Here is a 70,879-nt window from a genome sequence, read left to right as displayed (position 1 = left end):
ACACCAAAGATTCACTTAATCGTGCCATATTCATTCACCCTCTCGCCCTCTCTCCGTCCATCCCTCTCTTCATCTTCTTCTTCTCTCACTCTGTCCTGCTGTCACATAATTTATGCAGTTTATCTGATTCCTCTTCGTCCCCCCCCCCTTTTTTTTTATCCTTTAAACTTGTGAAAGACTCAAGGCCATATGTTGAGTTAGAGTTTTATTTAATTTGTTTGTTTCAAAGGTCTGTACATATTTTTTTTCTTAATTTATATGGGTGAAGCGGTTTATCGTTTTATTTAGTTTTGTTTTGTTTTTTTAACAAAAAAAAAAGTCTTATTTTAGTTTATTTTATAGAGGCGGAGCACCAATCCGGTTGTTGACACAGACAAGGAGAATAGTTTATCCAGACTGCTACTAGAGGTCATGAACATCAGACCCCTGGATGTGGATCAAGAACCACCTCTCAAACTGTAGCTACATATACAAACACAGGACAGGAACACAAGAAAACTTAGAGAGCACCCTGGCAGTAAAGACGTCTTGACCATTGTGGCGTTTAGCTTGAATTACCCTGAAAGTCGATAAATATATTGAAGTGAGTGAGTGAGAAAGGAACAAGTAGCCTGGATGCAGGTACGGAGTCTCGAGTGTGCCAAAGGAGAAATTGGAGACTTTTAATTATAGTCTAAACTGATACATTTATTTCAATTTTCGTATAGTTTTTCATTATTTTTACTTGTTTTTGATGGAAGATAAAGATGGCAAAATAATCATAAAATAACAGTCACCAGGGGCAACACATAAAAACTGATACATTTAAAAAACAATTGATTAATTACATTTACATCATTTAGCAATTCCATTATAAATAATGAGCTAATGGTTAAAACTAATAGATATATTAATTGGCAAATTCAATGATCAAAGCAAATGAGCAGCAAAATGTGACAAATCCCTTAACTTCCAATTAAATTAAAATCTAAAAATAAGTTTAAAAAATATATTTTATATTTATTTACATTATATCTTCTGTTTTTAATGCATACTTATATTGACAATTGAATTATTCAATTAATAATGGCAATCAATTTGTATCTTTTATTATTATTATTATTATTATTATTATTATTGGCACACTTCAGACTCCACAGAGAATTGGCGTGAAACTGAATGTTGTAGACGAAGGTACAGTGAAATAAGAACAGGTGAATTTCAGGTTTAATGTGACTGAAAACAGACACAAACTCTACGTGACGCATAATCAAAGAGGAAGAGAGGTTCCTACCGAAAGACTACAATAATGGAGTCAAATAGAAGCTTGTTTGTTATGGCAAGTGACGACGAGTGAGGATGATGATGATGACGACGAACTGGTTGGATTTAAAGCCTTTGTTTGCATTTTCACTCCACCAGCTGAGTTTGACGAAACATGACCTGACGTAGTTTTGTGTATAGACGTGACCCCTGACCTTTGACCTTGTGCGGTCAGAGCAGGAAGTGAGAGTGAGATTTGACTGGTTTCTGGAAGTTGACTGAGCAGTTTGGAGGAAGTAGAAGAGAAACATTAGATGGATGAAGGAAAGTCAAAGACAGAAGATACATTTTTGTTTTTGAAATGGCCGGAGGAGCAGTACGTGTATGTCGTAAAAGCAGCGTGACTATAACCTTGAGGACAATGACTTGATTTTCCTCAAAACCACAAGTCATGATGTGATTAACTGCTTGTTCACTTTTTGCATTTATAAAAGCTCCTATAATCCACAGCTGAGAGGAAAGGAGGTCTGTGAGTGCTGATAGCTGCAGAGAACAGGGGAGGAAGAATGGCCGCATTGTGCCGCTGTCCTGTCTGTCTTCAGGCATTCATTTAAAACGCTGTGTTTTTGTGCTCTTATCTCAAGTTGAAAAGCGCAGCCTTGACCTCCTTGTCAGCACGGGTGTCGGCTTTTTTTCCCCCTGGTGGATAAAAGGGAAAAATATTAAAGAGGGAAACAAGGACGATAGCACAGAGAAGAGGATAAAATAAAGGATGGAAAGACATAAAATGAACGAAAGATACGCATTAGCAAATGTAAAAGAAGGTAAAAGGTATTTTTGTTCAGTTAGGGTTCATGAGGCCTTTTGATGGTGTTGCAAGTAAATAGCTGCCTTAAATATATATGCAATGTCTTCTTAAGTATATGTAATGTACCAATTATGGCTTAGAGACCAAAGAGGCTTGTTTTCAGTGTTGTTTAGTAGAAAAAAATCCTTGTTTTTTTTTTTGCTTTTTGAATCAGCAGTTTTTCAGATATTTGAGGAAACAGACAAACAAGTTGAGATAAATCCCAAAGACAATCATTCGGACGAAAAAAACTACAAATCGGACTATTAAAATGTGTCGCAAGTCATTAAAAAAAGATGTAAAAAGCCTCATTGTTTGAGCTGCAGGTACTGAATGAAGTCAAACTGACGGTGCTTTTCTGTAGAAAATTGTTGTGCAACATCGCCATCCAGTGGACAGATACTGCAACTATTCTCTCATTTCTGTGTCAAACTATTTTATAGATTTATTTTAATTTTTGTTACAACCAAAGATATTTTTGTGGTGTTGCCTGGAGCAAAAATATATTAGAGGCCTCTTCCTACTGGAGGGAAAAACATATATAGTTTAGAGATTTATTTAAAGGGGTTTTAACCCTAGTTTATTCTACTATCAAACACTGGGTTAAATCTATGGAAGCCAAAAAAAAGGCCATAAGGATTTGAATCTTAAAAGCAACTGAAAAAACTCAGTTAACTTGTCTTGAGGAGAAATAATGATGTCATATTGATGTTATCAGGGTTGGACAAACTTTTTAACGGAAAGCCTCCATGTGGAGTTTGAAGGAAGTGGATATTTAGGGAGTGTTTAATGGAAGATATCATCGACTTGCATTATGGGAAATGTAGGATCCAGCGTTTTCGGAGCTTGACCAGTATTAGGGACCATTTTTTAAAATTCATTACTTTTTTAATCTGTCACAAGTACCTAAATGTTATGGAAGTGCAATAATAGATAAGACTGGTCATTTTCAGATTTTAAAAATAAAATAAAATAATAATAAAATCAAGTTGCTCAAACTGGTAAAATCCAGAATTGAGGATAAAAAAAATTTAAGTTAAAACTTGAAATTAACTAGTGGATATTCAGTTGCTTATAAAGTTCAAACTATTTTGGCTTTTTTTTGCTTCCTTATGATATAATTTAAAATGATGCGAAAGTCTGCATGGAAACAGTTAATTAATCTTAAAGCCATGTTGTTGTTTGTTTGTGCATCTCATAAACAACTTTAGCTGTTAAAAAACATCATACCAGACTAGTCGTATCAATTAATTTTTTTTTTTGGGCACTTTAACTTTGAATTCAGGGAAGACGGGTTTATAGATTTTTCTTTTTTTCTCCTGTTTAATCTGCAAACTACCGCCATCACACTCTGTACTTTATCTTAACATCTAATACACTATACTCTTATTTTGAAAGATCTTGTTAAGCTCCACTCATAATTGTACGTTTTTCTTGTTTTTTTTATTTTTTAAACAAATGTAAGTACAGTGTGACAGAAGTTAGTTTCATTTTAAGCTCATTTTATTTTTTGTCTCAACGAGCTTCCGTATGATTAGCTGTAGACTGTGAAGCGTTTGGTTGAATCTCGACTCTCGCATGTGTTCCTGTTTGTCTCTTTGTATACATACATACATGCTTACTGTAAACACTACTGGGCTGTTAAACATTAAAGCAAGCGTTATCGTAGATAAAACAGCACATCAGGCGGCATTTGGAAAATAATTTTTGGAGTGAAAACGCTGAGAAGATGGATGAACACAAATACTACTTTTCAAATGCTGTCAGATCTGCCAGTCGTATAAATTAGGCTTGTTGATCAATGTTTCTGTTATGAAAAGCTTTTGGGCCAGTAGTGTTTAATGAATGAAGAGTTGATATATGATACCTGGTATGTATTCTTGTTTTAAGGCTGTTCAATCAGAGTCTTAGAGCGTGCAAATGATTGGCTTTAAGGTTCATTCTTGACCTTTAGAAATAGCAATTTATGTTATATTATAAAATATTCAGATTCAGATCAGCTTTTAGGCTCTTAAGATTGTTTTTCTTCAGTTTTGTGCAACCTGTGTGTCTAGTTTGAACAGCCAGAAACCGTAATGTTAAATGCCAAAGATCTGTGTGTAGCTCTTCCGCCAATTTATTGATATTAAGTTTTCCAATTATGCTGTTTTTGTTGTACGCAGGGACTGACTATAGTGAACATCATCAGGTTTATCTCACATGATGAGCTCCCCGCAAGCATCGGAGCTCAAAAAACAAAGTTCACTCTGTTGCTCTACACTTGATGGAAAAAAAAAAAAAGGTTTTAATTTCAGACCTGAGCTGCAAAATCCCAAATTACTGACGTCTTTTAGAATCAAAGTAAGGATGATGAGAAGCTTTATAATGATAAATCCTCTCATTTCAGTCACTAATCTGTCTCTTCAAGATGAAAGTCAATAGAAGTCATATTTTAGTGAAAGATTTAGCTGAACTTTGGCCTTTGAGCTCAGGTCTGAAAGCTCGGACCTCAGCAGTGCCTTTCTGAAGTTTGACAGCTGCAGACAGAAAAACAAACCTGCAGGACAGACGGAGGGTCTTCATCAGATCTCTGCAGGCGAACACTTAACTGAGGCAGGTTCATTTTTGTCGTTTTCTCTTTGAATCGTTACCAAACGTGGCCTTTCCTCACACAAGGCGGGCCGCATCTATTAAAGGTGAAATTAAAACAAAAAAGGGTTTCATGTGTTTTATCTCAGATTTTGCGACTTTTCTACTCATTTTGATTTAATTAGGTTATTTGAGGTTGAAGTGGGATTATTTTGCAAATTGCTTTATCTATTGTTTTATATATTTGACAAGAACTGAAAGATTAGTCTGTTTTTTAATCGATTGAAAGAAAATTGAATAGGAAACTATAGATAATTTCTTGTTTAAGCCATTTTCAAAGCAAAAATACCAAAAACTTAACTGGTTCCAGCTTCTCATACGTGAGAATTTGCTACTTTTCTTAGTTTTATATCATTATAAACTGAACATCTTTAAAGAATATCAAACAAAACAAGATATTTGAAGACACAACGTTGAACTCTGGGAAATTGTTATGAGCATTTTTCTATTTTCAGACATTTTATAGACCAAATTTAGATAATTAAAATAATAAACATTTAACTGCAGTTCCAAGTATTTTTACTGGATTAACAGTTCAAAAACTTTTACTAGATCTACAGGTACATTTGACAAAAGACAATTAGGGATGTGAAGATTATTCATCAAATAAAAATATGCTTTTTTTAGCCTGTCGTGTTGGATTTCTGCAGTTTTGGCAGGACTGTAGTGTGGAGCAGCTCCTCCTCTTGTCCTCTGTTTGACCCCAACTCAAGTTTTACCTCACAGACAAGTGGGAACCCCCCCCTCCCCCTGTCTTTCACAAGAACACTAAACTCTGTCTCATGTAAAGTTACACAACGGAGCCTGTCAGCACTGCCTTCAGAGTAAAAGCTCAGTGTCTCGCTTATATTTCAGTTCTATTTCATGTTTGTGGAAGAGGTTTTTGAAAAATCTGAATTACAAAATGAAAAAGTCTCCCCCAAAGAGTTTCACTGTGTGTCACTTTGTTTGATTTTGGTAATTTAATTGATTTAATTAAACAATGATTAATCATCAGACATCAATGCACCACTAATTATAATCCAATAATATAATATATGTGATTCTGAAATGAACCATTCTGCACAGCGACTAGTTTTGGTACTTCCAAGTGTATTTTGATGCTAATACGTTTGTATTTTTACTTAAGTAAGGAGTAAATTCAGGAGTTTTACTTGAAACAGAGTATTTGTACATCATAGTATTGATACTTTTACTCAAGAAGACCCCTGGGGAAACCTTGAAGATCTTTTCGTTCATACAAGTACCACTGAAATATTTCAGTCCCACCTTGCACAATGCTGATCTTACTTTTAGTAAAGTAGATTCTCTCAGTAATGTAGTCAAGGTAAAATGGATGTGCTCAAGTAAAGTAATAGCAGTAGTAAATGTATTTACTTATGGTAAATCTCTCACCTGTAGCCACTCCAGAAGTCTGAAAATACAGAGGCACGAATGGACTGGAAATGCTTTTATTTTGAAGGTCCTTGCCGGATGCTCTAGTGCGCTCAGGTGTGTTGACACTGCTGTCTGCCCCGCACTCATCCATTGCTCCCTTCACTCAGACCTGTTGGATCCTGCAGGAAGAAGAGACGCGGACCCAGAACTCAACCATGTAAGTTTTTGACCCTTTAATCATTTCAAAGTCACACCTCTGCGAACGCCGGAAGTATGGCGGTTCTTTCTGCGTCGCCAAACTGTGTTCAGAAATCCGTCAACTCTTGCTGCAAAAGCTGCGGAGTTGTAATAAAAACACATAAAATATATATTTTGTATCGTTAAAGGCCAAACTTCTTTTCGTCATCAATCAAATGCTTTAAGCAGCTCTTATTGAAAAAACAAAACAAAACGTCAACAGCCGGTTCAAGTGTTATGTTTAGATTACGTTATCAGAATCTGTAACTGTGGGCGGCTGATAAAGTTTTAATTTGACCTGCTTCCTGATCATCAACTTCAATACCTAAGGATTTGTAAAATATATTCTGATTGATGAAATATGCAGGTTCCAAGAAAGAATAAAACGTACATATTTTGGAATAGAGTTTGGTGTACGCTTACTTACATACTGCAAGGTGCCAGGTTGCATCTGAAAAAGCTCTGTTTTGGATGATGGATATGCGTGGGACACTGTTCTGCTGTTTCACTGCAGAGCTTTGTCCGCTTGTCTTGGCAACACAGAGGTCTCCCTTTCTTTCATCTGATAAAGTAAATCATTTTTTTATGTGCTGGTTTTGGGCCTCTGGGGGACAATCTGTGTGGATCATTTCTCATGCCCCCCCCCCTTCCTCTCCACCAGCAGCCAGCACATAAACCTCTTCAACCCCGCTGAACTCTGCAAACCTCTAGTCCGCATCCCACTGTTTCCAAAGACATCAGATGTGTCAAGCTGAATTGCACAACTAGCAAAGCTGATTATAGCGCGCTAAAAACTACAAACAAGACACAGACAATGGGGAAAACAATGGACATAGTGGATGTCCATTGTAGATTAATAACCTTTTGATTTAATGATCCGTCTCAGTGAAAGCATACATTTCTGGATTACTATGTGGAGGATATTGTCATAATGTAGATTTTTCTGCTTCTCCTCACCTTCTTTTAATTCTGATAGTAGGGAACAAAGAACCAAACTCCAGAGGAAATCCTTTACATTTAACACGTCCAATAAAAACACCCTTCAGTCTTATTTATTCACCTAAACATTGATCTGTAAGCACTTGCACAACAGTGTGTGACAGACTCTTGGACTGAAGGGAGCAGCTTTGTGTAACCAGCATGCAGCGTTACATATTACTGTGAAACATCTTATACATGTCAAAGTTCACTTCACCATGTGTGACACGACACTGGTGATGTGTTAACTGCAGACTGTGAACTGCAAACAAAAGACAGCAGCTTTAAAAAAAAAACACACCCTTAAAGTTTTTTATCAAAATGAAGGTGAAATGTGCACAAAGAAGGTAAACAACCCAGTTTGATCCTTAACAGACCTTCTTTATTTTGCAATGTTGTGGATTAAGGGCTGTGTTGTATGTGCATAGATTAAATCATGTTAAATGTCTTTTTTGCAGATGTTTGGCCCTTAGAAAACTATGAAATGTTCACTAGAAAAGTTCAAAACATTTAAAACAATCAACATTGCTGCAGTCTGAGGTTAATGCCCCAACAAAATGGCTGAGGGTTTGTTGTTTCTGCTGTCTTTCAGGTTGGATAAGAGGTCGTTATTAGCGGCTCTGCTCGCGGTGGCTGTTGGACTTTACCTGCTGCCTTCTCCCATAGACCCCAAACCACATGTGTGAGTGCACACACACACACACACTCATGATATACAGTAGGTGAAAAGTTAACGTCATCATCATCTAAGTTATTAGAGTTTATCCTGTGAGGAACATGAATGTCTGATATTTCACTATAAAACACAAACAACAGCCTCCATAATATTGTTAATTTACTGTGAAATATCAGCACTTCAGCGCTTCAGTGCTGTGTACTTTTACTGCAGTTGTTGGTAACCGTTAAATCCAGATCTGTTCCTCCAGACTGAAGGGGCCTCCTCCGGCCCTCGAGGGCCCGCTGGCCGTCAACACCCGACTGCAGAAGGGCCGCAGACTATTTACTGGGAAACTACACGGACCAGAATCCTTCACTGCGGACGAGGAGGGTGAGCGTGCTGGATTTTATGTCCGTGTCGGACTTTCACAAGTGATTTAAACTCTCAGAGGTTATCTCGTCAAGAGCTTGATGGGTTTGACCTCTGACCTTTGCCTGTGTCGTATGCATGCGTATTTTGTACCTTGTTGCTTCCTGTACTGTCTCATGCGACATGTTTTTGACATTTATTTATCCAGAGGTTCCTGCTTTAGTATTTGTTTTTCAGTGCTGCTTCTTTTTCACCCCTTTTGACAGGTAAATGAATTTCCATGGAGATTTTAAGTGTCCCATGATGGTCTGGATGTGTGTTTCAGGTAATGTGTACACAGGAACAGTGGACGGGAAGCTGTGGAGGATCGGTCCTGATGACAGCCTCACTCTCATCACACAGATGGGTCAGAATTTACCAGAATGTGGTTCGTGTTTTTATTCTTACACGTCTGTTTCTTCTTCTGTGTTTTTTCAGGGACGACCGTATCCTTCCTCTTTTCCTGTTACTGGTTGTTCTTGTCTTTTGCAGTCAGTGTTTTAGAGCTGTTATGACTTTCCTCAGCCTACAAATGAGCTTTATAAACTTAATTAATCTATAACATCATCAGTGAATTGGTGGTTTTGAGATACTGACTTGCTCATTATTTAAACAGCTGAAATAAATTACAAATGAAAAAATTGTGTTTTTAAAATGCTGCACAAACACTTTATTTTCTTAATTACTTAAAGGGACTCTGGCCTGTTAGCAGCATAAGTCAACAGCTTGTTTTCACTCTTTTATTGTGTGACGACATAAGATCACTTATTCACGAGCACACACTTGAGCATGTCGTGTCTCTGCGTCTGCAGGCAGCAGCACAGACTACGAGCCTGTGTGCGGTCGTCCTCACGGCGTCCGTCTGGATCGTCGCGGTCAGCTGATCGTCGCTGACTCCTACTTTGGGCTGCACAGCGTCGACCCCAAAACTGGAGAAAAGACTCTGCTGCTGGCGAACTCACAGGGTATAATGTGTGTGTGTGTGTGTGTGTGTGTCCCAGTTAATTATAATTTGTGAATTATAATCTGACCCTTCTTTCCTCTGTTCCTCAGGTGCTGATGGCGTTCCCTTTGCCTTCCTGAACGGCCTGGAGATTTCATCCCAAACTGGGATCATTTATTTCACCGACTCTTCCAGTCGCTGGGGACGCAGACACGTCAAACTGGAGGTGAAACGAGGGGAAAGGATTTAGCTGAAAGCCTCGGCCTTAAAGAGATCCTCCAGTCGCCTCTCTTAGATTTGAAATGTAAAAGCATCATGAAGAGTGCGAAGTCTTCTAATGGATAACCAAGCAAAGGAAAGCCGATGCCAGCAGAGTCCATTTAGGGTTTTTTCCAGCGTTGCTTGGTAACTGCAGCCCTCCAAAAAACACACGAGGACACGCTTGTTTTTTTTACTTGGTTTGCCAAAACAAAGACGGCAAAGAGTCCATTCAGTTCAGCTGAGAGCTGCTGACGAGGACAGACGTGTTTACGTGCACTTGAAATAATTAGACTTCATTTTATTCAAGTGTTTTAAACTAAAGGTAGGAAATCAGAAACTAATAACACTAATGAACTAAGTATGCTAAATAAGCAAAAGTAAGTGGACTGTAACAAATAATTTAAAATGAAGCAAACTCAAGTCTAAACTAAGCTGAACTAGTAAGTAAGTAAGCTCATGCACATTAAAGTGTACAGGTGACAATGAATTGAATTTACATAATTATGTCTTAGGAAGTCTTTTCTTTTTTTGTGTTCATGGATTGATTTTATTTACTCCACTGCATTTAAAAATGATCGAAACTGAACTATGATGAGCGAAGATATTCTAGGATAAGATAAATATGATAATCTAAACTGATCCAGACTCAACTAAGCTGAACTAAACAAAAAAGATAAATAAGCTAACCCGAGCCGTCCGATGTTCCAGGTGATCGAGCTGAACAGCCTCGGCCGCCTCCTCTCCTACGATCCAGAGACAGGAAGTGTGACGGTCCTGCTGGACTCTCTCTACATGCCCAATGGCATCGCCCTGTCGCCTGACGAACACTTCCTGTTGCTGGCGGAGACCAGCATCGGACGCGTGCTGCGGTACACACACACACACACACACACACACACACACACACACACACACACGTTAAAACATCAGACACTCAGCTGACTCTCCGTCCACCCTCAGATACTGGCTGAAGGGCCCGAAGGCTGGCACCAAGGAGATCCTCTTGGACAACATGATCGGTTACCCTGACAACATCCGACTCAGCGACCGCGGAACATTCCTGGTTGGCATAACGACGACACGGTTCCGGAAGGTCGTGCCTCCCTTCCTGGACACGATCGCCCCGTACCCGGCCGCCAAGCGCTTCCTGGCCAAGGTGAGCGCGTCTACACCGACAGCTCACAGCTGTAGTTGATTGTTTGATATCTTCCAGTCACATCTGATATATAATCAATATGATCTCTGGAGAAATGGAGGGACTAGTGTTAAAGACACAGATACCTTTCTTACATACTCCACTTTCAGCTCTGCAGTTTTCATCAGGAGTTATAAGCAAATCTACTTTCCCATGATGCATTTCCGCTGTGTGATTCACAATTATTTAGTCTGTCGGTCAGTAGAGAATAACAGGCTTTGTTCCAGGCTGCACTGAGACCAGATAGTGTGAAATCTGACAGGACAGGGGCAGGACCCTTTAGTGACACACACACACACACACACACACACACACACACTTGGAAGAAACAGGTCTGAACTCCCGGTGAACTTTTGGGAGATGTCAGTTGAGGTCACGCTGACAAAGAAACAGTTTAGTTTAACTTGCTTCCAAAAAGAGTCTTAAAACTTTATTTAAAATAAACACGTGACCAGAGTGCTACGTGGTTTTAAGGAGTTTATAATCGCTGGATGACACCAGTGTTTGTGTATTAAATGTGTTGTTTGTGTTGCCAGCTGATTCCTCTGAGCTGGTACAACCTTCTGTTGCCGCGCTACGCTCTGGTCCTGGAGCTCGGACTGGACGGTGAGATCGTGGGAACGCTGCACGACCCTGAAGGCCGCCTGACGTGGGCCGTCAGCGACGTCTTCCAGCACAGAGGGAGGACCTACCTGGGCAGCACCGACCTGCCGTTCCTGCCCGTCCTGGAGGGACGGGAGAGCTGATGACGGACCGCAGCCGGACACAGACAACTAAATGTAGGCTTATTTGTTTTTATTTTGGGACAGGTTTAAGTTTCTGTACATGATGGAGGAGCTACGAGGACGTTTGTGGCGCTTCTGGATTTTACGCGTTTTTTAAAGCTTTTTAGTCGACGTTCACCTCTGGAGTGACGTGTGGATGTTGCGTAGATCAAACCTGGATGTTGGTGGTTGATGGTTTCAGGTCGGACCCTGTCACCCACTAAAGACCTGAGCGGTGAACTGAGCGACTATGATCATCTAAAGACATTTTTAGAAAAGTCTGACTTCCTGTTGGAACAGAAAAGAACTTCCGTCTGCACAAATGGGTGTGATGTGATGAAATGCCGTCCGATGGAATGAAATTTAAGTACTTTATAGCACAAAAATGGTGAGTTAAAACTGTATTAAATACCCAGAATACTGTGAAGTTAAATTATAGACTATTATAGATTAAATATGATAGAAATAGGTAAGTTAAAAGAGCTCCTATAACATCGTCAAACTCACAATGGACAGTTAAAAACACATTTTTCTTCCTGGTGCCTACGTTACCCACAATGCAACTGAACTGTCCTGGTGGGAAGGAGAATAAAACCAGAATAAAACTTGAAACTTCAATAGAGACACTTGATGATGTTTGTATTTACCTTCTTTCTATTAATAGTTTGTTTGTCAGCTTCATGGGAGCTCAAACTGACTCGGAGTGATTTCTCCCGGCCTGGACCGTCGACCTGCTTTCTCTTTGAGGAATTTTAAATTAACTTTGGAAATTTGGGAATGTCTCCCCATTAATACCATGTTGTAAAGTTAGATTTTAAAATAAAGATTTTATATGAAATTAAAGTTTCACTGAGACTCCTGAATATCACATTTGTTGCAAAAAGATCCAGAAGGATTAATCGATAATCAATTAATAGTAAAAATGTAAAAAAAACCAAACACTTGCTGGTCCTTAACTCCTTATTAGCTTGTCTTGCTTTTATATAATTGTAAATATCTTTGTGTTTTGGACTGTTGGTCCGACAAAAGCTAGTTGAAGACGTCATTTTGGACTAAACTATTTATTCTGACATTTAATAGACTAAACAATGTATTGATTAATCTAGAAAATAGTCATTGCAGCTCTAGTTGCAAAATACTTATGATTTTATAGATGTGTTTTTTACAGTTTTTGTGTCTAAACTTTAAACTTTGAATTAGCTTTCAACAGGAGATGCTTTTCTGATTCCTAACGCAGACGACAAGAGTGCGTTCGACAGCAGGTGAGTTTAACTCAACAGGCCTTTTCCCAACAGGTAACTGTAGCCAGAAAGACATAAAGGTCAGGCCATAAAGACTAAACTAAATTTTTAAGGCCTGATATTTGTAAAATTGACAATTTTTAGGGCTTTTCAAAACAGGAAAACTGAATTAAAAACTTTTCATATAGCACTTTTCTAAAAACTAAGCAAGTTAACATGTTTTGTTTCTTGTTCAGACCCATCGAGATCAGATTAAAGTTGAAATGAGACAGAAATCTGGTGGAGAACTGACTGACTGAACAGAATTGATCTTTTGAGAATTTATTTATTTGGACAAAAACACAAACCTAAAATACATCATCATCATTATCTTCATCAAAGACTACTCTGAAAAATAAAACTAAGTGTTCCAAAAACAACAACAGTTCTGACAGGTTTGAAAGTGCATCAGTGAATTGAAGCATAAGAGGGAAAATAATCACATAGTGTACGTCGAGTCCTGCGGCCTCTGCTTTAAAATCGCCTCACGTGAAACTTAAATTCAGTCCGAACAAAGTGACTCCAGAGGAAGAAAGAGCTGTATGAGCGATTTATCCGAGAATAACAACCACAGTAGCAGCAGAACAAATGATTCACAATTAACAGTTTGTCTGCTTGCTTGTCAGTAACAGAAATAACTCACAAAGTTAACACACACAAAAAAAAAACCTCAGTCTTTTACAACAAATGTCATGCAGACGCACCGCGACAGAGACTTTCTGAACGTCATTTAATCCTCAGGAGTTTCCCTCAGACGTCTCTAATCAGATCTTTGGTTGGAAGTTGATAATCTACAGATTGGTTCTTAATTTAAAAACGTTTCGCCACAAAAAAACTGGCTGTAGGCAGCTTCGATCTAAAATATATCAACCTGTGTTATGAAATGTTTCGACAGCGACAGAAAAGGATGATTATTGTTTAGATGTTTTTGTCTAAATTTATGGCGTAAACATGAACGTGAGCCAAAGGAAAAGAAACAGTTCCCTTAAAGTTTGAAGGAGACGGTTGCATTGAAAAATATATCAAATATAGATTCTTCTTCTGTTTCAGTCGTTGGCCTTTAAAAAGTTCTCACATCCCACCCATAAAGCAAACACCACGAAACTGTGCTGAATGAAACCCTGACGATCTTCTATCTAAAACCGACTGCTTCCTCGTCTCCCATCAGGAGCTTCATCTCTGCTCTGAACCAACGCTTCAAAATGTGGCTCAGTGAAATGCTACAAAAAGGAGATTATTAGTGAAATACTTTTTTTTCTTCTGTCCATTAAAGTGACTTAAATAAACTCAGTATGAAATGTACAACACAGGAAATCAATGAGATGACAATTACAAAAAGACAGACTTCTTGCGAAAGAAAAAGGTGCTTTAACACGACGAGTATGAGTCTGTCTGCAGTGATTAATCAGATTTGGAAATTTAACTTCACCCCGATGCCACTAATTATTCTCAGAAATCATATTAGACTAATTAATTTTAGTCACAAAAGTTGCTTTGTAACTAAAACATCTTCCGAATGAGCCATGTTTTCCCCCACTGCTTGCTAACAGGCACTAATTTGTGAGAGATCACTATGATGTGTTGTCTGTTTATGAACTTCCTGTAGGTGGCGCTCTTTTCTTCTTTGTCTGTTCACTACTTTGTTCTTTTTCTATTTACTTCTTCAGGTTGGCTCACGACACCTCCCTCATGGCCGAATTCAGGCGCGAGTTCACCTCCTTCAACCTTTTTAGCATCGTGTTTAGTTCATTATCTCACTACCAGACTTGTGCTGCGTCACTCTGAAACACTGTTTACAGTATTTATTTATTTATTTATTTATTATCAGCATCAGAACAGTGACATCACTTCCTTTTTCGGGGGTGATGTGACCTTTACTGTTCTGCTGCAGCCGGTTTGTCCTCAACAAATTAACAAGTGACCACATTGTTGTTGCTGATCACAATGTGTATTATAAATATATAATTAATAATTATATATTATTAATATATTGTAATTATTTACAGTTTGCAAGCTGTCAATTGCGCCAAACGCGTTCAGTCGAGAGTTAATCAACTGCAAATTGATCGCTAATTTTGATTTATTTAGTAAAAACGCAAAAAAAACGAAAAAACAAAACATAGCTGGTAATTGCTTTTCAGACAATTCACTTGTTTTTCTTCCAGTTTTGTAAATTGGCCAATTTGGGATTTTCTGACTGTTTAAAAAAACGCGTCACATGAAGTAATAATTAATTGCTTGATCGACAGCGGAAATGATCTCTAGTGTTACTGCTGTCTATAATGTGACACGAGGTGCGTTTCCATTCACCTGTTTGTATGCAGTTTTTATGTTTTTAGGCTCGGCTGAAGCGGAAAAGTTGGCGTATCAATAAAAGCTAAATATGACTAAGTGCAAAGGAAATTAATCACGAAGAGACTAAAACATCCACTGAAGAGACAAAAAGTGTCAGCAGATGAATAATAAAACTAATCCATGACACAAAAGAAATGCCATGTTTTCATCACGTTTTCAAGCTAGCTCTTTTAATTACGTCATCTTGTTAGGCCCTCTTCCTCTGCAATGGTGTGAAGGCACCTGACTGGAGAATTAGCGCCACCTACTGTTTATCTCGATGAACCAACTCCCAATATATGCATGAAGTCACATTTTCTGAATTTGGTTCGCTACATCTGGATGAAACCTGGCTGCAGTCAATGTTGCTGAAGGAGCTTTCGTGAACTGGCTTCTGTTTGGCTCATTGATACGATGATATTCTCGACAGAGAGACGAACAGACTGAATTTATAAGAACTGGGTGAAACGTTGGATTTTAAATTAATACGACTGGCCGCGCACACATTTAGTGCTCAGTAACGCTTACAAGGAAACAGGAAGTGAATTAATGGCTTGTGAGTGTGAATCTATCCTGATTAATTTGGCTTCCCCGCACACACACACACACACACACACACACACACACACACACAGACACACACAGACACACACACACACACACAGACACACAGACACACACACACACACTAAACAGCAGCCCAGACTGGAAGCTTTAAATGTGGGTCCTGCACCCAGAGAGGCCTCCTGTTTCTATGACAACCCACCTATTCCCCCAAAATATGACCCCACCTGATCCCTTCTGCATCCATGTACAAAGAGACTGGCTCAGGGGACCTGAACACAAGGCAACAACAGCAGGAAACAGCCCCTCTTCCTCCGACCTTCGTCTGCTCTTCTTATTTCATCCTCTGCCTGAGTCTGCTGAGTCGCCAGCTGTGGCTGGTAAACATCTGTCGAGGGTCGAATTTATACCTGAGAAGACACAAGACAGAGGAGTTGATGCTCGTGTGTTTATTTGAGGGTCTGTAATTTCCACTACAGCAAGAACTACAGTATGTAATTTGACACTAATTATAGGGATAATAGAGAATGTTCAATTAATTAATTTTCTAGTCCTGAATATTTACTTGGGTTAAAATTGAGTTTATCTTCCCTATAATTAGTTCAAATAATCTTTCTTTCTCACTTGCTCTTATTAGGTAATTATTCAGAGCCATAAAATAAAACATTACCAAATTTGGATCATTTTTTGTTTAAATTATCTTTCTGTGATTAGAGATTAGAGCTTTCTGTGAAGTGTTTTATTTTCAATATTAAACGACAAGTAAAACTCAAATGTAAAATATCAGATTTGGATAAGACTGGATGTAAATTAGATTTTAAAAATATCTGAACTGTTTCTTGTTTTTCCACTTATTTAATAGCAATCTGGTGCAGCAATTTAGCTTCTTGTTTGTGCATTTTTCTTTCCATTTGTTCTTAATTATTTATAACCTGAAGATTCTCTTAACTGTGCTCATCACAAGTGGACCTTTGTTTACTGTAAGTTTCGGTTAATCAGAGGTAGAAATTCTCTATACAGAAGTATAACACAGTCGTGACAATCAAAAATAAAGAAATGTAGCTTTAAAACTAATTGGTATTAATGAAAGCATTTTCTAAATGTATTCCAAAAACAAACATGTTCAGATATGTATTTTAGTTTGTTGGTGCCCCTTCTTAATTGTTTGTACAGTTGATCAGTACCTTCTAGCAGCAGGAAACACTATAAATGTGTTGTTTTTTTTTAATGTGGATATTTTTCAGTGAAACAGTCAAGCACGGCGGCGCTGAACAGACCTCGGATCGTACACGCCGGGCGTCCGACACGACTGTCCGGAGCAGGACTGCAGCATCATCAGCCGATGGTTCATCTTCTCCAGGACTTCCTGGTCGATGGTCTTTGCGATGTTGGTCAGCTGGTAGGGGTCTCCTGTCACGTTGTAGACCTCTACAAACACCTACAGGGGGCGCACAGCCACAAATAACGTTAATCAGATCGGAGGAGTCGACTGTTATGAAACTAAACCACAGACGCACAGCACAGTGTCATTCTTGATTCGACCACCAGATGACGCCAAAGTAAGGGATTTTCCTGTACACATAGTGGCTTTAAGTCACATAATTAATTCCAGCACATTGAAACATACATTTCTTTTCCTTTTTAATCATAGCAGGTGCCTTCACTCTTAACGATTTTAGGTCACAACTAATAATAAGATGAACACTTCCCCGCACCTCGTTATCGTCAAACTCGCAGTACTGCAGGTTGACAGAGGGGGCGATGGTGCGCACACACGCGTAGGTGTTGTTGTACGAGTCCTCGCACACACAGTCTGGGAAACACTCCTGGAGAAAGAGGACAGACGGAAGAAGAATCAAGGTCTCTGCAGCAGAAGAAACTCGTCTTTCCACCACAGATCAATAAAGTATAAATAAAGTTTCATCTCGTACCGACACTCCTGGTCCCAGCAGGGGGCAGGCGGGGTCCGACACGTTGCTTCCCTCTCCTTCATACTCCACCAGGATGTCTGTTCTCCAGCTGCTGCTGTTCATCTTCCCCTCCTGATGAAACACACACAGATTATTGATGTCACTCATTTTCAGCACTGCAACTTTACTACGACTTTAGAATTAGAATAAAAGGTTTCAGTTCATCTTAACTGATGAGTGTTTTTATAAATAAAACTAATATTTAATACTTAAGTCCATCTGTGTTTATTCTGAATATTTTAAAATGTATATATATCAATACCTGAGATTGAAATGATTTGAAACTCTGAAAAATGTAAAAACCAAAAAAAAAAAAAAGAAAAGAAAATTCAGACGCCCAAATCAGGCAGATATTCTGTAAAAAATGTTTAAAAAACTATGAAACAATAAGCCTTAACTTTGGGAGAGAACCACCACTCATTGTATAGACTAATATTAAGCTTTGACAGAATTAATTTAATTTAATTACAGGCAGGGTGATTTTGTACTACTGACTCCATATTATATATACTTTACTTATTTATTTGTAACTCCAACTAATTTAATACATTTTTTTTATGTTTTTCTTCTCATTTATATTTATTTATCTTTATAATTTATTGTATTTTTCAAATTTTTATTTTTTATGTCAAACTGAACTGATTTATATGTACATGTAATTGTTTATGAAATCGATTCTGTTTCATTACTGTATTACATATTGGGTTTATTAAACTGTAGCTGTGGCACTGAAAAAGACAAACATGAAGCTGAGCGATCTCACCATGACGGGCAGGAAGGACATGCCGTCCATCTGCGTCTTGTTGACGTTGTAGCCAGCGATGTCCAGGATGGTCGGGCCGAGGTCGACGTTCGCCACCAGCATCTGACAACGAGACGAATTCATTTAGTTCAGTTCAACAGATACAGCAGGGATAACAACAGGTGTGTGTGTGTGTGTGTGTGTGTGTGTACCTGGCTGGTCTGGTTGGGCTTGATATTTGGTCCTCTGACCATGAGAGGAACTCTGATGTCAAACTCGTAGAGCTGCCTCTTATCCAGAGGAAGAGAGAACTGACCTGAAAGAGACGTGAAAACACAAAGAAACACTTCTTCAGTCCTCACAATGTTGAGAAATCCTTCTGAAGATGTCTGTTTACAAGGTTTTGATAAATGAGAGTGAAAACATCTTCTCCTTGACAGCAGCTACACAAAAAGGGTGTATAGATGTGTGTGTGTGTGTGTGTGTGTGTGGTTACATACCTGTGTGGTAGCCGTTGTCAGAGGTAAAGAACACGTACGTATTATCCAGTTCACCTCGGACCTCCAACCTCTTCACTATTCTCTCCACCAGGTCGTCCACGGATAGTAAAGTTTGCCACCTACAGGCCAGGAAGAACGACAAGACGCCTGCAGTGAAACCAAACTGAACTAGAAACATACCTCATAAAAAGGGTACGATGACTATTAGATAAACTATCTTGTTTACTTACAATACTTGAAAGTAAAGAAAAATAAGTAGAACTGAGTCTGGACGGACAAAAGGACCTGGAGAAAGATAAGAGGTAGGGAGAGAAGGAGAGAGGAGAGGAAAGATAACAGGAAGGGAGCTCAAAGAGGAAGACGAGGACAGAGATGACTCACCGTTTCCTGAAAGCATCATCCAGAAACTGAACGGAGGAGTTGGTCATGGGGGTTTTAGCCTGTCTGATCAACCAGTGTTTGTCCTGAAGAGAGACGGAAAGAAAACACCACCAGAGTGATTTTCATGGGGGATATTTTAAAGTCAATCACATGAGAAAAGCCCCAGGAGAAGCTGGACGCTACCTTCCCGTGGACGTTGAAGTTGGGGTCTCGGGGAGCCTTGGTGTTGTTGAAGCTGTCCTGGTACTGAGGAGCTGCGGTCCACGGGGAGTGGGGGGCCGGCGTGGATACCATCATGAAGAACGGCTGGTAGTTGGATTTATACTGGAGGAAGTCCAGAGACATGTTGGCCTGAGAGACACCGAGAGAGACAGAGGAGCTGAACTTACTTGCGTTCAAGATAGATCACCGTTTTCAAATGTGTCATTAGTATCATTTTAGTTTTAAAACTAAGTAAAAGTATTTAATTTATATAAAATCTTTATGGTCTTTTCTCTCAAAACACCTCTGAAGGAAACCAAGAATCATATGCATTAAAATAAGACGTCAGGTGCTGTAACGTTTGTCGGGTGTCTCACCAGGACGTCCGTCAGGTAGTCTTTGCTGTAGTCGGCTCCATGTTTCTGAGCCTTCCCGTTCACTGACAGAGTGTAGTTGTAGTATTTAGAGTTCTTCTCCTGGAAAACACAAATGACTCCCATGGAATATCTTATTTTGTAATACAATCATTAATCATAAAAAAAAGAGAGTTTTTATGACGCAGATCTTAGAATTTGATTATCATTAGTTATTTCTTTGACTTTAGTTGTTGTATGGGCTACAGTAAATTGCGATCATTTCAACCACCTGTGTTTGTCCTTATTAGTGAGAATATGTGCAGAAAGCTCCGGACTGAGGGTGCTTTCAATACCTTATATAGATCATAAAAATAATTTGGTGGAATCAGAGGAGTAAAAACTGCTGCAGCCCCTTTGATTCACACATTTTCTGACAGCAAATTAGCAGATTACAAACATCGTTAACTTCACATTCATCGTGGTCACATGTACTGACACATGATCCAAGAGAAGTTCTCAAATCAGCATTCTCTACACTTCATGGTGGCTGTCGGACATGGTGTGTCCCCTCCCACTGAACCAGGTTTTAAAGAGAAACTAAAGCTGAGGGGGACCTGAAGACCTGACTTACCAGCAGGTAGGATACATAAAGAAGTAAAAGTCTCATCCAGCCATATAAACTGCATGAGTCTCTCTCTGTGTTATGATAAGCTGTCAGGTCTGTGTTTGTTCAGTGAAGATAAAGTGGTCTGCACGGCGGACGTGACCTCTGTGTGACGACTTCTGTAAACCAGTTACAAGAAAATCTAATTTTTGCGTATTCATTAGTCTGGCTCCTTCTGCAGAGAGCTTCCAGTCACATGACGACGTAAACTTACTCACGACTCTTGACGCACCGTTGCTAAGATGCTAGTGAGCTAAAGCCTCCACCGTAAACATCTGTGCACTATGAAGGCTCATACTTTGACATTTTTAATACCAAAAAGAGTTCAATTTTCCTCCCATATGTTGGTTTTATTTTTCTAAAGGGTGACTAAAAGACCTCTGACACAACCTTTAGTCCATCACTGGATACTAAAACTGTCCACTGGAGCCCAGAATGATGATTAGAAGAGGAAAGGTTAATGGTCTCCCACAGATAACCAGTGTAGCATGGATACATTCTACATGAAAGACAATTAAAAGACCAATATTAGCTCAAAATATCCACCTGACTCATATGCAGGAGAAATGTAATATGTGATGTGAGAGTATGTGATGCATTATTACCTTAAGCTTCATGGTATTGTGACTTCTTGTTTGCGTCAGTAAGAGTTTCAGGTTTTTAGTTAATGGCTAAAGGCTTATTTCTGACGATGCCAGACAGGAAGGAGCCTCCGAGTAGTATTTGTGTCTGAAAGGTTAAAAATGCCGAGCTTCAGTCTTACCAGTCCGACCCAGTAGTTCCAGCCTGGAGGAACGTGCTCCACTCCACCAGCCTCTGAGTGTCCGTACTGAAACACACAAACAGATATAATAAGCTTAATATAGTATGATAATGAAAAGTAAAAGCGGATGAAAGTCCACATTGTACGTCAATCCATCTGATCAGTCTGGACCAAAGTGGTGGACCGTGGTGGGACTTACCATCCCCAGAGACACGCCACCAGCATGGCTAAAAACTGTTCAAGATAACTGGTTGAACTGGTTGAACTGCTCACCACTCGTGTCCACACTAAGAGACATGTGTGCTGGTCTGTGATGAGGAGTTGACTTTGATTAACTTCAAGGGGTCAGAAGTCAAAAAGGTTTGGAAACACTGACATACAGGGAGGGAGGAGGGAAAACAGGGTTAAGGGTCATTTTTGTTTTGCTAATTGGGCTATTTGGACGCCTTGGTTCCCCATCTGTTTATCACAAGGCTAGATGCAACTTTGACTGTTGGACTTTGACATCTCTGACATGAAATCGCATGATTTCGCTTGTGACTGTCACTTTAAACAATCAACTGAAATGACTTGACGTTACAGAAATGCTGCACAGAACGTCTCTCTTTTCATGCAGTTTTTTTTTTAACATATTTAGCTTGATGACGATTAGTTGACAACTTGACCTGCCGACTGGTAAAAATTAGCAGTTGTAAACCAGAATGGGGACCACATATGGACTGAACTGGTGCGGATCAGGGTCGCTTATTCTTAGGGTCTTAGGGTCTTATTCTTGGACGACAGACTAAAGCCTCTGTGCACACTGATTAACACATTTAAGGGCGGTTAGTGAACAACAGGAAGTCCTTTGACGTGCAATTAGCCGATGTAAAAATAACTAAACCATTAAAAGGAAATGATTTTTCACTTCCTTCATTCTTAAGATAAATGCAGGTTTCCTTTCGTCTTAAACAATTAAAACTAACATACTTAGAACACTTACAGAAAAGGAGTCCTTGATGCTTAAATACCCAATGTGGAATTTCCAAGCAGAGAAACATGCTGCCGTCTGTATGAACCAATACAAAGGCTGGAAATATCTCCCCTTACCTGGTTAAGATATTTCCCAGCAAAGAAGGTCTGGTAGCCGCCGTATGTCCGGAGCAGGGCGGGGAATGTGTGGGCTTCCTCGCTCTTCTGCCAGGCTTTGCTGCTGCAGTTTCCCTCTAACGTGTTGTTGATGACGTGGTGGTTGTGGGGGTATTTTCCCGTCAGGATGCTGGCTCGACTGGGGCAGCACAGCGGGCTGGCAACAAACTGGAGGGAAGATGAAGGGAAAGGGGTTACAGATGGAAAATGGGTCTGCTTTAAGATGCAAAATGTTTGTGGTAAACAGGTGAAGCAGGCTACATCTAAACTAGACCAATATCTTATTTTTCAGCCACTAACTGATCCCTGATGAGACATACTATGACAATAATGATGTTGATTGTTGTTACTTACTGCGTTTGTGAATGATATCCCTGCATCACCAATAAGTTTCTTCGTCTTGCTGAGTGGACTCTGGAAGGAAAAGATTTGACATGATGAGACAAATTTTGCTGCAAGTCTTGCAATCTGACATTAACTGCATCATTTATTAGCTTCTGTCGCACTCAAATTAGGCAACAAGCTCCATTTTTTTTCTTAGTCATCAACACATCAAGACGCAATGATGAAGCTGCATCTCTGTCTTTCTGCCTTCATGACTAAGCTTGTTCTCTACGCAGAAAGTCCACTGCATCAGTACCTAACATGGCTGGAAATGCTGTGTCATTTAAATGAATGTAATGTTCTGTCATGTAAAAGAATACAAGGAATAATAGTTCGCAAATAACCCAACCTTGAATGTGATGAATAATTTATACAAGATCACATCTTTCTGGAAAGCTCATTATAGCAGATTAAAAATATATTCCAAGCTATATCAAGTGTTGTGATTACAGCTGAAATCACAGTAAAGTACAAAAGAAAATAGGACTCACTTCCAACTCAAATCACATAGCTCACATAATCGGTTTTCCTCCTGAATATTTATAATATATACATGTAAAGAAGGGCACTACCACCTAACAGTGTGTTTACACTTGAATCACACTGCCACTAAATTGCTAGATTTTTCAATGGAATTCGGATACACGTTTCTAGCCAAGGGTTTTTAGTGGGAGGGAGGGTGTTTGCTGGAAACTGTGGGAGCAGATTGGAGCAGGTGATAAGGCTGCTGACTCTGTGAGATGCCTGAACGATGTGTCCAACCAGGAGGAATGTGAGCAGTCAGCTTAATCAACCTGGACTCACTAAATGTCAAGTTAATCAATTAATCACATAGTTTCCAATGACATGACTACAATAGAGCCGTAAATGTAAAAGTCACGACTCTCTAATAAGCCCCTAAAATATACATAAAACATTAAAATTCACTCACCAGACCCCCTATAGCGATGTCCAAGTCGTCGGTGAGGATTAAGACAATGTTTGGTCTCCAGTATGATTTGGCAAACACCCCGCTGCTCAGGTAGCTCCACAAAGTGACGCAGATTAGGAGATAACTCAATAAAGTGAGCGGACACGAGCGATTTGAGCCCATCTTCATGATTTAATGATAAACTACTGACGCTGTCCGTCTCTGCCCTCAGCTCCGAGCCTTACGAGACCGTGAGATGTTGTCAGGGAGTCCTCTCGGGAGAAAAACAAGAACAGACTCGGCCCTGTTTCTCTTTCAGACAACACTTCCCTGTTTCCTGGTCATGTGCCGCTCGGCTACGGAAGCCCGAGTCAGCTGATTTGAAGACGTTACGCCCCCAGCATGACTAATGCTTAGAAATAATAATTGTTATTCTAAGGTCTAAAAAACGACATTACTACCCCCCCCCCCCCGCCCTTTGCTGTTTGTTTTATGTTTTATTACAGCATTGTTGTATTTTATTATTCTATTTCTAATTAAAAAATAAATAAAAAAAGAGCCCTTCTACCACTAAAGGCCAAGTAGAGAGTGGTTATTTACATGGTAAATGGCTGAAAAAGAATAAGAAAATAATACACTGAATAAGATATTATTTTGATTCTAAAAATGGAAAGTTAATATTACTTCAACATGGGTAATGTAGGATTAAAACAGTGAAACCAAATGTGTGTATTTCAAACATAAAAACTGCATTGTCAACATTAGTGGACTTTGTCTGGCTCAGTGCACGAGTGCAGTTTATAATTGCAGAAAATAATAATAATAATTACATTTTTAATTACCAGCATATACCAATGTATATGTATACCAATAGGCTAGTGCAGGAATACACGAACAAGAAATGTATTATTAAATATAAAACAAAATATAAAATATTAAGATACTTCATGGTAAAATTAGCTCTGTGCTCTTGGTTGGACAAAAAACAAAGCATTGTGAAGGTGTCACTTTGGGCTTTGGGTATTGATTGATGGCAATCAATCGATTAATGGAGAAAATAATCAGCCGATTAATCCATAATGACAATAATTATCAGTTGCAGTCCTAAGTATCTCAATACTTCATCCGTGACTGTTGTTTTCCACACTAACTGGTGTTAAATGTTGCTATTGTACATGAATCACCGTACGAAACGACCTCCATGTATTGCTGTATTTTCAGGAAGCGGATTGGTCGATATACTTTAGGCTGCTCCGTGATTGGTCAATCCACCGCCCGTTGCACCTGTCGCGCGACCTGAGGAAAGTTTAGCAGCCTTGAGACACTTAGCAGAGTGGGCTGGCCCATTGTTCAGTCCCGGAGGGGGGGCAGGAAAATCGAATCCGGAACATTCAGGAAGGACGCTAAAAGCTGTCAGACGGGACTCCACCTTTCTGAGGAGAGGAATGGAGTGCTCCAGGAACTCTATCCTCCTCCAGACGCTCAAGGAAAACTTTCCGACTTCAGCTATGTTGTCCGGAAAAATGACAACTCACACATAAAAAAAGAATCAATTACAGGAACAGGGAGTTAATTTTGGCTAGTTTGCCGCTAATGAAAAAAAATGGCGTCGGAGGTGCAATCAAACGGGAATGAACTTTTGGAAGTTGACATATGCGACGGCGGCGTGTGCTCCGAGGACGAGAGCGGCGTTTTTGTCAACTCTGCCACCTCCCTCCAGGATGATTTCTCCGGCTTCCAGCAGTGGACGATCCCCGCCGAGTCACCTAGTGACACATCATCACCTCCTGGACAGCAGCAGGTCCCCAGCGGGCACGGAGCTCCACCTGGCACCGTTACCGCCACCCAAAAGACCCACACGGCCGGGGACAGCGACTCTGAGTTCCTGGGAGATGGAGTAAGAGCTCCGAGGACTTCCATAGTGGACTGTCTGTTGGTGGAGCTTTATGAGACGTACTGCGGAGGCAGCAGGAGGAATGTGGACAGCTGGGACAGCTCCACGGAGGCGTCCGGATCTGATGCTTTTCTGGGCCGCAGTAACTCCGGGTCCAGCTTCCTCCAGGAGCTCCAGGAGAAGCACACCAGGAGGCATCAGATGAACTACCTGGCCCAGAAAGGTGAGGGTTGTGTGCGTGGGTGTTTGTGTTCAGGGGCGTCCACAGGTCCTTCTTCTTCTTTTCTTTACAATCTGTAACATCCTCAAACCTTAGACCCTCGATTCAGATGAGTAGAAAACACCCAAACAAACAGGTCAAGTAAGTATGGCTTTGCTTATTTGTAAAGGCCTGGTTGCTATAATTAAAAACTATAATTGCAGCTCTCAATTTTATAAACTAAGCAGATTTTTAACCGTCTTTGTCAGGGCTGATATTTGGATATGATATTGGTATTCAAGATATCTCTCAGCTCATAGGTATATGGCAGTACTTATTATTTTGGATGTTTACACTATGCTTTATATTGGTCACTTACATGAGGAATAATTTAAAACATTTAATAGAATACTTCCTGATCATCAACTGTGTTTAAAAGTGACAGTGGACAAATCTAATCCATCCAAACAAACATGTTTTTTCATAGGGAATATGTACAAATTAGATAGAGTAGGATAGACTTCAAATCAACAACATTACAGCAATACATGTGCAGACACTGAGACAACTTGTAAATAAATATATATATTTCTGTCCTGTTAGTTCATTCTTGGCACAAAGGATCCTTTGTACATGTTTTTGTCTACCAGAAGTGCTCTGTGGCATCCATTATAGTTATTGAAGGGAGTCCACATCTTAGCTTTCACTAATCTGTTGTAGAAACTGATGAGTCAAAGTATTTGATAATGTTGAGCCAAAATAAATGTGATTGCAGCAGAACTGAGGTTAGAAAGTGACACGTTTTACTCTTGATATGCTGCTGCTCCTGCTGCTGCTGCTGTTACAGCATATGCCAATTACAAACTGCATATCACAGATGTACCACAGGTGGCACCACCTCCACCTGCTTGGTTGACACTCACTGTCATCACCCACAGACTTGGCTGCATGAAATATTTCAATACTCCAGGCAGCACAGATGTCTAGATACCTCAACACATTTACCACAGAGGGTTTTCCTGACTATGTTTATCTTGCCAAAGAGATGCATCTTGGTTAAACAAACTGTGACACTTGGTTGCAGGAATTTAAAAAACATCACAACCACTATTGTTGGCAGCTGAAATCACAAGGAAATGACATTTAATAACCTGAGACTTGAATGCACCATAATCAATGTGATTCTTTCAGTGAGATGAGTCTGTACTCATGTACCTTTTTTACGTCATTTGTTTATCAAGATATGTCTACAAGAGTTCACTGTAATCAGATATCAGGAGAGGCTAAACTGGCTGGAGATCAGACACTGATTAGTTTGACGTGACTGACAGGTAGCCTCAGAGTATGCACACCTTCACATGCACAAACACACTCAGAGACTGTGTGTTTACTACTCAGTGCGTAGCCTCGGAGTCTTGAAAGGCATGTTACTGTGAGTGCCACGCCGCCATTGTTTCCTCTGTTGGAGTGGGATCCTCCAGTAAACACAGTCGGGCCCGTGAGTCTAGTGTTTGCCCTCTACACACGTGAGGCTCGGTCAAGTTAAACAATGCAGAGGGCTGCCACTCAGGAAGAGGAAACAGTAATGATTACGCCTCAAAGAACAGCTAAAATGTGTGTTTAGTCAGGGATTAATGGCCTGCGGTGAAGTTTAGGTGGTAAATGTATAAATGTGAGGACTCACCAAGCTTAAGGGAGACCCTGTCACCTACTGGGTGTTGTCTGTAGGTGACCGTGACCTTTGACCTCCCAAGGAAGGTGCAAATGTAAATGATGTTAATATGGAAATGCAACTATGACTGTTTTCATTATTGATTAGTGTGTCATTTGTTTTGATTAGTTGATTAATTGTTTAATCTTTTGTTTTAATCTGTGATAAATAAGTAAATGTGAAACATTGGACAAATTCACATGCAAAGTGATTCCTCGGGCAGATTTCTAACTATTTAACGGTGATTTGAAGATATGTAATATGTAATAATATTGAAAAAGTCTCTGCTCACCTGAATATGTGACAGGTAGGTCGGAGGAAAGCACAACTTGATTAAAAAGAGAAAACTCCCATACTGTCTTGATTACTGCTGGAATATTTATTAATTTATAACGTTTTGGTCTGTTCAACCTTGATGTTCTCATTTTTATTCAAAGATATATTAATATGAAATGAAGAAAAGCAGCAAATCATCCCTTTTTTGAAGCCGTAATGAGCAAATGTTTGGTATGTAATCATAAAAAATACTGTTTATAATGAGAGATATAATATTTGATTTTAATATTCAGCCCAGACTGCCTCATGTGTAGCGGATGGCAGTTTTACTGTAGATTAGTTTTTATTGTTGTTGTTACATTAGTGCTCTTCTGCTTCAAAGTTTGAATCACTGGTTCTTTTGTGAAGAAAAACAATTTAAAACACTGAGCCCTTTTATTTTACACCCATGAAAAATGAAATAACAAACACAACAATGAGCTCTGTCACACACAGATCTGTTGTCTCCGATCACCTCCAGTTGAAAATCTGATTTTGTTTGCGAGGAGGCTGTGTTCTGGTTTTCATTTCTTCTTTGCCTGCAGCTTGGAAAACAAATGATGTGATATTGGGATCTAACAGTGGAGTGCAGACATCACATGTTATTTCAAACTGTATCGAGTAGCTTCATTAAGAATACATTATATTTTAGACAGACATGAATAAATGCACCTCTGTGCTATGACTCAAACAGAAAAATAAACACTTCACAATATTTTTACTCTTGTAATCGTTGTCCGAGCTAATGTGGGAATTGCAAATAGGATTTTGAACTGCATCGTTTTATAGAGAGAAAAGTTGGCTCTCAAATGTACACATCACCTGGCACATCTGGGATCAGTTGCGTTTATTTGTGTGCTTTTTGAGACAATATTCACTGGAAGAAAATAAAACTGTGAGCCCATAAAGGAGGAATGCGTTTACGTGCCGGTGAATAAGTCTGACATCTGAGTTTTTTAGCTCGTTCATGTGAATTTTCTGAGTGCGAAAACAGCTTCTGTGTCACTAACTTTGTTCAGACTTTCACACATTTACTTTAGATTTTGAGTTTCATTCAAATATACAGAAACTTGACTGTTTTGCCGCCTTTGAAAAACAACAGGAAACCCTGCTTTACCAATGCTATGGCAACCCTGATTAAACTTTGTTGTGTTTGCCTTTTCAGCCCCAGAGGAGCTGCGTTCAATCATCCAGGAGGTCAAATACCGTTCAGGCCTGCAGTCAGCCAAGCTGATTCGCCAGCTGAGGAGACGGGACCGACTTTGCCACAAACTGCAGAAGAACTACGACATCATAACAGCTTGCCTTCAGGCCGTCTCACAAAAACGACGTAAGAACACACACTTCTTCCTTTTAGCTTTAATACTAAAAAAGATGGGCATTGAGTGGATGGTACTACAGGATGCACGATTGTTTGGTCTGATGTTCAGGTGCTCTACAAGCCATCACAGGCTAAAAATCCAGAGTAAACATGTGGAAATAACTTCAAAGCTCAATTAAAAAGTAAAACATTTCAAGAGGGTCGAATGCATTTGCAAGGTACTGTAGATTTACAGGTTTCTACACTATATGTAGGACCCGGTCCTCGTTGTCATATCACATGTTGTATGAAAATAGCTCTCAAATTTACATAATGGGCCGTGACATAGGGCCACAGTGCCTGACAATGGGGGGGGGGGGGGGTCATATGTTCATTTTCATATCTCTCTGCCCTTCAACTCCAAAACCGCCTGTAAAATAATTCCAATTCAACGAACTGTCCTGTTACATAAGAGACGTTTGGAAACGTAGCTTACAAAGGTGATTTTTTTCCCAGGGAAGAGATTATGGATTAAGCCTCATTCTATGAACATGAAATATCCGGACTATACTAACTTTGGGAGAATAACAATAGGGCTAAATCCACGATGACAACATGTTTGAGAATTATTTCACTTTCTTGGGAGCTCATCATCTTTTGACATTAGCTCCTTCACACAGCTTTAGCCTCATAATCAGCCTTTTCTCTCTTAAACACAACTGAAGGAATTTCGGTCTGTGTGCGTATTGCTTTGATTCACTGTTCTGTTCTGTCAACATGCAGCACGATGGCTCACATGGAGGTATAGTATACAATGACACTCTGGGTTTTCTCTGCACTGGAGGCATTAACACGTGGCTACATGGGCAGGTTGTGCCAATATTTCCAGTATAGCCAGTATTTAACACAGCTGCTGGCTCAGTCAGTTACTGTGGAGCCAACATGGCTGCTGTTGAGAGCTGTGTGTTATGATTGGCCAAGCAGCTGCCAGTATCAGCATTTTAACCCTTTCTAGGGTTGCAGAAAAGGGCACGTTCTGATGTAACACTGACATTTGTTAATCAAAGCATTCAATAAATGTCATTGATTTTGTCTGACTTTGTCATTTCCACAAGTTTTCTACATTTCAGTGTCTGATTTTTCAGAATATGTGTCGGATCTTTGTGTGCAGTGAACATTAATACGGATTAGTTGCACTTATTTGATTCATGTTACATGTTTATATATAAAACAATTCAATAAAACCTAAGGCAGTCATTTTTCTTTCAGTAAACTTGTGTTTTTTTTCTTGAAAGGAGTATTAATCCATATTAACCTCCTATCAATTGAAGGAATTGCAGCAATACTACATCTACATCAACAGGTCTCTGACAGGAGCCTAAAGATGGAGTGAGTATTTTCATGGTGGAAAACAAATTAGAGTTATTAGAGCATCCAATTGAAACACCTAGAGACGAGATGATTTCTCATGATGCATCACTGGTTATGGAACATTATCATGGAGGCCTTCTTTTATTGTTATCTTCATCCTGGCCGCAGATATTGATTCAGTATGCCATTAAAACGGGATGTGTTTTTTTTTTTCCACTCAGGAAGCACTTACTGCACCTGTACGACTGAATCATAGTGTCATGCATCATCCATTTAGATTGCAAACGTCATTCCTTTAGTTGCTCTCCAGTTTCTGAGGGAGCTGTTTGGTGAAGTGGGTGACTTCCACTATGTTTCCTGAGGTGTGCATCACCTCGTCTTTGCAAAACATTTTAGCCCTTTGCAATGTGAGTCTGGCCGTGACTCTTCTGTAAATCAGTCATATCGAGTTTAAAGTTTCAGTTATTCAGTTTCTAACAACAGAATAGTTCGAAATTACATTTTTCTAAGAATCCGATTGCCTTATTTTACATTCTCTGGTCATCCTTAGGTGTGTTTTAGTATCTTGGGATAAGAACGTTTAGAGGTAATGGGCCCATTTCATTAAACATTAAGGCTGCAACTAGCGATTATTTCTGTTATCGATTTAATCTGTTGATTGTTTGCTCGACAGATTGTTTGGTTAATAAAACAAGTTTCCAAAGCCCAAGTTTCAATATTCAAATTGCTTGTTCTGTTCAACCAACAGTCCAAAACAAACAGACATTCAGTTAATTTCCTTAAAGAATAATCTAGATGATTAATCCATTATTAAAAAAAATTGCTTCCACTTAATATTCTGACAATCGATTAATCCTTTCAGCTCCACTAAATCTTCCAGATTTATGTTCTGCCTCTTTGTACAGACCTCCTCTGTTATGTCAAAGCATAAAATCTCTGTGATTGGTGCAGATTTTTCAGGTCAACCAGTAAGTGATAGTTATTTTACGTGGATCGATCCACCTCAGAATAGCAGCTGAAGTGTCCCCAGTCAGCCATTTAGCTGTGAATCTACTTTATTAATAAAGAACAGGCTAATTCTTTCTCAGTATGGACGCGTTGTCACGTCCTGCTGTATCTTTAAATGTAGTTGATGCAGAAATCACATCGTTTCCTTGAGTCTTGCTTCATCTATCTCCTCTCCTCTCCGCCATTCAGCTTATTTATGTTATTGTTTATTTGTGGGTTAAAGAAACGAAAATCCAGCCCTTTCCTCTCTCTCTTTCTCATTCCCTGTCCTCTCCTCCATTACCTCATCCGTCTCTATCTCCTCCCCACGTGTCTCTCCATCCTACCGCATCCCTCCGTCCTCGCACCTCCTCCTGGTGACGCCAAACCGGAGGAGGATGAGGAGGTGTGCAGCATCAGCAGCGCTCCCGAGCACAAGCAGCACAAACCGGCTATTTCCTCCCAAACCGATCGGCTATTTTTTGATATTTTGTGTGGATGTTTGAGTCGCTTGAAGAGGCATCCCGGACGTCTTGAACGAGGAACGGAAGGTCTTTCATTTCCTCGGGAAGAAGTCGGAAACACACGCTGTCCCCGGAAGAGATTTGAAACCCGGTAATCGGTGTAATCGATTCGTTTTGAACGTCTGGGAGGAGAGCGTTTAGAGGAGCAGCTGCACCTCCGTCTCTGAGGAAGTCTTAACGGAGGATTATTAAAGCGGGGCACGACGATGAAGTGATTGAGCGGGTTGCACGGTTCGATTCCCGATGAGGCAGGAGCGGCTCCCCGCCGCCGGCAGGAGGCCGAGGGCGGGCGTGAAGCAGCGGCAGCAGGGATCGGGAGGGGTCGGTAACATCATCAGCAACGTCCTGAAGAAACGGAACGGGATATCCAGGAGCGCCCCCCGGCTGCTCTGCACCTTAGAGCCAGGTGACACTCAGCACGCATGTCCCTTACTGGGATGAATGTCAAGATATTATTCTGGTCAATATGTTTCACAGTGGCACATTTTGCTCATCCTGCGGCTGCATCCCGTTTTCCTTTTTGATTTACTGCTCAAACAGGCCTGCTGTAATTTACAGTATGTCCCTATGTATGCTGCAACTGTATGCACCTACAATTATACAACATTTAAGTAATTTAGAGTAATTACGGCTGATATAAGCTGATAGATATAATATATTAGACCTCCAGAAAGTGCATAATAATAACATGCAGCTGTGGAGTCTTTTGCTGTATGACATGAATGTATCACAAAGCAATGATCCAATTTTCCCAAAAGACCCTTAAGGTGTCAGATGAGCTCATTTCCAACATGAGTCAGTATTAAACCTGACAGAATGACTAATGTGAGCTCCAGTGAGTTCAAAATCAAATCATGCAAGCACACGGGGCTGTTTTATTCATCTAATAATGCATCACACTGACCAGATATCTGAGGACATATCAGCTTTCAATCATTACTTCACTTCTTCTTGCTGTGACTTATAGTCAGCCAAAAGCCTCCAGATGATCCCGATCTGCTGGGATGTGTTCGCGTTTGACAAGTAGTTTAAAGAAATAGTCGTTGTCTCAGATAAGACCCATCGGGTCAGTGCTGTTCGTTAGCCTGGTGCTGAAATGAATGAGCGCTGTTTTATTACCGTCCTCACCTCTTCTTCTCTACAGTCAAGTGGCTTTGAAAACTAACCTGTTTTTATTGATCAAACTGATGTGCACAAGCTTTTTGTATAAATAGACACCAAAGCCATAAATCTGGTGTTCATAAATAAAGAGAAGAACAGAATAGAGGACAAGTTGCATGTAGCATACTTCATGATATTTTAATTTGGATTGTTTTGTTGTGCCATCCTTCTTTCCTCCATCTCATCTCTCTCCTCCTCTTTCTCACCTTCCATTTTTCCTTTACTCAAGCACTGTACTGTACTGTACAATTTTGGGGTACTTGTACTTTACTTGAGTATTTCCATTTTGTCCTACCTTATACTTCTTCTCCACTAATATTGCAAATGTACTTTTTACTCTGATAGCTTCAGTTAATACTTATTTTGCAGATTCAGATTAATAATACGAAATATAATCAACAAACAACGATGTATTATTATAAGTTAAGATGAAACTTTATTGATGGGGTGATGTGATGCGCACATTAATGCATCATACTTTTACTTTTGGTGCTTTTAAGTATATTTTGATGTTAATACTTTCGTACTTTTAAGTACGAAGTACTGAAGTTAAAAAAATGAATGCAGGACTTTTACTTGTAACAGAGTATTTCTACTCTGTTTTATTACTACTTTTGAGTACAACATCTGAGTACTTCTTCCACCACTGCCCCCCCCCCCCCCCCTTCCTTGCTTCCTTTCCTGCCTCCTCCCTCCTTCGGTTTCTTCCTACCTGCCCTCTCTCCCCCCTCCTCTCTCCCCCGTGGTCCCTTTACAACTTGGTTAATTTCAATTAATTTAAACCCTGAAGAGATGAAACTATCACCTGTTATGAAGGAGGGTCACCCCTGGATGTTGCCAGCGTTAAACACACGCTGTGTGTCAGTTGTGTTGGTCTAATCTGTGACCGGGAAGTAGGAGGGTTCTCCGCGTTAATCCTCTCCCAGAGCTCCGACAGGAAACCGCAGAATAAAGCGGCGTTCATCCAGGATGGCGCAGGACAAACCGACAGAGGCGGACCATGCAGGTTAAACACATACTTTATCTTATTTGAGGGACTTTTAACGGAATGAAAATGACATTGCTCACTCTTGTAGTGCGATCGGCTGCCGTTTGACAGACCGAGCACAACCCTCCAGAGACTGGAGGGAGACTGGGGAGAGAAATGGCCGCAGCCGGAGCTGTTGGCCCAGAGCCGAAACATGTCAGGGCCTTCCCTCTTAACTTGGATCAAAGTTTCATTTCCGTTTGGTCTTATCCCACAGCGCTGAATGTTTTCTAAAGATGTTCGCGTGTGCGTGCAAACAGATTTTTAGACGATTTGCAGTGACGCTCGTGATTGAAACGCGGAATCAGCACCACGCGGAAATGGACAGCGCCTCCTCCGTGAAGCGTCCCACAGCTCCAGACTCTGTTCAGAAATCTACGCTTTTAATAGGAGAACTAGAGCCTTAAATCCCGTGTTTTTTTTCTTATATTATCGTGTAAAAATAGTTGTGGAAAAGTCTGCCACACTTTAGCATCTGTAAACTAGTCAGTAGTTATTTGTTACAGGAGGGATTTGACTTAAATAAATCTTATAAAAGAAGTAATTAATTTTGGTTTGCCTTATTATTGCAGTCATAATATTTGGTTGGTTTGCTTGATGCCATCTCATGTAAAAACTAAGCCTCCTGGACTCTGGTATCCCCTCAGTTTAAGATGCTTTTAAACTCCTTCATGGTTTGGACCCCTGGGGGCTTAAGAGTTACAGGGTCTAGGCTTAAGATGAAGGGGGTCAAGCTTGTACTGTTTCAGCTTCCATCCATCTGGATCACACTCCCTTTCAGTATAAAATCTTCTACACAATAACTTAGGGACCAGTACAATGATAGGTCACCCAGATCTGGTTCAGGAACAGTCTGACCGGGTGTCTCTGTTCATTTGTAGGAGTTGACACGAGGCTGAAGTTCACCATTGAACCATCGCTGGGAAAGAATGGATTCCAGCAGGTAAGCACTCCCCAACATGTCTGCTCTGATGTGATCTGTGATAACTGTTTTTCTCTTAATGAAAGTCAGTAAATAATGCAGTATAAGTACATCAAGTATTAACATTATATTGCTGGGTTACACTTGGCCTGAGTGGGAGTGTGCTGGTTAATTAAAAGGGTAAATAAAACCTGTGTGTTTTCTTCCCTACAGTGGTACGACGCCCTTAAAGCAGTGGCTCGACTCCCCACTGGGATCCCAAAGGAATGGAGGAAGAGGGTATGTAACTTAAACTAAGTATGACATATGGCATTGTTGGGACAATTATCTTTTTTTCCCAAATGGTGGCAAGTTGGTAATTTGCTGTAGTCACTGAGCTACACAGAGAATGAGAATGAAAATAGCAGATTATTTTGAAATAGTACTTTTAGTAGCTCTCAACTCTGAGCCACAACACTTGGAAATATTGTCCATATGAAAAGAAACGTTCATAAATAAGACCTGATGCTAATCCAGAGGCTATATAGTACAAGGAAGTGACGACCCTGTTGTGCTATTACAAGAAAATTCTGCTTGCAGGTCGATAATAATAAAGAAAACAGACTTTTACAGTCTTGAGAGAGGCAGCGTAGTCTAAAAAGAACAACATGCAGAAGCACTTTGTCTACAACGCTCCATTTATCTCACATCACTACTTCTTCTCTGGGGAAGAGAGAGCAGGGAAATGGAAGTGATTACTTTCATCTTATCAGAGGAGACGAACAATGAAATCTTGTCTCCTTCCTGAACTTGCAAAACAAAATGAATCTCTGTGAACAAGGGACCTCTTACACAAGTGCACGAAAAGAAACCTGAGAATATGCTGGAAGGTTAAATAGTTTAAATATTTTGCTCGTATGGCGCAGTAGGGAAATGAAAATCTGGATCCTAACTTGTCTTGATGTTTTAACTATTTCTCCTGTGAGTTTAGTTACCTGTTGATACTATTCTATAATTAATGGTGGTTCCTTGTGTATCTGCAGGTTTGGCTAACGCTAGCAGACCAGTATCTCCACAGTATCTCTATTGACTGGGAGAAGACGCTTCGCTTTGCCTTTAACGAGCGAAGCAACCCAGACGACGACTCCCTCGGCATCCAAATCGTCAAGGTAATCAGATCGTATTGTTGTGTTGGGGGTTGGGGATGAGATGAGTGTGTGTGTGTGTGTGTGTGTTTGCAGAGGGTTTGTGAGCATTTGTGTTTTTAAAGTGTGTCCTGAGCATTTTTCCACAGCATGCAGATTAAAATAAGCAGAGAGAAACTAGTACTGCAGTCATTGGTGTAATGTGTTGTACCTAGCTTTTAATAAACATCGTTACCCATTGTTTGCAAATAAACTGCTGATATAATATTTCTACAGTTTAATGACGTTCATACAAGAAAATATCCAATGTTTTCATCCAGAATTGTATTCTGCAGCAATTAGACCATCAATCGACCATCCACTGAAACTGGTTGATTATAAAATATCCACTCAAGCTGGTCTTGAAGAATCTGAATCTCAAAGTTTAGTATTAGAACCGTTTTTTGTCTTTTCACAGACATAAGAAATCTGAAAAAAATGTAATTTAATGACCTACAAGTTTAAGATAAAGAAATGTGAAATTCTTGATCTTGGTCCACTTACTGGCTTTTATCTGAACTTTCAACCACATCTCACAGTCTTCATCAGCAAATATGATGACTGAACATCTGAGCAATCTCCATTCACTGATGAAGACATTAATATTCGTAAGAAAGCTCCAGAAAAGCCATGAAATGGACCTTGAGTGAAAGTTATTTTGTCAGACTTTTTTGTTATTTCAATGTAGAAGACGCGGACCATCTAAAATCCACCTTTAATAGTCTTCTATGATCCTGAAATACTGGTGTACCTGTACTGGCACAGACTACTATGTGAAGAGAATAAGTCATTTTCATTTCAACTGAAGACACACAAACTATTTCACACAACAGGCTGAACCTGTTGAACTGTGCTGAGCTATTTCATTGACAAGTGATCTCCAGGAAGTGCACAGTAATAACGGCTCAGATTCAATAGCCATCATTGATCCACCTGAGTGTAAATAAAGTTGAGAGTCCGGTAAAGGATGTTTGCTCATGACTCTGCGTCATGGAAACACTGCAGCTCTTTTCTCTCTCACAGTGACTCAGAGATTCAACAGAGTAACAGCTGTTTCCATCAACAGGGCAAAGTCCGATCATCTACTTCTCTGTGTTCTCGTCACCGTCTCTGTCCTAAATGCATGAATTCATTTATCCAGTTGTAATAAAATAATCCATACTGTGCATCCCAGGACCTACACAGGACGGGCTGCAGTTCTTACTGTGGCCAGGAGGGAGAGCAGGACAGGGTGGTGCTGAAGAGGGTGCTGCTGGCGTACGCCCGCTGGAATAAAACTGTGGGCTACTGCCAAGGATTCAACGTACTGGCTGCACTCATACTGGAAGTCACAGAGGGCGATGAGAGCGATGCACTAAAGGTATTGAATAAAACGGTTGCTTCCTGGGAGAGTTTGTATGTTGCCTTGTGTCCTTTGAAGAATAATTAAACTTCACTATCCTCTGTATTCAGGTGATGATCTATCTGATTGACAAAGTGCTGCCTGAGAGTTATTTTGCCAACAACCTGCGAGCATTGTCAGGTAATGACACACACACACATAGGCTCGATAATCGATAATTGTTGAAGCAATTTTTTTAAGCAAGAATGGCACAAAATTCACCTGTTCCAGCTTCTCAAATCTATTTTCTGTTTTATATTAGTCTTCTATGATAGATCGAACAAAACAAGCAATCAAAATATGTCAACTTCGGCTCTGGGAAACTCTGATGGGCATTTTTCACTATTTTCTGACATCTTTTAGTCCAAAATGTTAGTCAAATAATCAAGTCAAGTCAAATCAAATCTGTAATGTCTTCTTCTGTCAGTGGACATGGCGGTGTTCAGAGACCTGCTGCGTCTAAAGCTGCCCAGACTGTCCCAGCATCTCCACCACCTTCAGAAAGCTGCCAACAGAGAGGCTGGAGGTACAAATCTGTGTGTTTGTGTGTCAGTGTTTACAAAGATGCTACCTGGTATAAATATTCAGTGCCAACAGCATGCAAAGCTACCTGATGCTGCTTCGACTGTTAGATTATCATAAGTTTAAGAAAGTATTATCGTCTGTAAGCCATTTGTAACTTTTACCTTCATGCAGAGGCAACTAGCAAATGTCGCGTTCATGTCTCTGTGAATAAGTGCTTTAATATTTGGGGTTGTATTTGTTCAAATAACTCACTTAATGTCACAAATAACACGTCTGTGTTCTCGCAGGCAGCTACGAACCTCCACTGACCAACGTGTTCACTATGCAGTGGTTCCTCACCATGTTCGCCACCTGCCTGCCGGCACCCACCGTGCTGAAGATCTGGGACTCGGTTTTCTTCGAGGGTTCAGAGGTGCTGTTTCGGGTCGCCCTCGCCATCTGGGAGAGACTGGGAGAGTGAGTGGACCGTCGCTTACACAAATGAATACACTGCTAATGCTACTAGTACTGTATATCTACAATATGCATATTCATCCTCCTCTCTCTTCTCTTCCGTCTTGATTTTTGCTCCTCTTCCTCCCCTCCTGTCTCCTCCATCGTCCCATCTTATAAACGCTGCTTGTCTTCGTCCCTCTGTGTCTGTCCAGGAGGATCGAGTACTGTCAGACAGCGGATGAGTTTTACAGCACGATGGGTTGTCTCACTCAGGAGATGCTGGAGCACAGCCTCATTGATCCTGCTGAACTCATGCAGGTACGGGACAAACAAAACCCTTCTCACCCCTTTAACCTCCTCAGCGATGTTCTTAAATTGATGTAGGTACTGTAATTATTCTCTCCTCCCTCCTCTCTGTCTATCAGGAGGTTTACTCCATAGCGGTGTTTCCTTTCCCTCAACTGGCTGAGCTGAGAGAGAAATACACCTACAACATCACTCCGTTCCCTACCTCAGTCAAATCCAATGGAAGGTTTGTTCTATTTTCATCAATTTCAGTAGCATTGTGTGCGTGTTACTTATCATTTGAGTTTAAATATTATACTCCACTTGGTATCTTTTAAACTAGAGGCCGAATTTTCTTTTTAAATTGTCCTTTGCTTGTACAAATGAAAGCTTACCTCTTGTACAAATACAGACACAGGTTGTAAGTTGCAGCCTTATCTAAGTTACACAAAACACGACTTTTACAACCTGCACTAGGGAGCAAGAGCTGTTCCCAAAATGTTTAGAATTAAGGAAAACCCTAAATAGACTATTTAGTTTACATGTGTGTGTGTGAGATGGTGGTGATGATGATGATGTTATTACCTTGTCCTAGTGGTGGTCTGGGCAGCTGGGAGAGCGATGACGATGCCGATATGGATGATGAAGACTCTATGGTGACGGCGCTCGGTTGCCTGGGTCCCCTGGGTGGCCTGCTGGCCCCCGAGTTGCAGAGATACCAGAAACATCTCAAAGGTCAGTGCAGCCACATGAATTACTACAGAGGATTTCAATGGCAGCCAGTGGAGAGGGTACAGAGACGGCAGCCAAGTGGCTCAAGACAAACTACTCGTGCCCCAAATCCTCATGTTCTGCCCCCGATTTGACTCCAAGTACAAACCGCGTCTGATCTCCTCCAGACAAATCCCCACTTCCTCCATCTTCAGCGGCTCTTCCAAAGATGAAAAAAAAGGCAAACAGCCTGAAGGATTTAGTTAAAAACACTGGTTTAGATCTGAAGCAGTCGTCTTCACTCTCCAGAGAGATTTAAAAATGACTTCAGACAGAAATGAGTGCTTCACTTAACCTCACTAGATCTCAGTATCAGATTTGACCTGGTTCAAAAGGGAAACAGAGAAAGTGTAGCACACGAACATCAATAAATCATTATGAGACAACAGTATAATTACAGTAAACAAACGAGGCCGGCAGCTGCTACGTTCCTCTACAGAGTATTTTACATTTTGTGCCGCTGGGTTGGATTTGGTCTTTGCAACACAAGAGGAGGAAGAGCTGCTGAAAAAGTGATGGAAAAATAACTTCCAACACACTGACCTTTTTCAGTAAAGCCAAAGAGAAAACAGGAAATTCAGTGAAGTAAATATCAAACATCAGTCAACAAAATGCACTTTTACCTCGTCTTCAAAGGCTTCTTTTGTCTAAAAGCATAATGTTGATGCCATCAGAGGAAAGAAACAGGAAGGACTGAATCGCTTTGGTCTTGTTGTAACTTTAGACTGAATGCATTACTGTGGTCTTCAGTCTCTCAAATATAAAATAAATACAACACAGACCCCCCCAAATTCTGTTGTCATCTTCCTCTGATAGCATCGAGAGGCTTTTTTATGTAACACTTAGTTTTGTGTCTCGGGTGGTCAGCTGAACTTGATTAAAGGGGATAAAAACAAAACTGGGTGAGCAAATAAGTAAGAAAAGGAGCTTAAAAAAGGACATTGGATTTTGTCTGATTTGTGTATTTTGCTTTCTGAATTAAAGCCGTGGACTCTAATCTTTGAATCTCTCGATTTCTTGTCCAAAAGCCAAAGTCGATAAGGTCAGGCATTGTTACGTAAAAACATAAAGAAAGCAGAAGAAGAGTTTAATGTTGGGATAAAAGAACGTGACATGAGACCTGATCAGCGCGTCTTCTTCTTTCGACCTCCAGACCAGCGAGCAGAGCAGGGGAACATCGCAGAGCTGAGCCCAGGAGCCGTGGGAGCTGGAGGGGCAGGAGGTGGAGGAGGAGGAGGAGGTGCCAGGGCAGAGCATCAAGCAGCAATCAACAGCATGATGATGGAGAGAATGAGCACCGACATCTACGCCCTGAAGAAGCAATATGCACGCATCAAAAGGCGGCAGCAGCAACAGGCTATGCAACTCTACATACGCACAGGTAGAGAGAGTAATAATAGTCATAATCATAACTTAATCCATGACCATCAATCCCCACTGTTTTATTTTTACTGTTCATCTTTTACTGCCTCTCCTGTTCATTGTTTTCACATTTACGTCTGAAGGGAATAGCTTCAATGTCATTAGAAAACTGTCGCTTTAGGACTCTTTCAACCACATCAAAACAGAATAGATAAGCAATACATTACAATAAAATCACCATATAAAAAAAACATATGCTGCATGACAGCAACATGCTATGATGGGTGCCATTATTTAAAGTCACTTGGGAACGACTGCTTTAGGATATAGTAACCCAGCTTCCTTGTAGGTGGCAGCTACAGTCATTTGTTGTCCATAAATACATAGAAAATTCTTATTTCAGGACAGAATATTCAATTTAATGTCGACATTTTGTCCTTCAGAAACCTGTATTGTTTAAACGCATGATTTTAAAACCAAAAACTGTGCAGACTGTACAGTAAATGCACAGTATGAAGCACACTTAGTGTTTGAAAGTTATAACGTTTATACTTGCTTTTACACTTACACACTCTTTGCTGACAGTGGCAGTAAACGTCCAAGTCTTTATTAAAATGCAAAGCCCGGGTAAGACGCGGTTCTGTGAATGAAACTACGAACACAAACGCACAGAAACAGACAGTGATGAGGTATTACATGGACAGAAGGACAGAAACAAAAGCACGCAGCAGAAAGTTAGATGTTTGACGATGATGTGTGACTCGCAGGACCTGGACCTGAAGTGGCCACAAGTCCTGGGGTTCCTCAGGAGCAGCCCAGCAAACACAGCGACAGTACCGACCAACACACTGACGGTACTGGTGTCAAAGCAAAGGGTCGTCTGAAACTGGGTGTTCTGGGGCTGATTTGAGGGTCTTGTTTGAATTAAAGTAATTGGATGATTTAAGGAGGACAGTAAAGTACTCCGGTCATAATAAAGTTATGTTCACTGTGGGTTCCCAAGGCAGATTTTCAGAGTTTTTTCATTGAAATTATGATTCATTAAGAAAAATCTGATTTTCACAAGTTAAGTGCTTAGAAAGGAGACTTAAGCAGGTGTATTTTATGTGTCTCTCATGCTTATTTTAACCAATATCTTGATAAACTGAAGAGAAACCCAATGGGGGGAAAAAAGCATTGAAAATCTGGCGAGGGAACTGCCGGCTCACTGAAGCCTTTGCAGGTTTTATAACTATAAACTGACTACATCTGGTTTTGCTTATTGTAGCTTGAATACATATCATGCTCTCAAAATGCTGTAGGGTGCATACACGTATGGTTCATTTTGTAATACAGCACAGGGGGCTGCAGTGTTGCGCAGTATTCTGAGCAAACTGTTTTAAATGTAGAATAACATTAACATTAAAATGTTTGGCTATCTTTAATGAGGGGAGTACTGTAGCCTCTGGCTGACATTTTGAGAGCATTTTTGAAACAGCTGCTCCACTCTGATTTAATTTAATTGTACTTTTTTAACAAAATACAACATGTTTGGTGTAGGGACTACTGTATCTGGGACGACTGGTGATGGTTTTGTTCCAGCTGCAGGTGGTATAAAGTCATTGAACCAGTAAATATTCTACATATTTATCTGGAGACACCTGTCACTACTGTACATACATCACAGTTGTGTTAATATGTTGTTGGCAACTGTATACAGTCATCCCTTAAGGTATTCAGTTATAATAGTGACACAACACTGTGTGCTTTCAATGCACCAATAATTCTGGATTATATTTAATTTAACAAAACACTGAGGATGTCTTCAGTAGTGACGGATGTGTCTGTTTCTTTGGGTGTATGCTGGAGGTTTCTTTCTGATTTGACTCCTATCGCTAACCTCTAACTCCCTCCGTTTGTTGCTCCTCTCTTCTCACGCTAACATATGATTTGTGAAGCTTGTGTAACAGTATTACAGTGAGATTTAATGTTTTTTCCCTTTCAGATTCAAACATCTTTCTGCACTAATCGTCACTCGTATAAACACACTCTGTAATCAGCCTTTATAAAGGCATGTTTACATTAACATGGTTGACTGACATTGAAAAAAAAGCCTGTATATTAGAGTACACATTATCTAGTATGAGAGACATTAATATGCACTTGGCCAGTAGTCCAAAATACTGCACGTCTCATTCTGTGAGAGGCCTGATGGATGAATCCTTCAGAGGATAAACCAAAAGAGTTTGGACGCCCCCTGGTGTCTGATGGAGGCGCTAAGCTGTTTGGCAGCAGCTGCTCTGAACAGCTGACTGACTGTGATCGGCATGATCCAACAGCAATTGTTTATTTCTGTGATGACTATAATGCTGATAAAAATTAATTAATCTGTCAATCAAAAGAAAGGCAATCTGATAATTTTGTAGAAGAGATGAATTTTTTATGGATCATTTATTTAGTAAAATAATGATTTTCTGGTTTTCTGAACTTTGCAAATTTTATGATTTAGTTTCATGTCACTATAAATTCAATATGTTCTGGGTTTTTTATGGCAAACAAATTACATTATTTTGGGAATGTAGGATTGACATATAGGATTGTAAAGTTTTAATGGGAAAACCAATCTTTTAAACAGTTTTATCCGATCAATTTTACATTTGGATAATGTTCTTAAAGTCTTACAGTATCCAGTTAACCATAATATCTACTGAGCTACAGTGTTTTACGCTAAGACCCTGTTCGTGCTTTGCTGAGACCGGGACTTAGCATCTATTGAAAGTCTGTTTTAATGTGTTGTTGTGTCTGTCCCCTCACCTTTCACCTTCCCTCCAGACAAGTGCCCCGCCACCCGTGTCCTGGCCTCCCAACTCAACCCTTCCAGCTCAGTAATCAACCACCTCCTTCTGGGTCGGAAACCACGCGGAGGGGGCTCCAGACTCGCGTCCACTAGCACATCCACACTACCAGGGTGCCGACCTACTTCTCTGTCCCAGAGTCACGCCTCCCCTGCCAGGCAGAGCTGTGGTTCTCTGCCCTCCAACAGTACTGGGTCTCCAGGGAGCTCTGGCGGAGGTGCAGGGTCGCCCTGGCGTGCTCATGTCCGGGTACATCGAAGGAATATTGCGAGGGCCCGAGCACAGCTGGGCTTTGGAGATTCAGAGGAAAGGGAAGGTGAGGAGGAGGAAGAGGGAGGGTCAGCAGGATTGGAGGGTGAAGAGGAGAGGAAGATTGAGGAAAATGAGAGGGATGATGAGGAGCAGGAAGAAGGGAGTGACTCCTCTGTGCCTCCATCTCCTGATCCCTGTGGTACAGGGTCAGTATGTGGAGAGGCTCCACAGGCTGAAGATGAGACAAAAGAAGCAGAAGTTGCAGAGGTAGTGGTGCAGCTGGACTCCCTGGATATAGAGGACGACCCAAGTTTGACCTCCCCCAACAGCGCTGATACACAACCCACACTACCGGAGTCTAAACCTGTACCCCAAGTCCCTCTTCTCCCTCCTCCGCCGTCCTCAAACAGACACAAAGAGTCTGATTCCTCAGGTTCAGAGAGAAACACCGCCTCTGACAGACACTTTCCCTCCATTGCATTACCTCCACCTCACCACTCAGCACTCCCTTCTTCCTCACCATCCACGCTGAGTCCGTCCTCCTCTCCGGTCCCTACGTCGGCATCTCTCGATCCATCCTGCTCTTCCTCTCCAACACCACCCTCCACTCCAACACCAAGCTCTGCATCCTGCCTTCCGTCATCCCCTTCAGCTAACGCCTTCTCCTCTCTCCCTCTTCCCGCATCCTCCACCTTTTACAAAACTTCCTCTCCCTCCACTCCCTCACTTTCCTCTATCTCCTCTTCTTCCCGATCTCATATGTCCTCCTCCCCGTCAACCCCAGCGCTCTCGTCCACCGGCGCCTTCGCTCCTAAACAGCAGGTCTTTTCCCCGTTCCCTAGCGTGAAGCAGCCCAGGAAGTCAACAGCAGCCAGAAATCTCGGCCTCTACGGTCCTACATCCAGAACACCCACAGTTCACTTCCCTCAGCTCAGCCGCAACCTCAACCGTAGTAGTGGTGTCGGCACCACCGGAAGGCGATGAAAACCCCTGCACACAGAAACACACAGTTGTTACATGATATAAAAAATGATTCTATAACTACACCGTGTTGCCTCCCCCATATCAAGAAAATAACCCATATCTTATTAGAAGTAGATTGAAAGTTCTAGAAATGTAGAGTTCCGATGTGTTCAGAAATTGCTTGATTATTGATGTTGAAATGTGGAGAGTGTTGTACACCTGATAAAGAAACTCACAAGCCATTACAGACAGACATTTAAGAACTAGTCAACTACAAAGCGTCATGTTTAGTTTAGTGTTTCAACCGCATTGGTACTGTTCAGCCAAGGAAAAGCTACCACAGGACTATTACAGTATTGAGCCCTTTACAGTGGCCTATGCAGGCCCTTCTTGACCATAAATGGAGACATAATTAAAAAAAGGAAAGGCAACAGATGTGAACTATGTTTTTAGGACTCTCTAAAAAGTTGCTTTGCACTTGACATCTGTTTGTGAACCTTAAGAAAAGGATTCTCCCAGGACTGAAACATGAAGAGACTCTAGCCTGGACAAATGCTTCCTTCTGGACTCACATGGACCATATGTGGAAATATGATGAACTTCCTTTTTTTCCCTATGAGATTACACAATAGCCATCCAGTTATTTCTATGCCAAGTATTTAGAAAAATAACCCAAGAAACACAAGATACCTAAGAAATGCTGTAAATGAAGAATCATACAAACTTTCAGTGTGTTCCCAGTCTTAAAACTTTTCATGTCCTGACGCACTTAACATTTTGTTTTGTCTGTCTAATGGTGAAATCATTCTATGTGTGTACTCTCTGTCTGTAACCTGACTGTTGAACAAGAGGAATGTAATATCTCGGCCAGTGGTAAAGTGTGAATGGGAATGCTGTTCTGAGACCAGCTTGGTCAAGTTTTGTTTTGACCATTGGGGTGTGAATACTGTGTACATGTGGCAAATCTAAACATAAAGGAATTTACTAAATCAAATCATATTGGTGGTTCACATAAAATAAGCCTGCACAGACCTCAATGTTGATTCCCAGTATACCCAGTATAGTCCAACCACAGTGAAAGCATTCTAACTTGGGAACTTACCACAAAGCTGCTGCTTCTCACTGGGCTTTAAATGTAGTCCAGTAAATACAAGGAAAAATCCCAGTGTGGTCAGTCAGGTCATGTTCATGTCCTGGAGAAACAACAACAACCTCTCAGTGAAAAAAGAAATGTTGCAGCTGCATCCCAACATCCTGCTTCTCTTTGATTTTGATATCATTCGACTCACAGAAATCAACCTTGGACATTGACTTTGACAACATTTAATGCTGTTTTGAACATTTCCACATTGCATTTCCAGACACTACCTTGCTGGGGTGACAAGTATTCAGTTGGCTGCATAAAGATAAAGACCATTTTCAACCTGTTTTCCAAGTTGCTAAACCAAACAAAGATGTGGCTGGAAGTGACATATCATTTGTACAATGCATTACCCTAATCATAAAAATAAATAAATCATTAGATAAAAAGTTTTAATATCGATTGCGACTATATAATAAATATCTGATATATTATTTTAACCTTTCATATTTTTCCTGCGTTTCAAGATGGGGAAGAAAAAGAAGAGCGCACCGCGGGGACATGTCACTTCCGGGTGCCATCTTTGTTTACATTAATAATCTGTTGCGTTTTGTTAAACAAGTTAAAAATCTTTATTGTGCACGGAGTGGAATATTTCTCTTTCCAGTTGGCCAGAGGCGTGTTTTAGGAATGTAAACGGCGGTAAGTGTTGTCAATTGACCTCACAAGTGTTTTTTAAATTTAGCCGTCAGCTAACAGTTAGCATTAACGGGACTCGAAATGTGACAAATGTAAAAAAACAACAACAAAACGTTGAGTAAAGTTTCATGAGAGGCACAATCTGGGGCTGACCTATACTGTCAGTTTCTGAATATGTTAAAGGAGATTTATCATGTTGGCAAGTGAAATGTGGTCTGTGAGAAGCTAACGTTACAGCGCAGTTAGCATTCACTGGGATTAAGTTGGCTAACTAGTCCCAAACAAATGTCATTTTTAAACCAATGCATTTGGCCCAATGTTGATGGAAATGAAGTTCGCTAACAAGTTCATAGTGATAATTTATGACAAAATGTTAGCATGGAGGACCAGATACAGTAATCTGGGATGGTTTTGTCTTCTGTTTTTATCTCTTTGCGCCTCTCGGGCCACCACAAGTGTGTTATCCCCCTCCATGTGCCATCAAGTATCCCTGCAGTAGTTGTTGCCACGATTTTATCTTCAGTAGTCAAATGTCTGTTCATTCTCATTTTGTATTGGAAAAATGGAAAAGCACTGAAAAACCATTTGCTCTGTTACTCACTGAACCACAGGAATGCTGTAATTTAATGACACCAACGTGGTCACCAAATTTAGTTTCACATGAAATAGCAGTTGTGTCTATTGTGTGTATGTGTCTTTGACTGACTGTGCATTGTGTGAGTGACGGCATGTTAAAGAAAAATGATAACGCATACTTTACACCAAAGTATCCTTGATTACTTGGAAGAGGTTTGATGTCAACAGAGGGCACTGCTGCACTCCAAATAAAGAAATACTTGGAAGAAAGAGAAGTGGCTCTGTTGACTGGCTTTCTGTTTAAATGACATGTGTAGTATTACTGGTTATGAGGTGCCACTGCAATCACAAGCCTTGTGTGTGGTAGGCAGCTGGTGGTGGCATTGGCCCTGTTGAATTCCTGTTGCATTTAATGAAAAGGCAGCATTTCCTTTGAAGAAAGAGTGGCACAAAACCCCACGAAGAGCTCTTCTGAGGATTTTCAAATCCTTTTTTTTATCTAAAGAAATCAGTTAACAGTTGTAGAAAGTTACTGAACAACTAAAAACATCATGGTTTAAGTTGTCTGTGACTTTGATTTCTCTTCCTCAGTCCAGTTCTGCTTTTGTTTTCATTTATTTTTAGTCATTATTTAACCAGTGTAGTTTCTTTGTTTCCTGTGTGTTTCTAGCGTAAATCATAATTCATTTGAATAGTTAGCTGTCATAGAAGTTAACACTTAGGTGGGGTTGGGCGGCATTATATTATATATACCATGATATGGTAGAGATTTGTTTACAGTGATTTTACTCTGCTGTTTATACTGAGCTAGCTGTCGTTTTAATACTGTTTATCTGGTTGTTTTGGGCCATTGTGGGCAGAGTTGCAAATCTTTGCCATAAAGCAGAGCTTTTTTATGGCAATATTGGATTCACAGGATTTTTGCATTAATGTGATGAATTAACTTGATGGTATTTCAGGTATTTAATTCACTGGATTTGTCAAACTCTCCAGATAGTTTGGCATAAAATTCCATATTATGATGGAAGATTTTGTCCAAACTGCTGACTCCATACAAGTCTGCAGTCCCTGCTTGTCTGCCACACAGGACTGACTGTTGTAAACAGTTCAGTATTTTTACTCACCTAACGAAACGGTTTGAGATGTTTTCTGAAGTTTCTGAAGAAATTTCACTTGTAAATGGAAATGTTAAGTGGAAAAACAGATTGCTCTTGTTTTTGTCTCCACCTCCACTCACTTTCAGTGTATCTGATGAGCGATACTACACAGGAACGATGGTTTCGTTTTAGTGAAAAACAAAACAGACAGAGGTCTAAAAAAACACACATTTTATTGTACATGATTCACAATGAAGAGAACAATAAAAACCACAGCATGCAGGGATCTAAGTACCTGATCCAAATTACAGCTTCAATAAAACTCCTGAGGTACGATAAGAAAACACAGTTCAACAAAAACCCTGTAATTGAACTCTGCTACACATTAACAGATCTACATCCAACTGACAGTGCAGTATATCAACAGAATTAGATTACGTTTACTTACACAACAAAGGACTGTTAAAATGTATTTTCATCTTTACCCAACATGGAGGTAAAAGAGTCATTAAGCTATGAAATAGGACAGGAAATAAAACAGGACAATCGATATAATTTGGTGTAACCAAATTTCTCAGTTTTCTTTATTTGAAGACGTGAACTTCATAAAGTATTATGAGGCACAAGAAGTTCATTACAACACATTTTCTATTGATAAACATACCCTGATAAGCACAAAGGAAAGTTAAGGGGGTTACATATTTAATTCTGTAGGTAATTAATTATATGCTTGGAGTTATGATTTACACTGAGAAAGATTTATGCCACTACGTATTTGACTAATTACATGTGAGGCATCACAATGGAGGTAAATTGTTAGTTTTTATGTTAAGAGTCTTGGTATATCTTGTGTGTCTCAGCCCAGAAGTTTTTGTCGTTTGGCTGTTGTTAAGATTTGTGTGTGTGTGTATTTTTGTTTCATTTGAAATTTTAAAATGTCGAGAGAGACAGAAGAGATGTGGGACAAAGATCCCGTCGTAGTTGCCTTGTATGTGCCTTACACCCTGGACGCCCCCTTAGTGGTGATCATGATCATGTTTATGGATACAGTTGAGTTTTGTGACATTCACGGTCTAAAGTCTCTGCAGTTTGTTTCAGTTACAGTAAGTGCTGGTTGTGACTGAGCATGTTGGCATGTTTGTAGGTACAGTAGTAGGTTGCTGGTCGGGGGGTCAGCGAGCTGCCATGCGAGCCATCCCTGGGTTAACAAAGGAGAAATTTCTGAACATCGTCTGGTCAACGCTGTTGATGAGCGTTCGGTCAGCACACGACAGCCGGGGCTTCTCATTGATAAACTCTTTGTCGAAGTTACTGCAGTCACTGGGCGACGTCTGCAAGGACGGTAAAATACATTTCAATAAACACAAAGATACGTACAATACAGTACTGATTTAACAGTCTGACAATCTGCTGTGAAACTCCACATGTTCAGCATTAGATAAGAAGGACAGCTAACTGTCGGGATTAGAAAAGTAAAACAACTTTGGTCATCAAATTATGTAGGATTATTTCCATATTGATTAATCTGCCACTTATTGTCTCAATCAATAGTTTGATCTATAAAATGTCAGAAAATAATGAAAAATGTCCAGAAATCCAAGGTGATGTCTTCAAATGTCTTGTTTTGTCCGACCAACAGTCCCAAACCCAAAGATTTTCAGTTTAATGTCACATAAGACAAAGACAAGCAACAAATCCTCACATTTGAGAAGCTGGAACAACATATATCAACATTAGAATCAAAGTATATACATACTGGTAAATTGAATAACATAAAAATGATTGCAATTACTTCCCTGTGTTCATAATGTATATTAAAAAATTGAAATTGCCACAACATTCATTTAAATTGCAATGTTTACACTGGAATGTATTCTCTGCAGCTAGAAACAATCAGGCCCATCTCTTTTAGATATGGCTGTGTTGGCATGACGGTGAGTGTAGAGTCCCTGCTGTGAATCAACTGTAAATGCACTTACTAAAGTTGGCCTGAAGGGCGGCGCCACCTGCCGCTGTTCCAGGGCGCTCCAGTCGGTGCTGCTGAAGAAATTGTGTTGTCTGATGTTTCCCTTCACTCCCAGTCGCTCCTCAGGCTCCCTCACAAACAACTGCAGCACAAACACACCGGAGGTGACAAACTGTACATGACTGCTCCTCTGAATATTGAAACTTTATTTGGACCCCATCTTTGGAGCTAAAATGCATTGTTGTGTGTTTCTGTACTGCATTTCTGAGAAATCAGCTGTCTTTTCTGTTAATGACGTTTAAGTGTTGTATAGGAGGTATTTTATTCTTTCCATGGTGGTTATAAAGAGGTCGACCAGCACTTTTGAGTGATGGGGTTCCTTCCCAGATTTTCACTCTTTCCTCCTTCTTCTTATTTATTTTATCCCACAAAACTGAATTTTTACAGACAGTAAAATACTGTAAGTTAGTCCCAGAATTACTGCTTCTAAAGATTAATTTAGTACCCGTTATACCCCCCACACACATCAACACACATAGTGTCTGACCTTGACCAGTATGTCCTTGGCGTCTTTGGTGAGCCACCGTGGATAAACAGGGTTGTCTGTTCGTATGGATTGAAACAGCTCCTCTTCATCACGACCGTGGAACGGAGACTGACCGATCAGCATCTCGTAGAGCAGCACTCCAAACGACCACCAGTCCACTGAGCTGTTGTACTTCTGACCCAGCAGGATCTGATACACAATCACACACACACACACTGTTAAATTAGGCAGTGTAGCTGGAAGTTACAGCCCATGCAGTGAATCAATGTCGATTTGCCCATTAATCTAAAATCTTGTATCAATAAATAAACACACGGTGTGTGTGGTCACCTCAGGAGCGATGTAGTCGGGTGTCCCACAGAAGGTGGACGTCCGCAAGTCATCCTGCATGTTCTCCTTACACATGCCAAAGTCTGCTACCTTTATATGACCCTCAGAGTCCAGCAGCACATTATCCAGCTTTAGATCTCTACAGAGGAACAGGAGGACACAAGGAAGCAGTTCTCAGTTTGGCCTCTTGTGTATTGTTCAGCATCAGTGGCTTACACTTAGACTCTACCTGTAGATGATTCCTTTAGAGTGCAGGAACTGGAGTCCACAGATGATCTCAGCTGCATAGAAGCTGCAGGAGGACATAAAGAGGAGGGAGACAAAAAAAAAGACATGGGGTGTTTTACTTTTGTCTTTCCTCCTTGCTCAGTGCAGTTGTCATAGGAGACAAAAGGGCCCAATCACAAGCTGACAATTACAGGTGTTGATAATGCAGTAAACTTTAAAACAAACATTATAGATTTTATTCAAAAGTGATCTTGTTTTCTGTATTTGTATCTGAACAAAGTATGGTACAACGTTACATACGTGGCTCTGTGCAAGTCGAACTTGTGACAGTTCTGGATGTGGAACATGAGATCCCCTCCGTTCAGATACTCCATCACGAAGAACAGGTTCTCCTGGGACACAAAAATGCAGAGAGGTCACGGCCGTCGTTAGCTGAGGAGGGTTGGAGTGAATGACTACACATGGGCGTCGACGTGGTTATTACCTTGGTCTGGAAGGTGCAGTAAAGGTGTGTGAGGAAAGGGTTTTCCCAGGCTAAAGAGAGGACGCTCCTCTCCACCATGGTGCACTCGATGTCGTCGTCCATCAGCACCACGTCCTTTTTTAGAGCCTTCACCGCAAAAAACTGCCCGCTTTTTTTCAGCTCGGCTAAAAATACCTGGAAACACAACAAGACCATCTAAAAACTGCTGCGGCTGGACACTTCATATTTTCCTGTTGCCCCCCATGCCTAACAACCTCTCTCTCATGCCGTGGCAAAAACCGCCGACATCATAACATAACAAAGATGCTGAATCTTTCCCCTTAATGTTCTTTTTGTTGTAATCACTATTTGCACTATTTTCAGCATGTGCTGTTTGCTCAGTTCTGATGTAAATCCTCCTCTGTGCTTTTCTTTTCTTCTTTGAATCAGACCGTCTCCTGTACCTTGCCAAAGCTGCCTTTCCCGAGCATCTTGTGCAGGATGAAGTCGTCGACAGTGAATCTGGGCTGATCCTTCCTGGGAACAGCGTACAGAGGCTCCTCTTCTGTCAGCGCCTCAGTGATCGACCTGCTGAAGTCGGTCGGCACGTCCCACGAAACACCCTGCAACTCTGCAGGAAGAGGCAGGTCAGGAGGCAGGACTGAGAAGTAAACGCATGATATTATCCATAAGAAATATCAGACTTTGTGAGAGTGAAGATTTTAGAGGTTGTGTACCTTTGTTTGCAGGTGTAGCTGTGGCTGGTACACCCGTTACTAACCCAGATGGAGCTCGGACCATTCCCGGCTGGCCAACGCCTACTGGACCTTCTCGACCAATAATGTCAGTTTCTTTGGTGCTTCTGGCCTAAAGGCAAAAGGTAGGACCGGCTTCAGATTGAGGTTTAGGGGGTTCGATCCAACATGTTGACCATTTAAACACACTTAAAATCTGTCACCAGGAAACACAAAACCTAAACAACACACCTTAAAGCACTCTTAAACTTTCATGCATGCTCCAGTCTATACCATGCTCCAGTACAACATTTAGACATTTTGAAAGAACAGAAGATGCGTTTGTCTGACCTGCTGTTTACTCTCGATGATGGCCAGAGCTTCAGCCATCAGTTTTTGGTTGACCCCACAGAGGTTGGCTACTTTCTTCTGGCATTTATGATGGACGTTCATGCTACACTCTGCACACAGAAAACACAGTTTGCCATGTAATAAAAACATGCCATTTGAGAACACAGTTTTGAATCTATAATGAGCATGTCACTGATTGTTCACATGTAATGTGATGCAACAATGCTTTGAAAAGGGGACGTAAAGCTAGTTATGCTAGCTATGCTATGTGCTTCATTTGTTTGTTGTAATTCATGTAATTCTTTACATAGAGTACGTACCGGCAACACCACATGCACCCAAATACTGTACATCGGGAAATATACACTACCTAAACCTTAACGCCTCGTACACATTGAATGCATCAGCGTTTTGGCTCGTATTGGAAATGTGATTAATTTCACATGGAACGCTGCGTCTTCCAGCTGTTGTGGCAGCTGCAGTGTGTTTGTGCATATTACTGATGGAGAGTGTTGAAATGTCTGCTGTTGTGCCAGCTGTTGGAAGTATATCACGTCGTGTTGTAGAATTATTGTTGCTGTCCAGTGAAAACCACTTTCCGACTTTGGTGATTTTGAATTTCTTGCATAAACTGAAGGATTAAATGTTCATTTTACAGACAGCTCTTATGTCTTTTAAAGCATTTGCTGACCTCTGTGTGCCCTCTGCCTTGTCTTGTCATGAAAAGTTGCTGTTTTGTATTTCACGGGACAGTGACAGTTTATAATAGAAAATATCTGTTGTTTGTGGCTGTTTTTATCCAACGACAGTGGCAAAAATTTATTTTAGGCTCACAGCGTTTGATTAGTGACATCAGTTGTGTTGACAAAAAGCCTGTCAGTGTGTACAAGGTGTTACCCTACGAGACTTAAGTCCAGTTTCTTAACACAACAAGCTGCATAAAACCACAGAAATCATAAAACTCCCGCCTCTCACCCTCACATTTGAGCCCCTGCTTGGCGAGCCCCCACAGGAGAGTACCACAGTGTTCGCAGAAAGTGGGACTTTTGTAGTTGTAGACTTTAAACCTGTGGGGCATGTCGATCTTGAAGCGCTCCTTGTGGATCTGCAGCACACACATCACATCATACATCTTATCATGGAGGCCCTAGTACAGGTTTAGCCTTGCAAACAGGTTTGAACAGAAGCAAACAAAGCCCAAAGCAGCAGTATAAACACTTCCTGTATCCAAACAGTGGGTGGCAGGTCTGTCCTTTTACACTGTGTATTACAACAGGAGGTTTTGCATTCTCTTTTGGTTTCATGCATGTTAACTCAGCAGGCATGTGGCTGAGGAGGAAGTGAAACAAGAGTAAGATAAAAGCAGCAAATGAGACAAGAATGCCTGGTGTAATGATACCTCTGCATGGGGTGACTACCTGATTAGTAAGCATTATAACCACAAGTTTACAAATCTCTTACACATGCTGTATCGGCACCCTCCGGATTTAACTGCTCGGAGGAGGCGACACGCTGTCGTAGGGCATTTATGAAGCAACGAGTGTCTGTAAAGTCTGAAAATCAGTGTGATGCAGATACTTACCATCGTTTCTTTGCTGTTGATGGCTGAACCAGTGCATTTGGCGATTACTTTGTCTATGCATTTTTTGTGAATAGCTGCATTGCACTCTAAAAGACACAAAGATGACACAGTTAAGGCACATGGGAAAGGGGAAAGACGGCATCACTGAAAGTGGAAAATAAGGTGACACTCACGTCTGCACTGGTAACCCTGCTTGTTAAGACCCCTGTGGCGGAAAAAAACAGGTGAAGTGACTAATATGGTAATGAGGATAACAAGATCTGTGATATCTCAGTTTGTCACGTACCAGACAAACTCTTTGCAGACGGAGCAGAAGGTCGGCTGAGGGAAGAACGTGGCGCTGAACTCGTGACATTTGACAATGTGAACTTTGGCCTGTTTGATGGCACCTCGCCGCTGATGGAGGGCGAACAGACCCTCCCTCTCTGGCTCGGACTCTGGGTCTTCCTCCGTCTGACCTGCAGCGTCTGAAACGCATCATGCAACCTTTTTATTTAAAGAAGAAAACGACATGTTGTGCTCAGCTTTCTCTGGACAGAGTGATAACTTACTGCCAAGAAGATTTCACACCTAGATTTTCGATTTCTCACCTTTTGAGGATCCAGAAGTGTTTAGTTAGTTAGTCTGTGCCACCTCATATGGATGAGCCAGACAGTCTTCTCTGTCGCTGCCCCACTTTGTGATCTAGCTTTATAATGTTTGCAGTTTAACATGCCTTCTCTGCGTCCCTAGTAAATTGATTGGTGTGAGAAAATGCAGCTCTAAACTTTAATAATAATGCAACGTTACTTTTTGTTGATTGACAAATTGGTCAAATCTACTGTAAATTCAACTATCCCAAGAAATTGATTACCTGAGTGTGTAAGTACATTGAGAACCACTAGAAACCGGATTCATATTCATATTTTCCGATACGTATCGGTGCTGCTTTGGTAGATTACTGCCAAGTGAACGCACTATGTGATGGATCAAATCACCTGCTGAGCTGAATCACACAGATTCTGATGCATTTCATTTCCACGTCAGTGTACTTACTAGATGGCGTTTGCAGTGTGATGTAGTTTTTATTTAAGCGGAGGCCTCAATTATAAAATACTTCATTTGTGGTCATACTAGGATCAATAATCTCATGTCTGTGCATGAAGTCCAGAGCTGGAGGAAACAGCTAGCCTTACAAAACATGCCAACCAGGGATAGCTGCATAGTTTCCTTATTTACACAGTTTCTATTGTTGTAACCCACACATGAACAGAAATGTGAAAAGGTCACGTCTGTGTCCTGCTGAGTCACTCGGCTGATCATGTAAAAATGTGGGATTTTAGATTATCAGTCAGTTAGACCAACGTTTAACGGTTTATTACACTTGGATGAGTTGCACATGTACAGTCTGTGTTTGTATGTAGATCAGGAGGAAGTTGCACAGCACACCAAATTGTCACCGTGTACCAGTCGCTGTGCCACCTGTTGTTGTGAGCAGTGATTTCCTATTTGCTGGGTCTATATATAGAAACATGAGATGGCTTCTTCATTTTAGTTCTCAGTGACTTCTCAGGCCTTGGCATGGTGTTAATGTCGGGAAAGCACCTGTGAAAGTGATCCAACGCAAAGCGCACGCACACATCCACTCGCAGCAGTTATTTTTCTTTCTTTTCTTATTTTTAGTTTGAGAAAATGTAATTAGGCAGGGACGATTAAGGCCCATTAAAACACACGAGGGTGCAAGTGATACAGGCTTTTATGATCACTTCAACTATATTTATACAGCATTTGACCTTTTTTCAGCCCAACAAAATCCCAGATATTCCCTGGAGAAATGAGGGCTTAAAGCGCTGTGTAAATGTTGCTGTTCTCTACCATGACTTGGTAAAATATTGATTCAAGATATCTGTTACATAAAACCATTGAATTGGAAGTTTGAAATATCTGTGTTTGTCAAAAATTATTCTGTGGTTTAAGTTTCACAGATTTTGTTTGGACGATTGATTTAATTTAGTGGTTTAGGGGACGGGGAAACCCAGTGTGTCACAGCATATTGTTGTTATTATAACGGATGGGGCGGCAGTAGGTTGAGTTACATACGTTTGAACCACTCACCACTTTTCTCCAGATAATACCTGGCCTCCATCCGCAGGCGGCCCTGTGGCTTCAGCTCCAGCTGACACAAAAAGAAACAAGAAGGAAAAAAGACAAACTGAAACAAAAGCAATATTTTAGAAATTCATGAGTAAAACAATGAGAATGAAAAAGGATGTGGATTCAGGATGATGATGATGCATGAGCTCTATTATGGAGAAACAGTGCATGTAATGCTGTTTGGCCTCACAGAGACAGACAGACTGTCTCACACTTGATTTGATTAATCTGTTTTACTTTATTTGTTTGTTTGATTCTTAGTTTGGTAAAAAGAGACAGTTGGCATGAAGCTTCTGCTGTCACCCAAAGCCAAGTCTTTCCAGGGAAAAAAGAAAAATCTGGCGCACAAGAAGAGATCTGTTTTTAATTTCTGATTAGTTAAAAATAAATTGAGGAAGAGGAGGGTAATTAGCATGAGCAGTGATGGCCTCCATTACCTGGATATTATTAGGATGTAGCTCAGGCTGAAGTGGGATGAAAAAGGTGACGAGATGTGAAACTGAACCCCTGTCTGGGAATTTTTGGGGTGTTTTTGCTTTTATTAGATGGTGGACAGTAGAGAGATGACAAGGAATGTCATGAAAAATACACAAGTACACCCCCATTATTTACATTTTTACCATGTAAATAAAGCATTCTGGGATGAAAATAGAGGGAGATACATGTGCAGATTTTATTTTAGTTAAAGCTACAGTGGTTTCATGCTCTATAATGAATCACAGAGTCTCTGTAATATTATAAAGAGTATGTTCTAGAGCTGCTCTATATTTTAGTGTTATGAGATGGCTTTTGTTGTGATTTGACGCTATATAAATAAAATTGAATTGAATATTTCTTATTAGAAATAGCAAATTTCAGCATGAAAGCAATGCCTTTGTCATGTACCTGAAAATGACATAACAGATGTCAATAACTGAACTTCATTTCCTAACAACATAACAAGCTCTGTTTTCTCATGAATTCTTGGTATTCAGTCGTGTTAACTAATTGTCGTTGAGTCAGTTTGTGTTCGTGAGAGCTGCTTGTACAAAACATGAAAATAATCAGCCACAGCCTGTCTGACCTGTCAAAGATTCAGTATAGACCTTGACTGCAGATGTTTTGACATGTCATAGCAGGACAAGCACATGTGTAGGCGATAACATTAATGATGGCTGCATTCCAGTTAGGTTTTCCAGTTCCAGGCTGTTGTGCATGCTGGCTCTCTGACATGTACACTTAGATGGAACACAGCCATCAGTAATGTTATTAAATACACCTTTTCCTGCTATTATAAGTTAAAATGTCTCCTGTTCATTCATTTTTAATGCCTAAAAGGATTAAACATTTGGTCTTTTGACCCAAAAGTGAGTCAGCCAATCTGTATTTTTGCTAATAGCCAAACAGCTGGTCCGTGAGAACGAACACACACACACACACACACACACACACACACCCATCCCGCTGCACTAACCCAGATCTCCAGCTTGCCGTTCTCCTTCTTGCATCGTGTTGCCAGCGAGTCCAGAGCCACCGTGGCCTCAGACTTCAGCTCCGCCGTGCGGTCCTTCACCATCACGTGCATGATGCGCCCGCGGTGGACGTGGGCATCGAACGTGGTGCTCCACGGAGGGTACATGGTGGGCTTCTTCTGCTTGTACACTTGGCCCTTTTCTGGAAAAACAAAAGGCAATAATGAGAACGCTGCTTTATTGGAAGACTCTTTGACCTTTTGGATGGAAAGAAGACGAAAATAAAGTTCCACTGAGTGATTTTCACTTTCACTATACAATACCTAGAAACAATTGAACAATGAACAAATGATCTTCGGACGGGGTAAGAGTTTTAAAGCATTGAGAGACTTGCGTTGTTGGTTTTAGTCTTTGTAGGAGATTTGTTGACATTAACAAAAGTGTAGAATATTACGCGCTTCCTCCTTTAAGGTTTTAAATCCCAGGTTTTGATTAATAACATCCGGAAGATGGTGAAGATTTCCTGCCAGTGATGAAAATCGACACCAGGAATTAATCCGTGCAAGTAGGATGAACGTATAGAGTTTCACTCTCGGGGGATTAGATGCTCTTTTACAGTCCCAAGCTGCCATTGAAAGCTGAAATCCATCACGCCTTTACATTAAAATATGGTAATCTTATGCCACGTGCATAGTCACGTTGGTTAGATGTTATAACTTTACATCTTATTCTCCTGCGTTTGTCGAGGGAAATACATTCAGTTTGCGTCGCAGGATGTTGGATATACCATGTGAACGTTTCACCACCTGATCAGCAGACCTTTATGATTATCGCCTCACAGTGTTGAGAGATTTTCGAACGCACCACATGTCCAGAAAAAAAAAAAAAAGCTCTCCTGGCCTTCATAATTGACATCTGCTGTTTTTTTTTTTTTATCTGCAATAACATCCCAAATATCCACTTACATAACAGCCACATGTCATCCTGCTGTTGCAACAATAAAGCCCGTTAAGCTTTTTACTCCCAAAGTGATCTGCGGCCGTCTCCATCAACGGCTCATCGCCTGTATGTCCACCGGCTCTGCCAGCTGCCGTCTTTGCCGATTAAAGCACCCAGAGAGGAAAAAAATGTCTGTTTCTCCCCAGACAGATCAGGCTACGTCAGACTCTGTGAGTTTCCTTGCAGCGTTACGCAGACTGAGAGGTGACATGTTTTGGTGTCAGCCAGTACTCAGTCAGTTCCTGTGTTATTCTGTGAAAAAGTACAGAGGTGGCATTTAGACTTGTGTTCTCATGCCTCTGCTGCTTTGAAGGAGTTCTAATTTTCCTTTTTTTATGCACTGTAGTTGTATTGTCAAATGTGTTAAATGAAGACATTAAATTGGAGTTTGTTTGAGTCGTTAGATTTAAAGTTATCGCAGTTTCAAACCTGCTCAGGTGTAAACACACCACAGCTGGACCTGGCCCTGATTACTAAATGTGAAATATTTCATTCACTCATTTGAACGTGATTCTAAAAGTGGAAGTTAACCAAGAATGGCCCTCTGTTTGACTATAGTGGCAAGCTGTCGAACAAGATTTCGCGTTAACACGGGGATATAAACTAAATAAAAAAAGGAAACTGTTAAGAATCAGTTACACGAGCTATTACAGACAAACGGTGCTTATTTACAAGTTGTGTTACGTGCAGCCACAGGGCTACAATCGCATTAAAAGGACTCCCTTAAGTCCGGCAGTTTTCTATGTTTTTCATTTTGTTGACAATAAGAAAAACATGAAAAGACAAAAACCAACAATTGATCCTACTAACAAGTATTGTCTGTTTAGCCAAAGCCTGATACATCTTCCTCCTCTGTGCCATAGAGCTCCATTGTTGTTAAAAACACATCAGTGAGCCGCACAGTTGCACAGGGTGACACGTTCCTTCATTACCATGAACACACACGCACCCACCTACACCACCCTGCTGCTGTGAATACCAACTAGAGCATCAAATGTGTATTAATCCGCCGCTGAAAATAGTCCCCAACAAATGCACTATTTACTTCTGTTTGAGTGACGTTTGCAAAAATGTACAGTGACCAGCTGTTTTAGGTAAAATGAAGTTATATATTTGTGAGCTGTTTTTAAGGATGTATGTCTTTGGTAGGAACCAATAGGCTTGGGTATGGAAGACTAACAGACTAACACATCATTGGTTTTTGTTTTTTTCATGGGACTTGTTGACAGTAATATAGAGTATTATCATCCTTATTCTTTAAGGAAAGCGCTTATGAACAAGCTTGTGGTATTAAAGGCGGCTACAGAGGTACAAAAACAAAAACTTTAGTACTTGATACCTACAGTAAATGTATAAATGGCATTTTATATTCATATTATTTTATAGACTAAACAATTGATTAAGTAAAAAAACGTCATTACTTTAAACCTTAGTAATCTAAGTTAACCTCCTTGAGTTCAGCCGGTGCTTTTGGCCAATCACAATGCCTACTTTATATTCGAAAACAAAACGATGAAAGCTAAATGACACGGGGGCCTTTAATGCTGCAGGTCTGTGTACGACTCGCGCTGCACAGAGTCAAAGAAAAGGAGCCCGAACACTCTCAACTTTGTAGAGGACTTCAAAGAAAAAGCTGTTTATTGAAGCTTCCCATCTATTTTATTTGAAGATGAAATCGGCCGCAGTGAGCCAGAGTGCCTGCTGGGAGCTATCTTCTTCTTCTTCTTCTTCTTCTTTTTTTTTGCCAGTTTCTCATCATCAGCTCCTAGTTTCATAAAGTCAGCATGCTGCCAGTGAACAAGGTTTCTAAACCTTATTTTATGTGATGTTACGGAGGTAAATTCTAATATTGTTTGCAATGTTTCACTTAAATATTGTTCCTATTTAAAAAGAGTGGATTCCTGTATCATCGCTCATCTCATATGAGTTGTATAGTATTGTCTGCTGTACGTCTCTGGTGTTTTCCTGCTTGTCAGTCTTCATTCGGGCTTAAAGAAGATCTTTATCTGAGGTAAAGTGAAATGAAATTACATGACATTGTCCCTCCAGTGAGTCAGTATTGTGTAAATGAAAGAGGCTCTCTCTGCTGCCTCGTAGGGCCAGTCTTGTGGTTTTTCAGAGGAAAAGAAACGTCAGAACCCTCCTCTTTCCTCTCAGTGACTCTCTGTTTTTAGCTCTGTCCTGCATTCATACTCACCAGTGGTTAAAGATAGCCAGACGCAGAACAAAGATATCTGTGTTATCATGCTTTCCCAAAGTTGTGACATTGAATGTGAATCAACAACAATGAAGATCTTTAAAAAAAAAAAAAAATGAAGGATGTTTAAGAAAATGTATGGACCCACTCGCATTTACAGTACTATCTTTATCTCTAACTTTATGGAGCCTGCCATCCTATAGCTCAGATCTCCTGACAGTGTTACAGTATATATATATACTTGCTACAGTTACTACAACTATATGACGCCCAGTAAGGAAGTTTCTTAAAATGAAACTATGAGTAGTTGATTCTCTAAGAAAATATTTAAATATAATCTGCGTGACTCCTTTCCTACTTTTGTCATCTGCATTTTGCACAATAATCTAGTGTCAAACAGTCTAAAACTAAAGATACTACTTCTACATTTCTATATTTATTCTGTGGTCGCTTCACTGAACATAAAATGCATGACTTCCTGGGTGGCAGAGGAATACTTTTTTTTTTTCTGAGAAAGAGCCAGTGAACACATGTTGCTTACAGGAGCAAATGCAAAAGCTTTCAGCAACTGGGATTAAAATTGAATGGCTATTTGGTGTGAGCAATCTGTTGAAAGCTGTAAGAAATACATGTCAATGTATATTATTAAGTACTATCATATAAGACAAGGAAAAGCAGCAAACCATCACATTTAAAAAGCTGAAACCAAAATGAACGTTTGGCATTTTTGCTTAAGAAATGACTCAATTAATGGTGTCAAAATGCTCCATTAGATTTATTTTAGGTTAAAGTCTTCCCATAGACGGCCACAGTGCTGCTGTCTTGATCAATTCCACTATAAACAGGTATGTAATCGATTATCAGCACATTTGACTTGGACGAAGCTGATTCTCAATATAAGTGCTGAGAAATTGGTCTTATTCTGGTATCGTCACTGGTAGTCGTTTAACCGATTAGTCAGTACACAGAAAATGAGTTGTCAACGATTCTGATAATCAATTAATCGTTTTAGTCTGCAAAAACATCAAACATCCTCAGGTTCCAGCTTTTTCTGTTTTATATCATTGTAAACTGAATATCTTTGGGGTTTTTGGACATTTGAAGAGCATTTTATAGACTAAACCCAAGCAGTCTCTAACCTGTGTCGATGGCCTCCTTCATGTAAACAGCGCAGTACGGGTTCAGCACCTCTTCATGGTAGGCCAGACTGGGATCGATCTCAAAGTTGGAGAACCCAATCCGCAGGAAAGGCGACATGGCTGCAGGTTTTGACTCTCTGACCTCTGCGCAAATATCCAAACAACCTCCAGGAAACCTTGCGATGATGCCTTCCGTGCAAAGAGATGAGATTTCTCAGATTTTTGGAGACGGCTTCGGTGTCGCTGTCAGCCACCTTTGCTCCACCGCAGCACACGCCGACTGGCCCCTTTGCCTCCAGAGGAAAGATAGGCTGGCAGGGGAGGAGGAGGAGGAAGAGGAGGAGGTTTGCCGTTTTCCGCCCTTGACACTTTAAACAACCTGACAGAGGAAGAGGCAGAGGCAAAGACAGAGAGATATTTCATCATCCGTGACACCGTAACCACAAGAGATGTCTGTGAGCGAGTTTTCCCCTGCAAACTCAAACTTAGACTGCTCCAGCTGGCTGCCAAAGCAGGGTTTTAAACTGAACCGACAACAAAACAACTCCCCACATGCAGACAAAATCTAATCAAAAGTGTCTATTCTGCAGGGGACAGGAACATGTTTGAGACGCCTTATAGTTGTTCACGCCTAAGAAACTAAAGCAAGATAACAAAACCAGCCCCCTGAACCTGAATGCAACAAAAACAAAACCACCCATACCTTCAGGACTTGTAAACACCAGCTGTCACACTTGGCAGAGCCTTTGAGCACCTTTTATAAAAATACAACAATCTCTCAAAAAATCTCTCCAACGTCTTCTTTGTGTGATCAACCACAAAAATAAATACAGTAACCACATCTGCTGCCTCTACTGCAGCAGTTCTGATGGCACAATCTTCGACTTGGTGACGGTCGATGTGATATTTGAGGCCTGCCGGAGAGCTGTGTGTTTTTGTGTGTCAGTCCCAGTGGTGGAGAGGAGGCCGGGAGGTGACTATTAATAGAGCTGAAATACTAAACGCAGATCAGGAATATGCGACCGCATGGGCCTGAGTCCGCAATACTTGTTGTCATGGTCATCGTCAGAAGATGGCCACCTTCTTTACTGTAAACCTCACTGACCCTGAGTCACTGGTGTCATGTGAAAAGGCAGACATAGAAACATGTTAAGTTCAGTAGGTGGATGAAATATTTATATTAATATATTTTGTGCCAGCAGTAAACATTTTAACATTTTAACAGTATTTCATTTTTTTATAAGTTTAAATATCCAAAAACACAGAAGGTGTGTTAAGTTTTAAAGTTCTAAGGAGCATTTTAGCGGCTCATTGTTTTGGTTTTATGGTTCGCAACTTATCTGTTTTGGTTCACTCTCGCTTCTCTCATGAGGCAGCTGTTTTTAACAAAACACCCTAAACCCCCCCCTGTACGCAACCTGATCAGCATCAAACAGCAGACTGACAAAGTTAATGAACATAGCGGAACATTTAGCAGTTAGAGAGTGAGATATTTCCCTCAACCAGAGCTAAAAGCAGAGTAAATATTGGAAAAATGACTCCAAATGAAAGATAATTTTGTGTAAATAAGCAACTGTTGGAGGTAAAATGTCAATATTGTGTTTACAACTTGTTCCACAGTCCCATAAGTGGCTAAAACATTACTCAATGCAGGTTTATTACAATATTGTATGAGCTGATCCTTTGTTTTTAAAGTGAAATCTTTATCCACATAGTAACATGTAACCAAAGTACTAGTAAGTATAACATTTCCCTCTGACATGTAGTGGATATAAATCAAGTGAAGTACCATTATCTCATAGCTGTATGAGTACAGTATGTTAATAAATATTTGCTTCCAACCTCTAAGGAGCACTAATTGGGCTTTTGCAGTGTTGTCATACTTACATACTGCAGGTTCTGTAAATACTAAAATACTAATCCTGTGAGGTTTACACTACCTACTGATGTTGATAGTGCACTTTTTGGCAGGTACTACAGAAGACATTTATCACATTTTAATTGCTCGGTCCATAAAATGTCAGAAAACAGTACAAAAACGCCCATCGCTATTTACTAATGCCCAAGCAGACATGTTCAAATGACCCTTTTTGTCCTTCCAACATCCCAAAACCACAAAGTACTCCGTTCAGTATCACAGAAGACAAAGAAAACCACCACATATTCACATTTGAAAAGCTGGAACCAAAACTTTTAGTACTCGTTTTGTGTGGTTTATGAGCTGTTGCCATAGCAGCTGTATCACCTTTCACACGTTTTTCACATATTCCTTTTCTGTTGTGTGTTGAACTACGATCAAAACCCAAGCGGTTATAGCCTACATGGTGAAGTCTAGTTAATGTAGTCATGTCCTACATACTTTTAACCAAATTATTTGACTCTGCACGCAGTATGAAACTGGAACACAGCTGGAGCCTTGTTTTATTTTTAATAAACTGTTTGTAGACTTTTATACTGACTCACTGAACACCATTATATCCCATTTAATTAAAACAGTTACAATGTGAAGCTGATCATATCAACTAATGACTCAACTAATGACTTAAACTATCATCACTTTAGAACAGTTTGATTACCTTTTTCAATTATAAAATCTGTTTTTTTTCCCCATCAAATCTGCATATAGTTATGCACATATAGTAAGAGACTGATATTGATCCTGATATTGAAATTCTCACACACCTAACACCCACCCAACCACACACACACACACACACACACACACGCTCCTCCTGCCAACTCAGATTCAAACATGGGAAATGTGCAGAGCTGCAGCCTCCTGTGCAGTTTGAGCCCGTTGTATGATTCTGCGTTCATGCAGGGGGAGTGAAACTTCCGGTGCCTAAAGTCACGACGATGTAACCACACTTCCTGCCTCTTATTTTTCATTTTGAAGCTTCACAGGTGGGGCAGTCGCAAACACTAGATTGAAAAACACAAACTCAAAAACTCAAAACTGCTCTAAGGTTTGAAAAGGTGGGCAGAGAACAGCTAAGATGAACCAAATACAAGTTAGCAACTAACAAAATATGTTCTCACTGTAAAGAGTTTCTTCTCTCTTTGATGATCCTGATATATTTAAGATTAGTTGATTTAAAATCCCAATATGTACGTGCTTGAAAATAAAGGCCTATTCTACTGCTGCTGTTTCACGATACACGTTACTGATGTAAACAAACCTTTTATCAGCGTCATAAAACATTAATAACTTAGATTTAGTTCTGTATTAAAAGACCTGCAATTTAAATTTGCTGGTGGTCTGTGATCGTCGCAGATTATACCTTCAAGAAAACTTCCCTTTCTGACATTTGTGTGTGATTTAAATTGCAATTAAAGATGTTTAGTTTTATTTCACATATAGACTTCTCTGTATACCAGACCTGTTTTCTTTCCTTTATAACCATAGCACATCTGTGTACAAATACCACATGTCTGGCTCGATACTAGAACAGAACTTTCTTCTATTAATTTCATTGATACAATCACATCTTGGCGATTATATCAATCAGTCGTCTGGCAGTAAAGCCTACTAGTTAGCGCTTTTGAGGAAGTGAAGTCTAGTAATATTTGATTCTACTTGTTTCTGTATCTGTGAGATGATTTCAGTCTGTTGTTTCTTTGATAGAGCGAGTGTCTCCTTCTGTCTATGGAAAATTGCACCAGCCAAGAAACTACTTGTAACTTGAATAATTTTCATTTTGGCTCAATCAACTAGCTGGACAAGGTTAATACTGAAACTGGATGGATGTTTTTGTTGACTGAAGTTTTATATATGCTGTTGCAGAGAGGGCTTACTAAATATTTTGTATGGGTAGTTTTTTGTATGGAAGTCTACGCTGCGAGTCGTTCTTAAGTGCTCCTGTTTTCTTTGCAAGTTAGTGTTCTTGTTAAGTCTATTAACTTGGTTAGCTTTAGGCCACTAACATTCATTAATGTTTCATGCACATGTGGCACAGTTTTGAAGCAGAGGGCCAACACACAATATAAAGTTAAATACTTGAAAGAATACTCAAGTAAAAGACACCAAATACTGTACAGCTGATTTGAGCTGATGTAAAGTATGAAGCCTGCGGTGACGTCCTAATGGGATTACACCGTCTATGCCCTCTTTCTTTCTCATGAAGTAACTGTGCTCTAAATGTAAGAGGATTTAGAACAACACAGGGGTCATTGTTAAAACCTTTGATCACAGTCTAATGTGCTTTTCCACATGTAAGGACATAAACACGGTGTTCATTTTAATGTCTCATTCTCGTGAGATAATCTTGGTTATTTAATGTCGAGGCCAGTGAACAGGAGCTGTCAAATCTCTGTGGCTGATGTTTACAGCCAACAGAGAGAGTAAACAGACTTTATTGTGTTGTGTTGTCTCTGAGCTCACACTTTTATGTGTGCAGGCATCAGGGTGCCATCTGAGGCGGTGGATTCACTTCACTGACGCCACCCATGGGCACTCAAATGCCACCCCAGCCATCCTCAAACACACAAGGGGAGATGGAGGGAAGGTCAAGCACCAGACCTTTCACAAACCTTTCACGAGGGAGGGAAAAGTCAATTGAGCCTCCCACTTGACCCTCTGTACTGAGCGCCATCAAAGCACAGTGTGTGTGTGTGTGTGTGTGTGTGTGCATCAAAGCTTTTTGAAGTAGCCAAAAGAGGAGGAGGGAGATCTCTGTTGTTGTTGACAGGAGGTCCGTGTGTGACAGAAGCCTTTGACAAGAGGCCGGACACTTCAAGTGTCCCTGAAGTGGTCACTCATTCAAAGATGGAGCATTCTGCACACAAAGGATGTGACCCTCAACAGCTCACATCAATTAATTATCCTGCAAGTAAAACTATGACTTAGCAGTCCATCAAAAAGGCACAAATTTAGAGCGTTTTGTAGCGTGAAAAGAGGCCATTTAATGACAAATATAATCCTGTAACTGCTGTCGTTTCCCTCAAGAGATGCAAATGTGTTTAGTCTAATTGTTCATGTAACTGCAGGTGTTTACATTTATCTTACAGCTATAGTTTCTAGTTACTTTGCAGACACACAAAACATGTGATCAGTTTTGCCGTATTATACACTAAACTACCAAATACACACATACAGTAGTTACAATCACTTCCCTCTCAAACATGCTGAATTTATTTGCAAGGCAGGAATGTAACTACTTACATTTACTCAAGTTAAGTAGTATACTTTGGTACAATTGTACAATTTTGCACGTTTTACTCCATTATATTTATTATTATAGCAGATTTTACACACAGAGAGCAAATTATCTGTTTATGTAAGATGTCTTATCATAGATGAAACCACCTAAATGTTTTTAAAGTAGTTCAAGTTACTGTACATATCAAAGCATAATTAATGATAATCAAGTAATATATATAATAATATAACACTGACAGGGTCATTATGCTGTATAATGAGTACTTTTACATTTGAAACTTCCTCCATACTTGAATGCAGTAGATTTATTAGATGTATTTTTACATTGTAATATTGCTACTTTTACTTAAATATAGGATCTGTTTATAAAATAAGTGATACTCCAAAGATACTGGAGAACATAGTTAAAAAAGAATATAACCCTCAACTTCACCACACAATCAATGCCAATTATTAGCATCATTAATGCATGCAACTTCTTACTGATCAGCTCAGTGATTTTCATCCCTTCTGTTTCTATATGTAGCCAAACAAGCTAAAAGAGCCCCCACTTATTGTGGATACAGTGTGAAAGGTGTTAAATGTTTGCTTCAAAAACCCAAACTGAGAAGAACATTATTGCAGCAAACCGCAGGAACAGTTTAGTTAAAAATAGTAAAAACTTTGTAAAAACAGTGAAAATATTGAAGACAGTGTTACTAACCTGCAGCTGAAGTTAGTGTTCGCAGACAGAAGCTGCTCTCCATCTGAACCTTTCTCTGACAGACCGCAGGGCAGCAGAGGCGGTGCATTTAACCGTGAAATCACGAGGCGTTCGTGGACTGTGGGAATATTAGGATTCTTTGGAAAGCCTGCACTAATGACGGTGTTGAAGGAAAGAAAAAAATAGCAGAGGAAGAGGGATTTGTTTGTTTGTTTGTTTGTTTGCGCGACATCCACACTAGATATGACACGTTTAAGGAGGCGGGTTTAATAAAGTAGATCATACATTTACATACTAAAATAAACATTTTCTAAGCCTAATCCCTGCTTCTGCTACAGTTCTGTGCCATCTGGTTTCTAAAATAGATAAAAACAGACCTTAAATTACCTTTTACCGTCGATGTTTTTGTGCAGGAGGTAATGTACCTAAGTCATTGCAACTTCTGAGTAGACATTGAACGCACCATTGATCTATCCACCCACATACAAAGTGAAACTTCTTTGTGAAACAACCAGAGAAAGAAGAAGAAGTTATAGGACACATTCAGCGAGATCAACTGGGAAAGTCATAGCTTAAGTGTCTTTGATGACACGGCCCTTAATTCAGTAAAAACAAAAAGTAGCTCTCATTTTAGTACAATTGAACTTTTAGAGAGCTGCTTTTCTTTTTTCCAGTAAGTTGAGTAAAGATGTTGTTGACAGATTGTGTTTTTTGGGGAGTTGTATAATGCAGAATTCATCATGAATTATTAATAAGTTGTAAACTACCAACAAGTGTCAATAAAGTATTATTTTATTTTTTTTTACCACAAGACAGTGACCTTTAACCACCAACCGCAGCGATCAAACGGATCTGTTCTGCTTTGGGATGCTTACTCAGGTGACAGTTTTAAGATAAAGTTGGTGCTCGGTGGAAGGTTAGCAGAGTTTTTCAGAGAAAACACAGTTTGACTCATCAAATAACAAAATTAACATGTAGTGAATTGACACAGCAACACGCTAAACTGACTTGAGTCAATACTTCCCTCAACAGACATGTTCATTATAAGCTTCAACAAGGTATTTTTATTGCAGTGATATTATATTGCATTGCATAATGTTGTGCATGTCTAACCCCTGTAGTCTCTATGATTTATTAATGCAAATTATAGGCACTATCAGTGTCTTTTGATTCCTTTATCTGCCCTCTATAATGTGTTTTAGTCTTGTATTTTGTCTTTAAAGCTTGTTTTTCATGCATCGGGAATTAAAAGACATTAATTTTAGCATCTCAGAACAAGAAAGAAAAACAGATTTCTGCACTAGTATCAAGAAAATGTCACTTGATTTCAGAAAATGCTTTAAAAGAGTTGATATTGTGAAATAATCTCATTTTTAAATAATTAAAAAATAAATCTTAATTCAAGAAAATAAGATTTTAGAATGAAATTAAGCTTTTTTTGGCAGTGGAAAGAAAGATTACCAAGTTGTTCAATAAATAATAGATGTAATATTTAGTGTTTTCTCCACCAGGAGGTGCCAGTGTTCATGTAATGGCCTTTAGGTTTGCAGCAGGCAAATCCTTTAAGGTGGATTGTTTTGGGGGAAAGCAGTGAGGGACAACAATAACACCTGAAAAAGTAATAATTTGACCTGAATAAATGTTCCACATTGAAATGTAGTTAAAAATAAAAGTAATGTATATTTAATTTATGATTTATATATCATCACCAATCTGTGACCATTACATTGAGCGTGACTAAAGGCTAGTTTTCCATCCGTCCATATATCTATTTTATTCATCCATCCGTCCTGTTCAGCAGTCCGCCTCTCACAGCCAATCACAAATCAGGAGATGAGAGACTCTAAGTGCAGATAACACAGCAGCAGATGCCTGGCTGCCTTCCACGTTCACCCAGAGGCCTCGTCTTTTTTAAATATCTGCCTGGACATCGCATCCATCATGTTTGTCATACACTAAGTAATGGATCTTGATTTAAAAGTTTTTTATTTGAAATGCACAGCAGAATATGAAAGCCTGTGTGTGTGTGTGTGTGTGTGTTGTTGAGGTCACACTTCCTCTTCCTATAACTGATGAGTGTTTAGCAACTTTCAGTGTTTCCCACTGAGTGTAGTTGGAACAGTCGTAATTACTGATCACTATTCCCACGGAGGAGAATTATGATGCACTCACTATAAACTGTCATGTTAGTCCTGTTAGTGTGTTAAACATGTGTTCACTGTACGCAGGCTGATAGTGCTGAACTGTACCGACCTGTCCTTTACTGTCCTTTACTGCCCTGTAATGTTCTTTTATTGTATCGTAGCATATTCTACTGTGTTTATACAGTCCTTTACTGTCTGTCCTAT

The 70,879-nt window shown here is 40.2% G+C and overlaps 5 protein-coding genes across 9 annotated transcripts in view; 3 read left to right on the top strand and 2 right to left on the bottom strand.

Moving 5' to 3' along the window:
* rassf3 (Ras association domain family member 3) overlaps positions 1-137 on the top strand; it is a 55,084-nt gene extending 54,947 nt beyond the window's left edge. For all 3 annotated transcript variants that reach the window (XM_070929081.1, XM_070929083.1, XM_070929082.1), the window contains one exon: positions 1-137. This exon is cut by the window's left edge and continues 455 nt beyond it. The gene's annotated coding sequence lies outside the window, so the exon portion shown is untranslated.
* Positions 138-7,866: 7,729 nt separating this feature from the next.
* On the top strand, positions 7,867-11,520 carry LOC139305379 (adipocyte plasma membrane-associated protein). The gene is made up of 8 exons (XM_070929351.1): positions 7,867-7,991; positions 8,236-8,357; positions 8,662-8,763; positions 9,188-9,340; positions 9,429-9,544; positions 10,288-10,448; positions 10,540-10,735; positions 11,311-11,520. Exons 1-8 carry the CDS (start codon positions 7,867-7,869, stop codon positions 11,518-11,520), a joined length of 1,185 nt encoding a protein of 394 aa, XP_070785452.1.
* Positions 11,521-15,964: 4,444 nt separating this feature from the next.
* gnsa (glucosamine (N-acetyl)-6-sulfatase a) lies at positions 15,965-23,904 on the bottom strand. The gene is made up of 14 exons (XM_070929091.1): positions 23,737-23,904; positions 22,776-22,835; positions 22,383-22,589; positions 21,294-21,359; positions 19,888-19,986; positions 19,493-19,660; positions 19,310-19,392; positions 18,929-19,047; positions 18,641-18,744; positions 18,450-18,551; positions 17,648-17,758; positions 17,432-17,542; positions 16,994-17,154; positions 15,965-16,126 (listed from the first exon to the last, which is right to left on the bottom strand). The coding sequence occupies exons 1-14, from the start codon at positions 23,902-23,904 to the stop codon at positions 16,051-16,053; spliced, it is 1,635 nt and encodes a 544-aa protein (XP_070785192.1). The 3' UTR covers positions 15,965-16,050.
* Positions 23,905-25,318: 1,414 nt separating this feature from the next.
* On the top strand, positions 25,319-46,068 carry tbc1d30 (TBC1 domain family, member 30). Its single transcript, XM_070929041.1, has 15 exons — positions 25,319-25,832; positions 29,000-29,164; positions 35,086-35,147; positions 35,340-35,405; positions 36,149-36,274; positions 37,464-37,649; positions 37,742-37,811; positions 38,098-38,196; positions 38,483-38,651; positions 38,843-38,948; positions 39,056-39,162; positions 39,511-39,650; positions 40,840-41,067; positions 41,816-41,902; positions 43,860-46,068. The coding sequence occupies exons 1-15, from the start codon at positions 25,319-25,321 to the stop codon at positions 45,116-45,118; spliced, it is 3,384 nt and encodes a 1,127-aa protein (XP_070785142.1). The 3' UTR covers positions 45,119-46,068.
* Positions 46,069-48,764: 2,696 nt separating this feature from the next.
* Positions 48,765-62,802, bottom strand: prkcq (protein kinase C, theta). Of its 3 annotated transcripts, none has more exons than XM_070929292.1 (17): positions 62,671-62,802; positions 58,338-58,537; positions 56,831-56,906; positions 55,038-55,194; positions 54,925-54,956; positions 54,752-54,837; positions 54,145-54,274; positions 53,170-53,279; positions 52,855-52,951; positions 52,549-52,745; positions 52,106-52,279; positions 51,922-52,013; positions 51,623-51,685; positions 51,394-51,532; positions 51,064-51,252; positions 50,530-50,658; positions 48,765-49,881 (listed from the first exon to the last, which is right to left on the bottom strand). In XM_070929292.1, the coding sequence occupies exons 1-17, from the start codon at positions 62,786-62,788 to the stop codon at positions 49,723-49,725; spliced, it is 2,148 nt and encodes a 715-aa protein (XP_070785393.1). In that variant the 5' UTR covers positions 62,789-62,802; the 3' UTR covers positions 48,765-49,722. The 3 variants fall into 3 exon arrangements, with proteins under 3 accessions (XP_070785393.1, XP_070785391.1, XP_070785392.1); XM_070929290.1 differs by having other exon boundaries at positions 52,549-52,715; positions 52,822-52,951; positions 55,038-55,218; positions 56,846-56,906; XM_070929291.1 differs by having other exon boundaries at positions 55,038-55,218; positions 56,846-56,906.
* Between the last annotated feature and the right edge of the window lie 8,077 nt (positions 62,803-70,879).

This window comes from Enoplosus armatus, chromosome 22 (assembly GCF_043641665.1).
Source record: "Enoplosus armatus isolate fEnoArm2 chromosome 22, fEnoArm2.hap1, whole genome shotgun sequence".
Lineage (NCBI taxonomy): Eukaryota > Metazoa > Chordata > Actinopteri > Centrarchiformes > Enoplosidae > Enoplosus > Enoplosus armatus.
Note: the sequence above shows the minus strand (reverse complement) of the source record. Positions and strands in the feature narration are given on the sequence as shown.

Bases quoted from the DNA above. Each gene is read 5' to 3' on its own strand.
- prkcq (XM_070929290.1), bottom strand. From the start codon at position 62,788: ATGTCGCCTTTCCTGCGGATTGGGTTCTCCAACTTTGAGATCGATCCC. The intron at 51,686-51,921 runs GTATGTAACGTT...GTCCTCCTGCAG, and splicing joins TTCGACTTGCACAGAGCCAC to CTTCTATGCAGCTGAGATCA. The intron at 51,253-51,393 runs GTGACCACACAC...ATTGTGTATCAG, and splicing joins CCGACTACATCGCTCCTGAG to ATCCTGCTGGGTCAGAAGTA.
- gnsa (XM_070929091.1), bottom strand. From the start codon at position 23,904: ATGAAGATGGGCTCAAATCGCTCGTGTCCGCTCACTTTATTGAGTTAT. The intron at 22,590-22,775 runs GTAAGTAACAAC...TCTTCCCTCCAG, and splicing joins GGATATCATTCACAAACGCA to TTTGTTGCCAGCCCGCTGTG. The intron at 17,759-18,449 runs GTGAGATCGCTC...GTGTTTCATCAG, and splicing joins TGTCCTTCCTGCCCGTCATG to GAGGGGAAGATGAACAGCAG.
- tbc1d30 (XM_070929041.1), top strand. From the start codon at position 25,319: ATGGCGTCGGAGGTGCAATCAAACGGGAATGAACTTTTGGAAGTTGAC. The intron at 38,197-38,482 runs GTACAAATCTGT...GTGTTCTCGCAG, and splicing joins TGCCAACAGAGAGGCTGGAG to GCAGCTACGAACCTCCACTG. The intron at 39,651-40,839 runs GTCAGTGCAGCC...TTCGACCTCCAG, and splicing joins ATACCAGAAACATCTCAAAG to ACCAGCGAGCAGAGCAGGGG.
- LOC139305379 (XM_070929351.1), top strand. From the start codon at position 7,867: ATGGCTGAGGGTTTGTTGTTTCTGCTGTCTTTCAGGTTGGATAAGAGG. The intron at 7,992-8,235 runs GTGAGTGCACAC...CTGTTCCTCCAG, and splicing joins ATAGACCCCAAACCACATGT to ACTGAAGGGGCCTCCTCCGG. The intron at 10,449-10,539 runs GTACACACACAC...GTCCACCCTCAG, and splicing joins AGCATCGGACGCGTGCTGCG to ATACTGGCTGAAGGGCCCGA.